General features: G+C 38.7%; 1 protein-coding gene across 1 annotated transcript; it reads left to right on the top strand.

Moving 5' to 3' along the window:
* The first annotated feature begins 45135 nt into the window (after window positions 1–45135).
* Window positions 45136–46257, top strand: LOC149224094 (uncharacterized). The gene has a single exon (XM_089388079.1). It carries the CDS (start codon window positions 45136–45138, stop codon window positions 46255–46257), a length of 1122 nt encoding a protein of 373 aa, XP_089244205.1.
* The last annotated feature ends 25832 nt before the right edge of the window (window positions 46258–72089 follow it).

Below are 72089 nucleotides of genomic sequence, written 5' to 3'. Positions count from 1 at the left end.
TCTTACTATCGATCATTCTGATAGCATGGGAGCTACAAGAGGAGAGCCAATTCCCCTTAGTCACTCCAGACCTTCCTGAAGCAGCGAAGTACGCTTCGGTGTGGGCAACCAAGGATGCAGAACGAGTTCGGGGCAATAAGATCTTCTAGATATTTATGGAAATGAATATCAAGATGGCCATCAATCACAAGCCATGATTTGCACCCATGGTATATGCTAACCTGTAGAGTTATGCCGAGTTTAAAGCTAATTTCCATCGGATATCAATTAGGGTGCAGAAGGACCCTCCGCATAAGTGGCATGATTTGCCGTACCTAGCCACAGATGTTATTATCGATGTGGTGCTTGATAAATGACTGGAGGAGTGGAAAACTACCACGCACTTGGCGGTGGGTGGAAGCAAGTATGCCGCACAGAATAAGAATGAAGAGGCCAAGCTAAAGATGGCACAGCTAGTCGAAAAGATGAAAAAGGAGACCACTGAGAAGGCCCAAGTGGAACATGCAAAAAAGGAGGTAGGAAAACAGATAAGAGGTACAGAGCGAGGCTCTGAAAAAGGCGTGCGGTCACCTTCACCTCAAACCAAAGAGGAGGACACAGAGCAGCATGGTGCAGACCCTTAGGAGATGTCTACCCGCATTAAGCACTCGAGAGAGCTGGAGAAGGAAGGGTCCAGAAAGAAATCCAACGCAACCAAGGCCTCACTAGACCCTATCACATTGACGGAGGGCAATTTATATGACATTGATGACACAGTCAAAGATGTCACCGCGGAGGCCCTTCAGCAATTTGAAAAGTAGTAGCAGATCATCGTAGGGGCCATCCAAACTGGGATGTATGAGTTGCATATTCGCGTGTCGCAAACTAGTACGATGTCCACCAGCTCAGCTATTGGCACATCAAAGGTTGTCTATATGTTGCACATGAAGGCTTTCAGTGTGATAGTGCTTCCAGATGGAGCACCCACCATGGAAAATGGGGCTAAGAGGCCCTCTATCGGCACCTTGAAGGGAGTTAGACTCAACCTGGCAGCTCTTCCACGCAAAGAACTCCACCTCTTGCAAGATGGAGTAATTATAGAGCTGAGGGCCTGCGAGCACCGCACCCTCTAGGTGATCAGCGAACAGAGGATAAACAACAAACAGATGGCCCTACAGAAAAATGTTTCCATCATCGTTGAGGCTGAGGCGACCAGCAAAAGAAAAAAGATCATACAGTTCATGGAGGAGGCATGTAGAATTGTCCCAGAGTTACCATTTCGGAGGAGGAGCCAGTCGAGGTCTGCATCCGCAAATTGGCCATAAGGGTGCGCGATACTCAGACAGAGATGGTGCAGGTTCAGTTGGAGTTGAACCTATAGATTACAGAGCTCCAATTGAGGGCCCAACCTTCAACACTGCCACAGGTAAAGGAACAGCAAGTGGTCGCTGCCACAGAAGTAGTCGCGGCGGTAAAGAGTGTAGCAGTAGACTACACACAGTTGTTCGAATAGTCATTTGAGGTCCACAAACATACAAAGGCTAGACACGGAAGCGCATGAATTCCAATAGCACTATGAAAAAGTTAGGGGCACAGCATGAACCATCACGATGACACAAAGGTTAGCCAAGCTACAAGAAGCCAAGCAGCTGAAGGAACAGGTGGACGCAGCGCTGCACAAGGAAGCAGTGCTAAAGGCACGACTAAAACCTTGACTGGAGGAAGCTTACGCAGTCACAAGAAACATTGAAGGTAAGCTTACAACTCTACAAGCGACGCAACAATAGCTTCAGGCTGACAGTGCAAGGGTAGTAACCGAGAAGACAGTTGAAGACACGAAGTAGGAAGCAGCGCAGTGCACGACCGCAGTTGGGTCATCCGGGTCAAGATAGACGGGCTTCATTCAAAGATCTCTGCACCTACTGAGTGACTCGAGGGCGAGTCATGATGTTTGCGTTGGGGTCCTATTGGGAGCAGGATCCCCTAAGGGTATTTTTGGGGCTAAAAGCCCATGTTAAGTCAATTTTTGTAATATAATTGTAAAGACTCTGCATTTTTTGGTCGCGGAGAACGAAGGTGTTAGGTGTCAAAAAGGGTAGTCCGCCCTTAGTTTTGTAAAGTAAAGTTGGTTGTAAGAGACCTACCCATGGTCCACGGACCATGGGATTGTATAAAAAGAGCTAATCTCTAAGTAGTTTAGGCATCAATAAATAGAATAGAAATCATGTAATAGAGTGATAGCTCTGAAGAACAAGTCTAAGTCTTGGGTCGTACAGTAGGTATAGGCTCTGTAGCTGAGTGTACGGGCCCCTGCAGTTGTGGGTGCAGGGTGGACAGAGTCTGTAACACTTGGGAGATATTAATAAAAGGAGTTATTCTGCAATTTTTGTGTCTTTGTTCTGTTGATGGGTTTGAATATTTTATGCATGAATTTCCTTTATTATGGTTATATGATGCGTGAATGAATGAAATTACATTGAATAATTGAATGCAATTACAAATATCTACTTTTGTAGTGATAATTTAAAGTATTTGAAAAGATAAGCAAATCACTTAGGATAATTGAGGAATCTGCATGGCACGCTGCCATAGCAACGTGAAAGTACCTGAGCCACAAGTTAGGTCTTTTCGAAGGTCGATCGTATACTTTCGCAAAGGTATTGAAGGCCAGAATAGAGGGTTTGTCTTGCAAGCCCTAGAGCGGGACCACCTGCGCGAAGGTAGGGATAGAAGCAATTAAACAACATCACAACCATCTCAGGGTGCGGAAACTTGGTTCCAGTATCCCCCCATACTACTTCGGGTGAGACTTTGGTCCGCAATCCGCAGGCAGATGCCAAAAGGGCCAATAGTGTAGGGATTTTTTGGCTAATTAACGATGAACCTGGGTCAAACCCCCTCAAGCCAACAAATACTCACCAGGAACCAACCCCAGAGAAAGAAGAAATGAATCTAACCATATCTTGTAATGCACTGGCAGGAATTACCACTCCTCAAACTCTTAAGATAGAAGGACATATCAAGAAGAAAAATGTTCAAGCAGTGAAAGATCACACTGAGCATCGACAACAAGTTCTCCAACTTTTAAAGGATAACCCCACTTTGGTGCAAAATCGAATGAAACAATAGGCAGATCAACATCACAATGAAATAAGTTTTGATGTAGGCAATTGGGTATTTTTATAGCTACATCCATACAAAAAAATGTCCCTCAAGCAAGCTATTTATGAGAAGGAAATGTTGGCAATACTACATGCACTTAAGAAATGGTGACCTTACCTAATGGTAAGACACTTCAAGGAAAAAACGGATCATGGTAGTCTTAAATGCTTTTTAGAACAAAGATTATATTTATAAGAAAAGCAAAAATGGGTCACAAAGATGCTGGGTTATGACTTTGAAATCATCTACAATAAAGGGAAGAAAAATTTTGTTGCATATGCACTCTCAAGAAAAGATGAGGATGTGGGAACATTGTTTTGTGCCATTTCTATTATCCAACTAAATTCAACAAATGAAGCAAGGGATGAGTGGAAGAATGACGAAGAAGGGTGGGAACTCATTCAAAGGTTGCAGAAGATCCTAGTTCAAACAATATTGTGAGAACTTGACAAGGAAGGAAAAATCATATTGGAACCTGAAGTAGCCACAAAACCGAAAAATCAATAGCTATGAAATAGATCAATTTCAGAGTATCTCATCAAGTGGAAGAACCTACCCGCTGAATATTCCACATAGGAGGATGATAACTTTCTACAGAAGCATCCAGAATTACTCAAGCGTTGAGGACAACACTTTTTGAAGGAGAGGGGCATGTTAGGTCCCTATACTACTAGTTTAACCCCTTATTGTTATTAGAACAACCCCCTTATTATATTGTTGTGCCCATGTAGTCCCCATATTTTTATTAGTGTTCCCCATAGAATCCCACTATTGTTATTATTGTGCCCTTACATTATTATTTTTATGTTGGTTATGATTATATTATGTCCCCTTAGACTCCCATATATAGAAAGGAGGTCTTGTCATTTGTATCATCCAGAGAATTGTTTATTTGTGTAATGTAAACGAGGTTTCCCCCTTGAAGAGGCTGATTTCTAAGGCGTTCATCTATCTTTTCTATCCTTTTGTGAGTTGGTTTCATAAAAAAAAATATCCCCTTAATAGTTTTGTGAATGGAAAGTGGAAAGGACTCAAAATCCCATGATAAATTACTCTTTTAGCCAAGAGGTGGTCATGGTTCTATGAAAGGGAGAAAAAAACATTTCAGGAAAAAAAGAGGTGGGTCCTACTAATAGTATTAGTACTATTTACACATTGGATAATAATTTTTTCCCAATTAGCAATAAAAATATCATCTCATATCAGGTAAGAAAAAGTGATTAATAATAGAGAATGGAGGAGTGAAGGGTGGAATTCAAGCAGGGTCTAGTAGGAAACCTTATCTTTCACATGCATTGAAGTAGCCATTGATTTTTTATATAGTAAACAAGTGAGAATTAAAGGGACCCTTAATGAAAATAATTCCTAGTCTAAAGGTTTAAAATGATTGTTATCTCCTAAGGTATAAGGGATCTAGGGAGTGCTAACAAAAGAAACTTGAATTATTATTTTTAACTATTTGTGAAGAGGTTATGTTGATTCAAGTGATCATTCTTGAGGCTACCAAGGCAAAAGTTATTTCATTGGATATTATTTCTAGGTAAATTTTTGAATCACTTAGTCACCAAGAGGATATCAAGAGGCTTAGTGGTATGCTGGTATAAGACTATATATGTAAGAAATTGTTGCTTTCTTAATTTTGTTATTTGTTTGGAGTTATTAGATTATAATATTGATTTAGTTTGTAATGTCATTAATCGTAATGACACTTTCCTTTCTAGAGAAGGTTTCTAGGAGGCTCTTTTGGGGGATATAGCATTGATGGGGAGTGTGATAATGGAATATGACATGAATTTGATCTTAACATATGGTGAATTTTGGGGTGAATTGGATAGGATGAACCATTTGGATTTCTTTTCTTAATTTGGAAGATTTATGAAGTAGTGTAATGTGACTTAAAGCATTTATAAATGAAGCCAAGATAGGGGAGAAATAACATAGGGGATGGACTCATACCCAAAATATCAGTTTTGTTCTTGTTGTAGATAATATTATTGATAATAAGGGTAGTACTAAAACTTGGACTAGGAAGGGGTGGGTCATCTATTAACATCCATAAAGTTTTACAAGCAGATGAGGTAGGCCCCAAAGCCTTCTCACCCTTTCAAATTAATATTTCATTGCTTGAAGGAACCAAAGTTCAAGGAATTGGTTTGAATTAAATAGAGACACATTAATAGTCAACAGAAGGATTGCAATTTTTCAATTTAGTGACAATATGAAGAGAATAAAATGGAGATTATTAAGTGTGCTCAAGATAAATATAATGTTACCTAAAACAAATATGGAATATTGGAAAGGACATTGCAAATATTTTAAAATAAAATTTCTTTAATGAAGATGAAATAAGAGATTTAAAATATAAGAAAGGTTTCAAGAAAGAGTTCTTACATTGGAGGAAGCAAAGTGGAGACAAATGGGTAGAGTGATATGGATAGCTCAATGCGATGAAAATACTTGATTTTTCATAATTATGATATAATTAGGAAAGAAATTAATATTATTTGGAGTATTAGGAATGGGAGAGGGGACCAAGTATAGTTTTAGGGGTATGAAAGAAGTTGGTAAAAATAACTTCTTATAACTATTCAAGGGACCTCCTATTCCTATGATTTCATCTCCATGGCTATACAAATCTTGTGCGTCCTCCAACTACATTGTCCTAATTTCTAAACTAAAATTTCCATTTTCACGTACCTCTAATTCTAAAAAATATGTATACAACAATTTCTATTAGAGTTATGCATATGCAGAAAAATTCACTAATTAGGCTATAAATCATTCCAATTCTTCATGAATATGGATGCATAAAATCAAATTTTGATCCTTTAAAACTAATATCTTTTCATTTGACTTCCAATGACTATACCCATGTCTCACTGTGATTTTTGAAATAAAATTCATAGCTTTCTAAAATCAGCAGTACACCCCTTTTTTGTACTTATTTAACTAGAACCATAATTCCAAGACAATAAACTCTATCACCTATAGCAAAACAATTATCAAGAACAAAAATACTTTTGTATTGAGCATAGATATTTCTCATGATTATGAGTTGTTATGATATTTAATCACTTAGGAGTTAGTTAATTTCAACTTGTTGTACTATGTATATTAGCTAAAAGTGTGTTTCTTAGTGTCTTTCTTTAGTATGCATTAGTTGCACTGTAATCCAACAGTCATGATATTTTTAATACATAGAGTGATGTGACAATCATGATATGTTTTAAATATAGAGTGGTTGAATGGGTCATATTCTCCTAGACACCAATGCCAATATTTTTATGTGGTTAAAACCCTCTGAGAGGGAAACGGTACACAACCCCAACTAATGCAACCACTTTAGGGAATTTTATTAATGCAAAAGAAAATATTTTACATAAAAGACTTATGGAAATCAATCATAATCCATGACCCTCCATGCCCTTTAAATAGAGATAATGGACCAATTGGGTGTTAATCCATGGATCAAAATCTATTTGTATCAAGGAGACAATGAGCCATCATATCAATATATCTAGAACATATCATGACTGTTGAATTACAATGCAACTAATCCATGCTAAAGAAACACACTTTTACATAATAGAAACATTAGACCAAGTTGAACTTAACTAACTCCTAAGATTATAAATATCTTAACATCCCTTCTTAAAAATGACTTGGAAAGGATTGAAGGATTTATGAAGGTGACACACCAGGAGAAGGAAGGAAGGATTAAATCTTATCCCCTCTTAATGACAACTTCATAAAGTACTCACATATATTTAAGTTTAGAAAACTTCACTTTTTTAAGATACACTGTGAAAATATATGCAACTTGATCATCTGTAGGGGAAAAGCACACTTAAATAACCAGATCATGAATGAATTTTCTGATGAAGTGCAATTGTAGTTCAATGTGTTTTTTGCGTTAATGTTAAACTAGATCTTTGAAAAACTTGATAGCACTTTGATTGTCACACTATAGGGTGGTCAAATGATGTTTCCAAGATCCAAACCATGAAAGGATCTATCAACTCCACAATACTTCTTATCTTGCATTAACCGTTGCTCGATACTCTTCTTTTGTTAAAGAAAGAGAAATATCCTGCTACATTTTACAAGCCTAAGTGACAAGTTCATAAACAAGAATGAAAAAATAACCTACAATAGACTATTGATCATCAGGGTCACAAGCCAAATCTAAATTAGTGAAACCAACCAAGAAAGAAGCCCACAACCCCCGCACCCCCCCCACCCCGCCCCCTCCCCGCCCAAAACTATAATGTATTCCAAACTCAATTGTACCTCGAATAAATCAAACTATCCTTTTTTTCCTTCTAATGACTTTCATGTGGTGTTTGCAAATATTGGGCAACAAGATCAACAACAAAAGAAATATCATGATGTGTATGAGTCAAATATAAGAGGCTACCAACTAGAAAGTAGAATTATATTTTATTCGAGATAATCATACTTCCTAAAGATTTTACACATAGTATTCCCCTATTTTACCTTTAGCCTTTTATAGAAACATATTAAAAAAAAAAAACACATACAATTTTAGTTTTTCCTTTCTATGAGATATATTGTTTTGAAAACTCCCAAAAATAACATTACCAAACTCAATTCTCGAGTTTAATAAAAATATTTAACCTATCTCAAAAAGAAAAATCATAAACCTATCATGCTAATGATGATAAGCAAAGTTTCAAAATAAATCATAATGTAATGTGCATGGTTTATGTGTGTTGTTGTTATGTATGATTTTCTTTTTATTTTTATCCGTAAATTTGTTATAATTTTTTTACTAAAAAAATTATTCAATTTTTCATTTTTAAAATATTATAATATACTATCATTTATTTTTCTTATTACTCGAAAGTAACTAGCAATTGATTTGTTTATTCACTACTATTATTTTAGCATTTATCAATGCAACTAATAATTTTTATCATTGAAAAATAAACTTTTTTTTGTCAATCTTATTAAAAAATATATATTTTTAAAACATTTGATTGGAACATAACTCTAATGTCTCATTGTAGCCTTTGTACAATATTATACAATGTGGATAAATATCTCACATATCTTATTCCATAATTTATGGATATAGTTGCAATATTCAAACATGCTTTTTAGATATTTTTGTACTGATTTCTATTCTTAATAAAATATTTACTATGTTTGGCCATAATTTAAGTGTTTTCATAAAAAATGGATAAGAATAAGATATGAATAAATATATTTACTAGGAGTTACTTCACACCATTATTTATGTTTTCCTTAGCATTTATTAAGAGTAAAACTATACTATGCATGCAAGTCCTCGTGTATGACCAGGCAATTAATTTATCCACTTCACATCTCAATTTATTAGTTCCTACTAAAGAAAGATTCTAGGATTTGATTTTTCCTATGGACCACTATTAATTTTAGCATTGACAGTGTAAATTATAATTTTTCATGCAAATTTTCCGAGAGTATAATTTCTAACTGAAGTGAGAGGAACTAAGTTGAATTGCACCGCTTATTTTTAAATAAAAATATTTAAAACACCTCAAAAATAAATTGCCTAGGCATGATAGTCCATCATGCCTCTCATAGTAAACAAAATAGTAAACAAAGCTTATACTTTATGAAGATTTTCGGGAAAAATCACATTTCCAATATTTGTTGGACGCGTTTCGAACCAACCAGTGTTGTTCATCCTCAAGACAAGATGAAGAGACAGATCTGCGAATAAGGTTAAATAGGAAGCTAGGTCACCCTAATGGCTAGAGGAAAATGGTTAGATTTGACCAAAGAGAGAAAATTATATTGCATCCTAATTCTCGTTGTTTATATATATTTTTCAAATCAGTTATCAAAGAAATATTATTTATATAAGATTAATAAGTAATTAAATAAGGAAATGAATGAATAAATTATTTAATTAATTAAATAAATAATTATTAATTATTTAAACCGATTAAATAATTCCCTCCCTTGATCACATATAGCCATTTGGTTAAATTATAATGATATATAAATAAATAAATATATAAATTAATCAATTAACAATATAATTTTCCCTCTCTGCTCAAATCCAAATGTTTTTCTCTGGCCATTAGGGTGACCTAGCTTCCTATTTAAACTTATTCGGAGATCTGTCTCTTAATCTTGTCGAACCACACTCGCTGGTTTGAAATGTTAGGATATTCCGACACATAGGAAATAGTTAAGTACAACTTGGTCTAGTATAGAGTTAGGTATAGAGTTAGGAAAAGTATGTTTCTTTACTATGTACATTTTGTAACTTACAATCTGACAGTCACGATATGTAGTGATCCGACAGTTCATTCTCTCCTTGGTATTACCAACACTTGATCCATGGCTTAACACCCGATTGGTCCATGATATCTATTTAAAGAGCATGGAGGGTCATTTGTAGGTTAACCATTCATGAGAGAAGCTTATGTAAATTTTCATTCTTTTATTAATAAATTGCCTGAAGTGGCCGCGTTGGCTTAGGCCGTGGACTGTTTCCCTCTTTGAGGGTTTTAACCACGTCAAAATACTAGTGTATTGAACTGTGATATGTTTGTGAGTGGTGTCCTTTGGTTTTCTGTTTGAGGAACTTACCCTGTAAATTCCTACATGGTACCAGAGCTATTTGAGGGCCGCGTCCGTTGGTGATCCAAAGTTGAAGCCGGTAGAACTGCATCCGACTACCATTTCTTAGATCTACTATTTCTGACTGCTTTCGGGCTGAGAGGACTGCTCTGTTGTGTTGGGAGCATCTGTTCCAGTGAGGAACCCCTTTCGTTTCACACGAAAAGGTTTCCGGTAGCCCTAGCTGCGTCATTTTTAAGATCTGGAGGTATATAGTGTTTATTTGCAGTTTACAGTTATTTTCTCTCTGTTTATTTCAGTTTTCGGTTTATTTAGTTTTTTTTATTACCGGATCTATACCTTTCATTTCTGCGTATGCTCTTTGCCCTGCGACTCTGTGCGATCTGGGCAAATCAGAAACAGAAATGAAGGATTTTTCTCATGCGTATGCTCTTTTCCGCTGCACCTTAGTGTGATCTCGGAAAATCAGAAACATTGAGGAAAATATTTAGTTTCCGGCTAAAGCTAACTTCGAGCCACAAGGTTCGTTTTTTTTGTATGTCCATGTTGGGTTTTTTGTTTTTTGTTTTGTAGGGAAAAAGAGCTTTCTCAAAGCAAGCACGCAACCCAAAGCATCAACCCCCCCCCTCTCTCTCTCTCTCTCTCTCAAACTTTTTATATAGCTCACTTGGTGCAAAGCTAATTTATGAGAGTAGAGGTCTTGGGTTCAAGTCTCCATTTTTTGGGGGCAGATTTTTCATTTCCGCACTTCGTCGGCGACTTCATCAAATTTTCTTCAAAAAGCCATAACTTCTTCATCCGGAAGCCATTTTCAGAACCGTTTTTTTTAAACAGCCTAATTTTTCGAGATCTTTCCATTGCAACACTTAGTTTCAGCATCTATAGCTTCAGTTTTTTTTAAATGGAAAGTCCATGCCAAGTTATTCTTGACAACACCAACTACTTCCAATGGTGGTCCTACATTGTGGATTTACTTAGAAGTAAAGGTCTTTACAGAATAGCCACAGGCCAAGAGACCAAATCAAAATATGAAGACAAGGCAGCTAAATGGGAAAATAGACAAGACCAAGAACGTGGGTTGATAGGGATGTCTATTTCTCCAGATCTTAGATTCCATATTGCAGAACTTGATACTCCTGATGAAGCAATGAAACAGATTACTAAAGTATTTGGAATTAAAAATGAACTTAAAGCCCATCAACTTGAAAATGAATTGCTTACATTGGACCCCAATAATTTTTCTTGCATTGAAGATTTTTTGTCCAAGTTCAAGACCCTTAGACTTCTCTTGGAAGGTGTTAAGGTTAAGAAAGAAGATAGTAGCCTTATCTACTCCATTCTTACTAAGTTGGGACCAACCTATTCTGTGTTTGTTTCCACCTTCCATTCTACAAGAGAAGCCTTCATTTCTCAAGGAAAAACCTACAAGTCCCCTTCCTTTGATTCCTTTTGTGATTCTTTCATAAGAGAACAAGAAAAACTCTTACACCTTGGTCTTCTTCATCTTGGAAACTCTTCTAAGAAAGCATTAGCCGCCCAGCAACAACCAAATCCAAATAATCCTAAGAAGTTGTATCCTAAAAAGAATGGTCCTAAACCAAACAAGGGTCCTAAGCAATTTCAGCCTCAAAATGAAAATCATTTCAACAAAATGATAAGACAAATAAAAACAAATGGAAGAAGACTGATAGACATTGCAACTTTTGTAATCGATATGGCCACTTAGAATCCAAATGCTTTAAGAAGATGGAAGCCTTGGAAGCAGCAATGAAGAAGCATAACATCCATTTGGAGCAATCTTCAACTTCAACTTCATCTTCAGGAATGGCACTTTCTGCATGTGGTTGTCAAGCATCTCGGTCTGGCTATGCGCTAAATGTATCTTCTTCTTCTCATTCTCATGAGTGGCTCATTGATTCTGGAGCTTCTTATCACATGGCCAAAAACAAAGCCATGTTTTCTTCTTTAAATGATTGTAACACCAAAAATATATATGTTGGTGATGATAGATCTCTTAGTGTTGTAGGGACTGGAACTGTTCATCTAGACAATGGTCAGTTTAATGATGTATTATGTGTTCCAACCTTATCCTGCAACCTTCTATCTGTATATTAGATAACCCATTCAGATGAAGGTAAAATCGTTGAATTTTCACCTCACGATGTTGTAATTGAGGACCTAAGAGATCCTAGACAGATTTTAGCTACTAGCATTGCTGATGATTCTACAAGGTTGTATAACTTTCACAACTTTGGGTCATCAAATCTTCCCTCAGTATTTGTTGCTCATAATGATGAAGTGAGCAAACTTTGGCATGAGCGATTTGGTCACTTAAACTATCTCTCTCTTCAGAATCTATGTAAAGAAAATATGGTGACAGGTCTTCCAATGGTATCTTGCAGAGGTGGTGTTTGTTTCGGATGTGTACTCGGAAAACATCATCAGGACAGTTTTGAAAAACGTGCCTCTTGGCACGCCTCAGCCCCTTTACAGCTCGTGCATAGTGATTTATGTGGTCCACTTCCAGTTGCTTCATTCTCTGGCTACAAGTATTTCTTAACTTTCATTGATGATTTCTCCAGACGCACTTGGGTATACTTCTTAAAACTCAAGAGTGAAGTATTTAACATGTTCTTGGCCTTTAAGGCCTTTGTTGAAAAACAATCTGGACATCAAATTCTTAAGCTAAGATCTGATAATGACGGAGAATATGTTAAAAACACATTCATCAACTTTTCACTGAGAATGGAATTCAAATGCAACATATTGTTCCATATACTCCACAACAAAATGGTGTAGCTGAAAGGAAGAATCGCACCTTAAAGGAAATGGCTAATTGTATGCTTCAATCTAAAGGACTTAGTCTTAATTATTGGGCAGAAGCAATTAATTGTGCAAATTACATAATAAATCGCACTCCTACTAAGGTTTTAAAGAATATCACTCCAGAAGAAGCATGGAGCTCAATTAAACCAGATGTAAGTCACTTTCGTGTTTTTGGAAGTGAAGCATGGGCCCATATTCCAGATGAGAAACATAAAGCTTTAGAACTTAAGAGTGAAAAACGTATTTTTGTTGGATATTCTGAAGATGTCAAAGGATATAGACTTATTCTACTTAAGTCCAAAAATGTTATCATTAGAAGAAATGTAAAGTTTGCTGAAAATATATCGGCCTGCGAGCCTAGTTCGGCGGATGTGCCACCTCTCCCTATCTCTTCTACTTTTGAAAATATTTCTTCTTCAGATGATGAAAGCGAGGATGAAACTCCTCCCCCACCTTCTCAAGATCCTCCTTCAGCTCCTCAGCTTCCAAAATGGGTCCGTGCTACTCGGGATGCAGCAGGTGATCTTGCCGGTGATCCTACAGATCAGCGACGTACACGTTCTCAGTTCGATAGAGCCTCTTCTTTACTGGCTCAAGCTTCAGTGAATTATGATCCTGACACCTTTGCAGAAGCTTCAGGCCATCCAGATTGGGAAGCAGCTATGAATGAAGAATATCATTCATTATTGGCAAATGATACATGGGATCTTGTTCCTCTACCAAAGGGACGAAAACTTGTTAGATGCAAATGGGTTTGCAGAACCAAGTATGGACCAGATGGGAAAGTTGATAAACATAAAGCTTGTCTTGTTGCTAAGGGTTTTTCACAAGTTGAAGGCATTGACTACACTGAAACCTTCTCCCCTGTTGCCAAAATGAACTCTATCCGCCTTGTTCTTTCCCTTGCTGCTTCTTTCAAATGGGAAGTCCATCAGATGGTTGTTAAATCCGCCTTCTTGCATGGGGACTTGCATGAAGAAATCTATATGGAACAACCTATTGGCTTTATACAAACAGACTCCAGCCTTGTATGTCAGCTTAAGAAATCCCTTTATGGTCTCAAGCAAGCTCCTCGAGCTTGGTATGACAAAATGGATAACTTTCTTTTAGAATCTGGCTTCTCTAGGTGTCATTCTGACAATACTGTCTACACCAAGAAAGTGGGCAAGTCTCTTATCATTCTTGTTCATTATGTTGATGATCTTATCCTGACTGGTAGTGATCCCAACCTTATAAACCATGTGAAGTCTAGCCTTAAAAGGAAGTTTGAAATGACAGACTTAGGACACTTACATTATTTTCTTGGTCTTCAAGTCTTACAATTCAAGGAAGGTATTTTCCTTTCCCAATCCAAGTATGCCTGTGATATTCTACGCCATTTTCACATGGAAGACTGTAAGCCAGCCCCTTCTCCCTTTCAGTCTGGAGTCAAACTTTCAATCACTTGTACTTCTCCTGAAGTTGATGCTACCTTATACCGTCAACTTGTAGGAAAACTTTTGTATCTAACCCATACTCGTCCTGACCTTTCCTTAGTTGTTGGCCTTGTTGCTCGGTTTATGCAAAACCCACGTGAAAGTCATTGGAAAGCAGCTAAAAGAATACTTCGTTATGTTCGAGGTACAGTTCAGTTTGGGATTCATTACAGTGCCGAAGCGTCTCCTCTATTGGTTGGTTTCACTGATTCCGATTGGGTTGGTGACCCTGATGATTGGAAGTCTACTGCAGGTTATGTGTTCACTCTTGGTTGAGGACCTATTACATGGGCTTGCAAGAAACAAGGTGCCATTTCTCTTTCTTCAGCAGAAGTAGAGTATCGTGGTGTCGTAGAAGCTAGTAAGGAAGCCTTATGGCTTCGTTAGATCCTGTCAGAGTTTGGCTTTCAGCAGCAGCATCCGACTACACTTTGGTGTGATAATCATAGTGCCATTCAACTATGCAAAGATCCAGTCCAACATCAGCGCAGCAAACACATTGAACTGCACATGCACTTCATCAGAAATCTCATTCATGACCATGTTCTTGAAGTGCAATATTGTTCAACAGATGATCAAGTTGCAGACATCTTTACAAAGGCTCTCATAGAGGCGAAGTTCACTAAACTTCGATTTATGGTTGGAGTTGAGGAAGTTGTCACTAAGGGGGGATAGGCTCTAGTGCCTCCTTCCTTCTCTTATTGTGTCATATTTGTAAATCCTTCAATCCTATCCCAAGTTGTTCTTAAGGGGGGATGTTAGGATATTCCGACACATAGGAAATAGTTAAGTACAACTTGGTCTAGTATAGAGTTAGGTATAGAGTTAGGAAAAGTATGTTTCTTTACTATGTACATTTTGTAACTTACAATCCGACGGTCACGATATGTAGTGATCCGACGGTTCATTCTCTCCTTGGTATGCCGACACTTGATCCGTGGCTTAACACCCGATTGGTCCATGATCTCTATTTAAAGAGCATGTAGGGTCATTTATAGTTTAAGCGTTCATGAGAGAAGCTTATGTAAATTTTCACTCTTTTATTAATAAATTGCCTGAAGTGGCCGCATTGGCTCAAGTCGTGGACTGTTTCCCTCTTTGAGGGTTTTAACCATGTCAAAATACTGGTGTATTGATCTGTGATATGTTTGTGAGCGGTGTCCTTTGGTGTTCTGTCTGAGGAACTTACCCTATAAATTCCTACACGAAACGCGTCGACCAAATATTGGAAATGTGATTTTTTTTTTCGGAAAATATTCATAAATTAACATGTTATAGATCACAGAAGCTTTACTTTTTAAATCTCATAAACCAATTATTAGACAAAATGACCTTTTCAAGGGCATTTTTCATGGTTAATTTTAAGTGAAATATTTTTAAATTATTTAATTTATATAATTCAAATGCCCACTATTTTTTCAAAGTGTTAAATCCATTTGTATATAATACACAAAAAAACACCATTATTCTTAAAATTATATAACCAAATTCCAATTTAAAAAACCATCTCATCTATAAACTGACATTTTCAAACCAATAACCTCAAAATAATTTGTATAAACCCATCCAGATGCGCACGTCCATGCCCATAGCCGGTCTTTGCGAGTGCACACAAAGCCGGGTTTAGCGGGCGTGCACAACGATATGGTGTCCACTTAAATATTGCCGACATACCTCTTATATTTAGTTATGACCTAGAAGATTGATCTACTTGTATTTATAACCTAGGGATCTTTCTCTCATTATCAATTTCACTAATCATCTCTGGCCGACCAGTTGGACTCACGCAAATTATACCTAAAATCTTCATCGAGCTTGGAAATATGGCCGGATCTTCATCATCTTGGAAAGTTGGTTTCTTTCAATTCGTCAGACGAAGGACCTGCAGAAGTTCTGCGAATAGGGGGGTGGGGGTGGACTTGACAATTGACAATTGCTATGTGCTTTGCCAAATTCTATTTCCATGATGGAGGTATTTCTAGTTTGATGTGCATGAACATCAATGCCATCATGATTGCCACACATATTCACGGGACTAAAGATACAATTTTTACAAAACAAATAATTTAGAGTTAATCGATAATGCATTCTAAATATTCTACTTTGATTTTTAATCCGTAACTTTTTCTAACTATGTATTATTAAATCAATAACTTGTGATAATTTTATCACAAAAAATGTTGAAAAGATACATTCAAAGTAGTGGACTAACTGATTTTCAAACTTACTCTAATTAAAGTTATAAATTATAGATGCATTGCATAATTCCATATTTAATGAAATGTGTTTGTAGTAGGTCCTTGTAATAAAATTTTAACAAACTAACTAATTTTAAAACTTATTCTAGTTAAAGTTATAAATTCTAGATCCATTGCATAATTCCAAATTTAATGAAATCCATTTGTAAATAGAAATTGTAATATAATTTTCCCAATTTTATTGAAATGTGTTAATACGATAATAAGGAAAATAGTATGTATGCATTTAGTAGCATGCAGTCTTACCTAGTATTCCTAGTTTCAAGGATTTACAGCAACATTCCTCGACTTAGTAGCTAGATATTAAGTATCAGTTCAGATAATTTTCAGATTCAACTGGGAGTATTCCTTGGATTATTACAACCTTATTAATTGATTTAATAGATTTACTACATTATCTTCATAATCCAAAATGAAATATGAATTACTTAGCTATTCATGTCATTATGTTTGAAGAACCCATCGAATGTGCTAGAGTTGCAATTATTCTTTTCCACTTTGTCTGCACCTAACTGGAGTGGCCTCAATGACCTAAGGTTGTCTGAAATTTAATAAATCAAGCCAACCTGACACATGTCTAATATCACCATGGAGTCCATATATATAAGCTATTTTGTTTCCTCTCCTTGTCTTCAATATTGCTATTGTAGAAGTTATGAACCATGTATTTCAAGAATAGGTGGTGTTGTAGACACCAATACCATTACAACACTAAAGGACAAGTGAGCATAACTCAACATATGGAATTAATAATTAACACATCATGATAAATTGATCTATAGGATCATTTGTATAACTCAAATCATAACTAATTCCCATGCGATATATAAGACATAGTCAACTTTGATCACCTTAGAAACACTTAGATCTCCATATTTTTCTTCTTTGACTTATTCACCAATCTACCTATTCTAGACCAATCGATTTGAAACAAGAAATAGTTGAAGTGAGTGGCAGTTGCACTTTTATGTCAATGACCAATCTCAGTAGCAGGGGAATGAAGTTTTCTAATTTATGAAAAGAATGAGCTAAAATCATATAAGAAAAACATTCATTAACAAAGAAATCAAAAAATAAAAAAAAAAAATGTTTAACAAAATGTTTCAAGCAAGAAAATCCAATTATTTTGTGTTTTGAGGAAAAGATGGAACACAAACTTGAAAAAAGTAAAAATTTAATTGAAAACCAAATTAAAAATTACTTGTTATAATCTTCAAGAAGATTAAATAAGTTCATGCTAGCTATACATAGGGCATATAAGTCCTTCTAGAGAGAGGTACAAGCCTCACACTACAATAAATATACCAAAATAAGTGATCAGTGATGCAAGTGTCCAAAACAAATAGGGAATATATCACATGCTCCAACAAAGAAAAAGAATAATCTTAAATCACATTAATGAAGGTACTAACTGGCAAAAACTTTCTGAGACTTTTTTTCAATTTGGAGTATTATTGCCTTGCTGCTAACTAAATTGTCTCATTGCAAATCAATTAAAATTGGTGCATGAGTTGCCACATTTTCTCCTATAAGATGCACAACAGAGTCAAATCAGTATGTTAGATGAGACAAGGCCAAAAAACTCAATTGAGGGGGGGGGTTACAATAATTCTAAATCAACATCATAATTATTTCAAATTGAGATAAATGGAAAAATAAATAAATAAATAAATAAAATTATATGTATATCAACACAGGATGACCAATCAAACCTATTCAATACAACTAACTTTCCAACACCTTGCATGTAAACATATATCAAATAAATTAAAAAGATTATATATTATGTGAACTAAATAAATATGGAAAAGAAAGGAACTAAATGGTATAAATTCCTCGGATAACCAGTTCACATAGGACCTAGCGCAGGGCCTGCATTATGGTGTGTTATCTGTTAGGTAGTCGGAAAACATGCCACGGATAACTGTCACTTGCTAAAAAAGTTTGTACATACACCACAACATTGGTTCTGCAACTTTTGTAGGTCGGTAGGGCATGATGAGTGTACTTGCAGGAGCTATGAACTGATGATGGATATAACTCCCACCTATAGGGTTCATGCCGAGATGCAACCCCTTGACTAGAGCACAGGAATGGCACAAACAAGATTTCAAGGGCGTGGAAGAGGCTGAGGCGGAGGAGAACCTGGTAGGGGTCGAGGACAATTGATTTGCTATAATTGCGGAGGACCAGGACACTATGCCCATGATTGCACTAAGCCAACGCGTCCGTCATGCAAGTATTGCACACTATTTGATCATGAAACGGAAGACTATCATACACTAATAGCTAGGATACATGCAAAGGGGCGCTACCACCTCCGTCGACTCAGAACCTGCAAATGATGAGATCTAAACTACGCGAAGAGGATCCAAATGTGAATATAGTGCTCAGAAGTGGAATTGCGACATGAGATGACAAGGGGAAATAGCCAGAAGACAGTACATGGGTTCGCAAAGCCCTAGCAAAGGAAGCTGAGTTCAATTTGGAGCATGCACGTGAAACCTTCACGGAAGCTAAGAAGAGCTTTGCTGAGGCCTCCACCTCAGGAAGCAAGGTTAAGCCTGAGCAAGATATGGACCCCTCTATGCTCACAACTTTCCTAGAAGCCTGTATGAATTTACTACGCGACAGTAAGGTTGTGAAAGGCTTACTAGAACTCATCAATAGATGTGTTGGAACAGCGCTAGGTGATTTGCGCGTAGTATGAAAGATTGGCAAGCATAAAACAAGAACGGGATGGGAGATGAGACTGATCGCATAGATAGGAGAGTGTCAAATGGATCATGTCATTTTCGACCTAGGGTCAGATGTGAATGTCCTACCATAGCAGACTTGGGAGTGAATGGGAAGACCTACACTGCAATGGTCCCCGATTCGGCTAAGGATGGCGTATCAGTAGAAGATCATCCCCATGGGGCACCTACAGGGGGTGACCGTGGATATTGAGGGAGCGAGCTTGCTAGCTGATTTTGAAGTAATAGAGATAGTGGATGATGGCAATCCCTATCCTACGCTCTAAGGAATTGACTGGGCTACTTATATGAATGGGGTAATCAATCTGAAGAAGCGAAAGATGATCTTTGAGAAGAAATCACTGCATGTAATAGTACCCCTCGGTCCTGCTAAAAGATCGCGCTATACTCAACCTGTCCACGATTATGAGAGTGATGACGACCTGGACTATATCTATAAGATAACTACACAAGACCAAGATTGGGTGTGTTGGGTGTGGAATCCCCCCCAAGCCATGTTTTGGGGCTTAAAGTCCAAGTTTTGACTAAGTCCATTGTAAAGACTCTGCAATTTATGGGTGCGGAATGCGAAATCATAATAGAGTCACAGGGTTGTCTGCCCTTATGTTTGTAATCTAATGTCGGCTTGAAAGATCTACCCATGGTCCGCGAACCATGGGATTGTATAAATAGAGCAAGGCTCTAAGTATAGAAAGTAGTTAAGTTAATAAATAGAAGCATGATGAGTCTAAGGAAGTGATTGAGTCGAAGTGTAAAGTGTGTCTTTGGGTCGTAGAGTAGGAGAAGGCTCTGCAGCTAAGTGCTCAGAGGCCTAGTAGTCCGCACATGAGTGCGCGGACCCCTGCAACTGACTGCGCAGGGAAGATTAAGTTTGTAACCATGGGAAGAATTAATAAAAGAGAAGTTATACCTTATTTCTATGTATCTTTTCTTGTTTTATGTATTATTGGGTACGAATTACAAGTTCACTGTTTATTTGCTACGTGAACTCATATGAATATGTTCTATAAATTAATATCACATAAGGCATCCATTTACGCGAAGATAACTAACTAGTAGAAGAAGATAAGTAAGATCTCAAGTGTGACTTAGGGAAATAGTGCAAAGCACTGCTCTAGTAGCACAGAAGCCCCACAGCCCCTAGTCAGGGTTATGCAAAGGCGAATATATCAGGGCACGCAGGTCATGGAAGTGCGCGAAGTAACCTGCGCGTAGGGACTAACAGTTAGACCGAATCAACCTCTCAGACATCTCAAGGGTGCAGAAACCTGGTTCTAGCACTCCACCATACTACTTTGGGTGAGACCTCAGTCCGCGCTCCGCGGACTGTTGCCAAAAGGGCCTGTAGTACAGGGATTTGTTTGGCTAATTAACTTTGAACCTGGGTCAGGCCCCAATAAGCCAACAAATGGTTCCGTTTCCGGGAGGAAGAGGAGGGCGGTGCAGACCCACAAATCGCGTCAACACAACTGAAGTGTCAGTGCCCAAGTGAGCAGGCGGGGCCGCGCAAGAATGTCAAGGCATCAAAGTTGTCTATCGACCCAATCACCCTTACTGAGGGTGATTTGCACGACATTGGCGAGACCATGCATGATGTCACCTCCAAGGCCCTCCAGAACTTCACGCAAGAGAATCATATTGTGGTGGGGGCCCTCAGAGCGTAACTTCAAGAGTTTCAGGTGCGAACTCCCCAGGTTGGTACCCTTTCAACCAGCCTCATAGTAGGGACAACTGCAGCAGCGCAAATGATGCGCGTTCGGACAACAAACACAATAGTGTTGCCAGAAGGGGCACTGGTTACAACAAATGAGGCCGACAGGCCTACGATTAGCGCACTGAAAGGTATCAGGATCAACATGGCCGCACTCCCGCGAGAAACGTTGCATGTTCTGCAAGACGAGATTACTTCATAACTGTGGGCTAGGGAAAGTTACACGCTGCAAGAGCTGAGCGAGCAAAAGATCAACATGGAATAGTTGAGCTTGCAGCGTGATGAAGTGGTGTCACAGAATAGGCAGATAGTATAGGTACTGGAAGAAGCCTGTCAGATGGTCCCTGAGTTGGTCATCCCAACAGACGCACCAGCAGAGGTGTGCATCCACAGACTAGCAACAAGAGTGCGAGGCGCAAGAAGAAATGACCAAGGTTCAGCTAAAGCTGAATCTTCAGATAGCAGAGCTGCAGTTGAAGGCATAGCTATCCACCACTCCAGAGGTAAGAGAACAGCATGCCAGCACTATTATATCAGGTATGGAAGAGATCAGCAGTGCAATAAGGGACTGCACTAGAATGTTGAAGGAGTCATTTGAGGTCCTCACTAATCTGTAGCAGGACCCTAACATCCTAAGCTTAGAGACAGAGGCGCATGAGCTCCAGAAACAATACGATAGCATCAAAGGGACTGCGCAGATGGTGGCCCTCACTCAGAGGCTCGCGCAAATGCAATAGGCCAAAGTGCTGAAAGAGAAAGTGGACACCGCACAACACTGAGAAGCAATTCTGAAGGCACGTGTTTTGCCTTGGATTAACGAGGCCTTCACCATTATAGCAACAATTGAAGGCAAGCTTGCACAAATGCAGGGGACGCAGGAATAGATTTAGGGAAGAAATTCTGACACCGCGGTCTCAGAACAACAGGTACAGGAGATTCAACAAGCAGCCGCTCAGTGCATTTCCGACCTTGCAGCGGTTCGTGCATAGTTGGAGGGACTCCGCGCGAATATCTTCACACTAACACAGTGACTCGAGGGTGGGCCACGATGTTTGTGTTGGGGGCCTGGTGGGCATGGAATCCCCCCAAGGCATGTTTTGGGGCTTAAAGCCCAAGTTTTGACCAAGTCCATTGTAAAGACTCTGCTATTTATGGGTGCGGAGAGTGAAGTCATAATAGAGTCACAGGGTTGTCCACCCTTGTTTTTGTAATGTAATGTTAGATTGAAAGATCTACCCATGGTCTGCGGACCATGGGATTGTATAAATAAAGCAAGGCTCTAAGTGTAGAAAATAGTTAAGTTAATAAAAAGAAGCATGATGAGTCTAAGGATGTGATTGAGTCAAAGTGTAAAGTGTGCCTTTGGGTAGTAAAGTAGGAGAAGGCTCTGCAACTGACTGCACAGATGCCTAGTAGTCCGCATCTGAGTGCGCAAGGAAGATTGAGTCTGTAACCGTGGGAAGAATTAATAAAAGAGAAGTTATACCTTATTTCTGTGTATATTTCCTATTTTATGTATTATTGGGTATGAATTGCAAGTTTACTATTTATTTGCTGCGTGAACTCATATGAATGTGTTGTATAAATAAATATAACATAAGGCATCCATTTACGCGAAGATAACTAACTGGTGTAAGAATATAAGTAAGATCTCGGGTGTGACTTAGGGAAATAGTGTAGAGCGCTGCTCTAGCAGCGCGGTAGCCCCACAGCCCCTGGTTAAGGATATGCGAAGGCGAATATATGAGGGATCGAAGGCTAGGGAAGTGTGCACATGGACTAATAGTTGGATCGAATCAACCTCTCAGACATCTCAAGGGTGTAGAAACTTGGTTCTAGCACCCACCCCATACTACTTCAGGTGAGACCTCAGTCTGCGCTCCGCGCACTGTTGCCGAAAGGGCTAGTAGTACAGGGATTTATTTGGCTAATTAACTTCGAACCTGGGTCAGGACCAACAAGGAAATAGGGTGAATCCCACCGTAGATGGATGGATTACATGGGATCGCGATAGTTCCTGCACTTCAAACTCCGATGAAGAAATAGAATGATGGCAGAATCGGTTAACTACGCTAAATTGCAACATGATGACCTGGTCGTTGCGCTGTGTGTCATCAGAGGTAATAAATCTACCTACTTATAATGGTCTGAATGAGGTAGATATCTTTTTGGATGCATTTGAAAGGGAGATACCAGAAAAGCATTGCTTCCAGGCATTGGACTGGGCACTTTGCGCTACGCCCATAAGATGGTGGGGTATGCACAAGGGAAGCTTTGATGATTGGCGCGAACGTAAGAGGACGATGAGAACACGATTTCGGAAGCCTAAGATACGACTGATAGACAAGTATGATGGGCAGAATGATCTGCATGCACATATGGCCAAATGGACCTAGGCTTATGGAGAAAAGCCCCAACCTGAGTGGGTGCACTTGTTTTGTCATACCCTCGATGTTGTCCCAATGAATTGGTATATAGAAATAGAGCTTTTCCATGGGATAGGCGAATGGGATATCCTGCATGAAGGATTCATGACGACATTCAATTTTGAGTACGGGTTTGATAGTATTGATGAAGCACTACAAGAGGTGAAAGCAACCATCTTTAGGATACCACAGGATCCTTTAAACTTGATTTGGCCTGAATGGGCTACTCAGCTGATTGATGCGTTGGAATGTTATAATGTAACTGCTAAAAAAGAGGACAAGGATCCATGGAAGATTAACATTCCATAAAAAGAAGGTCATCGCGAGGTTTAAGGACCACAGATTGAGAACCTTGATATAATTGTGACGTTGAAAATGAAACAAGTGAACATTGGTATGGAGGCAGAACCCAAATTCGCAAAGATTGGAGACTACTTGGACGACGCGACGGTGGATAAGGTCACTGAATTTCTCTACGAATACTAGGATTTATTCCCTACCAAGTTTATGGATCTGAAAGGGATAATCGAGGACCTAGGAATAATGAAGATCATGTTAAAGCCTGACGTGAAGCCAGTTAAGCAAAGGCCTTACTGTCTCAATCTGAAATATAAGGAGAATGTTTGCTTAGAGCTAGATAAGATGCTCGCGGCAGGCATCATTGAGCTTGTGGAAGAATCTAATTTAGTAAACCCAATGGTGGTGAAAGAGAAGAAGCAGAAGGATGAGATAAGGATATGCGTGGATCTAAAATGAATGACGCTTGTGTGCATGATCCCTTCCCAACTCCATTCACTGATGAAGGATTGGACAATGTAGGCGATCAGGAAGCATATTCCTTCACTAATGGGTTCTCTGGGTACCACCAAATCAAAATCGCGCCCGAGGATAGGAGCAAGACAACCTTCGAAACTGAGTGGGGTTGTTTTCAGTACACTGTAATGTCGTTTGGATTGAAGAATGCGCCTATGATCTTCTCGCGCGTGGTTGTTGCGGCATTCAAGGAATTTATTCATGAGTTCCTGGAGATATATTCTGATGACTGGACTATATTTGGGTTGGTTAAGTGCCATGTAGCAAGCTTGCGCTTGATGTTGGATACCTATCGAAGGTACCAGATCACGCTCAATCTCAAGAAGTGTCTATTTTGCATTCCTTTTGGAAACCTATTAGGCCATGTAGTTTGTAGACAGCGACTGATGGTAGACCCCGCGACGATCGCGGTGATACTAAACTTGGAAGAGTCGAGGAGTGTGAAACAGTTGCATGCTACTCTGGGACATACGGGATATTACATAAAGTTTATCAAAGGCTACGCCCAGATCATTGCACCTATGCAGAAATTGTTGAAGAAGGACGTCACGTTCTGCTAAAACGATGAATGTAAGAAAAGTTTGGATATATTGAAAGAAAAGATGGTTACCGTGTTGATTCTAGTCTTCCTAGACTAGAAGAAATAATTTCATGTACATGTCGACGCATCATGTATAGCACTTGGAGCAGTACTGACACAAGCTGGTGGAGAAGGATTGGACCATCCTATCGCATTCACAAGCTGCAGATTATCCAAAGTAGAGAAGAACTATTCCACCACTGAGTGCGAGGGGCTAGATATGGTGTATGTGCTCCAGAAGTATAGGCACTACTTGCTGGGAGGCCATTTTAAGATGTATACAGATCACTACGCGCTAACGTACCTGGTCAATAAGCCTGTGTTGGGGGGCAGAATTTGTAGATGGCTCTTATTGTTCCAGGAGTATGATTTTGAAGTTGTTGTGAAGCATGGACGATTGAACGCGAGACCAAAGCATCTGTCGCACATCGAAACAAGGGAGGAACCTACTAACTTGGAAGAAGGATTGCCTGACGCGCAGCTATTTGTAGTGCATGTCGCAGATGGTCATTTTGAGGATATAATGCACTTCCTAACAACAAGAACTACATTGGAAAGATACACTATCCAACAAAAGAAGGAAATAGTGGTGCACGCGACAAATTTCTCTGTCATTGCTGGGCATCTGTAAAAAATGTGGGCCGATGAGATATTGCGATGGTATGTACCTGAGTTATAAAGAAGCAACATCCTCATGGACACTCATGGGGGTGCCACGGGAGGACATTATGTAGGAAGAGCAACCGCATAGAAGATTCTACGTGCAGGGTTGTGGTGGTGAAACCTTCATCGGGATTCAAAAGCATATTGCAAGGCGTTGGATGTATGTCAAAGAACGGACAGGCCGTCACAGAGGGATGAAATACCTTTGAATCCACAAATGATGTTGCAACTCTTCGAGAAGTGGGCAATAGATTTTGTAGGAACCATTCAACCACAAGGAAAGACATGAGCAAGGTACATTATCACTATGATAGAGTATTTGACTCATTGGGCAGAAGCGCAGCCGATGAAGGATTGCAAATTTATGTCTTAGATCCTTGAAAATCTGCCACGAATCCGACATTAATGGACCGATTTTGGGGGGAATGGTCGTATTCGAATTCAAAATTCCCTATAAATTACAAGTGGTTGTCCAGCGAAAAACACTTGGAAATTTGAGTATTCAGTTGTTGAGCTCTCAAGCACCTATGAATCATGAGCAATACGATATTCTAATAGTTTTTGGTGTAGGTTTTAACCTTGTACAGAAATTACCTGCATATGAATTCTAAAACACAGAAAATAAACAATGCGAGAGCATAACACATAAAAAAAATATACAAAGAGATTTTCCCCTGGATCCCAAAACTGGGACTACCAGCTTGATTTTTCATTATGTTCCTTTCAATGTTACAATACATATTTATATATGCCGAAGAATCCAATACCATGGACCGAAAACCATCGCGTCCAAAACCATGTGCGAAAATCATGCACAAAACCATAGGTAGGTCCACCCAACCTAATATAGGGTCCAAAAAAAAATTCCCCGGGGCGCTACCCGCCCTCCTCAAACCCCCCTATGACCTCCCCACTGCGCAATCGGCGCAATGAAAGGGAGGCTCCACCCCCCCTCTAACCCCCGGTTCACTACATGGGCTAGTCGTGGAAAGAATAACACAACCCAAAATTCTCCCACTTGTTGTTTTCTCTCCACAGGAGGCCACAAGAGAGCTTAGTCATTTATCCAGCCTTGCAACGCCCATTGTTTCTCTACACCAAGTGAACTTCTCAGAGCTCATAGATTTTTTCAATGCATCTGCAATATTCTTCAAAGTGTCCACCTTTACCAGAAACACCTTTTTGTCTTCTATCATATCCCTCACAAAGTGATACTGAACATAAATTTGCTTTGTCTTTGAATGGTAAGCACGATTCTTTGCTAATAAAATTGCACTTTGGCTGTCACAGTCTATCCTTATAGCTCCCTGTACTAACCCCATACTCGAACACAATATTTGCAACCAAACTGCTTCCTTGCTTGCATGAGTAGCTGCGATGTATTCTGCCTCTATAGTTGATAGTGCCACTACAGATTGTTTCTTACTCATCCAATTGACTACACCTCCAAATAGGTTAAACACATACCCACTTGTAGATCTTCTCTGATCCAGATATCTAGCCAGTCTGCATCAACAAAGCCACGGATATCCAAAACTCTCTCCAATCTTGGTCTTCCTTGGTAGCACAAACCATAATCACTAGTGCCACGCAAATACTTGAAAACCCGCTTCATTTCTGTCCAATGCTCCTTCCCTGGTTTTGACATAAACCTGCTCAATACTCCCTCTGCATGTGCAATGTTTGGTCTAGTATAGACCATCGCATACATCAGGCTACCGACTGCACTTGCATATGGAACACGGGACATATCCTCTTCCTCTTCTTGTGTCTTGGGACACTATTCAGCAGATAAATTTACACCTATAGGAATAGGAACCTTCACCGGTTTACTATCCTGCATATTAAACCTCTGCAATATTATCTTGACATACTTCCTCTAGTTTAACCAGATCTTCCTCTTTGCCCGATCTCTTTTAATTTTCGTGCCAAAAATATAGTTTGCAGCACCAAAATCTTTCATGTCGAATTTGGAGGACAATTGGATCTTCAAATCGTGGATAATTTCTTTGTCATTTCCAACTAGAAACATATCATCCACATACAAGACCAGATAAATAACACGGTTACCAATTAATTTAAAATACACACAATGATCTACTTTGCTTCTGGTGAATCCAAGTCCCTATATAAATGTATCAAATTTCTGATACCACATCCTTGGTGACTGTTTTAACCCATACAGAGACTTCTTTAACTTGCATACCAGTTCTTTCTTACCCTTCACTGCAAAGCCTTCAGGTTGCTTCATGTAGATCTCCTCTTCTAGATCCCCATGAAGAAATTTTGTCTTCACATCCATCTATTCTACCTAAAAATCAAAAGCAGTAGCAACAGATAAAAGTAATCTAATAGAAGCTACCTTGGCAACAAGAAAAAAATATCACCAAAATCAATTCCCGGCACCTGGGAATAACCTTTTGCTACCAACCAAGCTTTGTATTTCTCCAACTTTCCTTCTAAATTTGTCTTCTTCTTGAACACCCACTTTTTGCTAATGGGTTTCCTTCCAACCAGCAACTCCACCAGATCCCAAGCCTCATTTTTGTGCAAAGATGCCATTTCATCAACCTTGGCCTCTTTCCAGAGTTTTCCATCCTCTGAATCTACTGTTTCCTTCATAGTTTTGGGATCATCATCAGTAATAGATAAAGCAAAATTTGAACAGAAAGTAGATGGACTATACCTTTCTGGCTGCCTTCTTTCTCGAACTGATCTTCTCACACCTGAAGTTTATGGCTCTTCATCTTCTGATTCCTCCTCTACTATAGAGTTTGATTCTTCCTCCTTTAGCTCAAACTCTATCTTCTCAAGTTCCTTTGGTTGGACTTCATGTTTAATAACATCTTTCACCTCTCTGAACACCACATCTCTGTTGTAAACAACCTTCCTTGTTACTGGGTTCCAAATCTTATAACCATTTAAACCATCCTTATACCCAATAAAGATGCACTTTTCAGATTTACTATCCAACTTGGTTCGTTTCTCCTTTGGAACATGTACATATGCATCACATCCAAATATCCTCAGATGTGAAAGAGAGGGCTTCTTACCAGTCCATACCTCTTGTGGAGTCTTATCCTCCAACGCTGATGAAGGTGATCTATTGACCAGGTAACATGTTGTCTCCATTGCCTCTGCCCAGAATTCTTGTCCTAACCGAGCTCCACTAAGAATGCTTCTTGCCCTTTCCATCAACATCTTTTTCATTCTTTCTGCAACTCCATTTTGTTGAGGTGTATATAGAGTAGTCTTCTACTGTGCTATACCACACTTCTTACAGAATTCTTCAAATTCCTTACTGCAAAACTCTCCATTGTTATCTATCCTCAAAACCTTTATCTTCTTCTCTATCTGGTTTTCCATCAGAGCCTTAAACTCTTTAAACCTATCGAAGACTTCAGATTTCTTCTTAAGGAAATATATCCATGTATTCCTTGAGAAGTCATCTATAAATGATACATAGTACACAGACTTACCCAGTGACGGAACCGTCACAGGTCCAAACACATCACTGTGCACAAGCTCTAATATATGTTTCGCCCTCTTACCACCAGAGGGGAAACTCACCCAATTCTGCTTCCAATATACACAATTTTCACAGAAATCAAAATCTAGAGAGCTATTACTCATACCTTCTACCATACCTTTACCATGAAGTATTCGAAGGCCCTTCTCTCCAATATGTCCAAGCCTTTGATGCCACAGCTTTTCTGATCCACTTTCAGGAACCACAGAACTGTTGCACCCATCAACAATAGTGCTACCTTGCAGCTTGTAAAGAGTTCCAATCCAAACTCCCCGCATCAATACCAGTGCTCCCCAAACCATCTTGGAGGTATCCTTCTCAAACATTGTTTTTACACCGGAATCATCTAGCTTTCTTACAGAAATCATATTTCTGGCCAATGTAGGAATATGTAGAACACCTGAAAGTGTTCTAACCCTTCCACCTTGCAACTTCAACTTTACTTTTCCACGACCAACGATTCTAGCCTTCCTATCATCCCCTAAGAAGACATCACCACCATCGTATTTCTCATACTCGCAGAACCACTCTCTGTGGGGAGTGAAGTGAAAGGATGCAACTGAGTCAATCAACCATGCCTCATGATCTACATGTGTACTTGAAGAAGCCAAGTATACATCCCCACCTTCATCTGAGGTGGTTTCGCCTCTGTAGAAGAAGCATCATCAGATCCCTTTCCTTTGTCAGGAGCTTTAGATTTACAGTCCATTTTGTTGTGCCCTTCCTTTCTGCATTTCCACCATACCACCTTTACAGGTTTTCCTAGAGATTTAGATCTCCCTCTAGATTTAGATCTCCCACTCAATGACTTATTTTTGTTTTTATTCTAGGATTGTCCTCATACACACAAGGCATCACCATTCTGTCTCTCCATATTTTTTTGTCTCATCTCCTCCGTTAGCAAGGATGAAACTATTTCATCAAACTGCAAGGTAGTTGCATTGCTACCTATTGCAATCACCAGACTATCCCACGAATCTGGTAGAGAATACAACAAACTAATGCACTTATCTTCATCTAAAATTTTGATATCAACAGAAGATAACTGACTTACCACAGTATTAAACACATTCATATGCTCTGTCATGGATTCTCCATCTTTCATCCTCAGGTTATACAACTTTTTCTATAGGAACAGTTTATTCACCAGAGACTTAGATTGGTACGAAGTCCCTAACTTGTCCCACAAAGCCTTCACCATAGCTTCCCCTAATACATTTAGCAATACTAAATCTGAGACACATAATCATATTGTGCTCTTTGCCTTCTGATTCAACTTCTTCGATTCTTCATCAGACACTCCCCTTGGTTTAGTACCTGGATCTACCATGATCCATTGATCTTTATCCACCAACAGATCCTCCATCTTGAGTTTCCACAACTCAAAACTCTGACCATTAAATTTCTCGATCTCTATCTTTCCACTGCTCACCATCTTCTTTCACCACCAGAATTGATCCCGCAGATCTCCCACTGAACGGGGTCTACCATAGGCTCGAGTGAAACCCCTCATTAACAAAGGCATCTCCTTGAAGCCAAAATAGCTCTAATACCAAATGTAGGTTTTAACCCCGTACAGAAATTACCTGCATACGAATTCTAAAACACAAAAAATAAACAATGCAAGAGCATAACATATAAAACACATATACACAGAGATTTTCCCTTGGATCCCAAAACTGGGACTACCAGCTTGATTTTTTATTATGTTCCTTTCAATGTTACAATACATATTTATACATGCCGAAGCATCCAATACCATGGACTGAAAACCATCACGTCCAAAACCATGTGCGAAAATCATGCACAAAATCATAGGTAGGTCCGCCCAACCTAATATAGGATAGTCATGGAAAGAATAACACAACCCAACATCTAGGGTATTTGCGAATTTTCCAGTGAACACACAAGAATTCTTGCAGAATATCATGTCAATGCCCCCAGAAGTTATCAATACACAACAAGTAATAGAGGAGCCGGCACAGGAAATAGAGAGAGAGGCCGAAGTAGTTGCCTCGAAAGTGGTCGAAGTATTGGCGGAGGTCCCTAAATCCCCGAGAACATTGAGATCGAAACCAACCCCAACCAAGGAGACCATGAAAGACAAGAAGGGAAAGCAGCCTGCTATATCGTGCACGCGTCACCAAGATGAAACCCACCGAAGCCCACTGCCCAAGAGAAAGACAAGGCTATAAACCTAGAAGAAGAGGGGGAGGATATCGAAGACATCCCGATGGACGATGAGGATGTGGGAGTGGAAATAGAGGAGGTTGAAGCCCAGGGTGTGGACCCTGTTACATGGTTTCCAGTGTATGTCCCTCCGCGGAAGCCTAAGTCCAAGGTCCCCAAGGACATTGATGAAAGTAAGACTCCCCTGCAAACCCCTCTACTACCAAATGAAATTGCTTTTGACTGTCCGCATTTGGCACAGATGCCAATATTGCAGCTCGAAGACTAGGACTTGGCAGACCACGAGAAGCTCTTGCAGCTGGAGACCAAGTAGTTTAGGCGCCACATCATAGACATGAATATGGGGATGACTACATTGGAGTCGTGGAAGTGGCTCAGAGGAGTAGAGAAGGCGAGATTACTCAACCTGCTCTGGGTGCCGCACTATAACCGCACCCCCGTGACAGTTTTGGTCATCAAGCAGATGTTGTACTTGGTGCGTGATGGGTGTCTGTGGCTGGAGGAGCCGATACCCATCACCAATATGTTGATTCACAGAATAACACACCTACCGTATACAGGCGAAAATCCATCTATGATCTTTGGCGATAAGGGTGGCAAGCAGGTGCTCGCAGAATCAATGAAAGAGAAGTTCAAACTAGTGAAGAAGTCACGCAGGTACACTATCTCCAACATCTACGACCCTGCTATGAAGGTGGCAACGCAGATCCTTGCAAGGAAGGTGATGCAGAAGTGTCATGCTGATGAGGTGTTGGCGCTTATCGTCACACTCGCACAACAGTGCGTGGAAGGGGTCCAGTTTAATTTTTTGGACTACCTTTGTGGAGAGTTCCTGGCGAACTGTCGCGAAGCACAAGAGAAAAGCAAGACCTCCCACTACGCGTGACTCTTACTGTCGATTGTGCTGATAGCGTGGGAGCTACTAGACGAGAGCCAATTCCCCACAGTTGCGCCAGACCTTCTGAAGTAATAAAATACACTTTGTTGTGGGCAACCAAGGACGCGAAGCGATTTCGGGACAACAAGATCTTCTAGATCTTTATGGAAATGAATATTAAGATGGCCATCAATCGCAAGCCGCAATTTTCGCCCACAATATACGCTAACCCGCATAGTTATGTCGAGTTTAAAGCTGATTTCCATCAGATATCAATCGAGGCACTGAAGGACCCTCCGTAAAAGTGGTACGATTTGCCGTTCCTAGCCACAGATGACATTATCGATGCGGTGCTTGATAAATGGCTGGCCTAGTGGTGCACTACCACAGAATTGGTGGTGGGTGGAAGCAAGTCCACTGCACAGAAGAAGAAGGAAGAGGCCAAGCTGAAGATGGCACAACTGGTCGAAAAGAAAAAAAAGGAGACCACTGAGAAGGCCCAGGCGGAACAGGTAAGAAAGGAGATAGGAAACCAAACAGGTGGCACAGAGTGGGGCTCTGACAAAGGTGCGCGGTCGCCTTCACCTGAGACCAAAGAGGAGCACACAGAGCAGCATGGTGTGGACCCTCAGGAGATGTCTTCCCGTATTAAGCGCCCGAGAGAGCTAGAGAAGGGAGGGTCCAGAAAGAAATCCAAGGCAACCAAGGCCTCACTGGACCCTAACACATTGACAGAGGGCAACTTATATGAAATCAGTGACACAGTCAGAGATGTCACCGCGGAGGCCCTTCAACAATTTGAAAAGCAGTAGCAGATCATCCTAGGGGCCATCTAGACCGGGATGTAGGAGTTGCAGATCCACGCGTCACAAACTAGTACGATGTCCACCAGCTCAGCTATTGGCACGTCAGAGGCTGTCGATATGTTGCGCACGAAAGCTTCCAGTGCGATAGTGCTTCCAGATGGATCACCCACCATGGAAAATGGGGCTAACAGGCCCTCTGTCAGCACCTTGAAGGGAGTTGGACTAAACCTGGTAGCTCTTCCACGCAAAGCACTCCACCTCTTGCAAGATGGAGTAATTGCAGAGCTGAGGGCCCACAAGCACCGTGCCCTCTAGGTGATCAGCGAACAGAAGATAAACAACGAACAGATGGCCCTACAGAAAAATGTTGCCATTGCCATTGAGGCTGAGGTGACCAGCTATAGCAAAAAGATCATATAGGTCGTGGAGGAGGCATGCAGGATTGTCCCAGAGTCACCATTCCGGAGGAGGAGCCAGTCGAGGTCTGCATCTGCAAATTGGCCACAGGGGTGCACAACACTCGGACAAAGATGGTGCAGGTTCAATTGGAGCTAAACCTATAGATTATAGAGCTCCAATTGAGGGCCCAGCCTTCAACACCACCAGAGGTAAAGGAACAACGGGCGACCGCTGTCAGAGATGTAGTCGCGGCAGTAGAGAGTGCAGTAGCAGACTACACACAATTGTTCAAACAATCATTTGAGATCCTAACCAACTTGCAAGAGGACCCAAACATCCAGAGGCTAGATACCAAAGTGCGTGAAATCCAATAGCGTTATGACAAAGTTAAGGGCACAGTGTGAACCGTCACACTGACACAGAGGTTAGCCAAGCTGCAGGAAGCCAAGCAGCTGAAGGAACAGGTGGACGCAGCACTGCACAAGGAAATAGTGTTGAAGGCACAACTAAAACCCTGGCTAGAGGAAGCTTACATAGTCACATGAAACATTAAACACAAGCTTACAACTCTGCAAGTGACGCAACAACAGCTTCAGGCTGATAGCACAAGGGTCGTAACTGAGAAGACAGTTGAAGATGCGAAGCAGGCAGAAACTCAGTGCACAACCGAAGTTTCGGTCATCTAGGTCGAGCTAGACAGGCTTCGCACTAAGATCTATACATCTACTGAGTGACTCGAGGGTGAGTCGCGATGTTTGTGTTGGGGTCCTGTTGGGAACGGGATCCCCCAAGGGTAGTTTTGGGGCTAAAAGCCCATGTTAAGTCAATTTTTGTAATATAATTGTAAAGACTCTACATTTTGTGGTTGCAGAGCGCGAAGGTGTTATATGTCAAAAAGAGTAGTCTGCCCTTAGTTTTGTAAAGTAAAGTCAGTTGTAAGAGACCTACCCATGGTCCACAGACCATGGGATTGTATAAAAAGAGCTAAGCTCTAAGTATTTTAGGCATCAATCAATAGAATGGAGATCATGTAATAGAGTGATAGTTCTGAAGAAGTCTAAGTCTTGGGTCATAAAATAGGTAGAGGCTCTGCAGTTGAGTGCGCAGAGGCCTAGGGTAGAAGTCCACGGCCGAGTGCGTGAACCCCTGCAGTTGTAGGCGCAAGGTGGACAAAGTCTGTAACACTTGGCAGATATTAATAGAAGGAGTTATTCTACAATTTTTGTGTCTTTGTTATGTTGACGGGTTTCAATATTTTATGTATGAATTTCCTTTATTATGCTTATATGATGTGTGAATGAATGCAATTACATTTAATAATTGAACACAATTACGAATATCTGATTATGTGGTGATAGCTTTAAGTATTTGACAAGATAAGCAAATCACTTAGGATAATTGAGGAATCTGCACGACACATTGCCATAGCAGTGCGAAATTACCTGAGCCATAGGTTAGGGCTGTGCGAAGGTCAATCATATACTTTCATGAAGGTATCAAAGGCTGGAATAGAGGGTTTGTCTTGCAAGCCCTAGATCAAGACCACTTGCGTGAAGGTAGGGATAGAAGCAATTAAACAACATCACAACCATCTCAGGGTGCGGAAGCCTGTTAGATTTCGCATCTCAAGCAGAAGTGATGGCAAACCAAGCGCTTTCTAAGCAGTTGAGGAAAGGATACTCACAGAAGCCCCTTCATCTATGATGGTACCAACCATGACCATTCTGTAAGTTTACACTATGATTCAAAATGGTACATTACATGGTAGGCGAGGTCTGCCTAGTAGATTCCAGTCGAAGGAAACGACTAGGTTGCTTGGAGGTGGGACCGGATAAACGGTCGTATACATCTATGATGAACTTCCTTCCTGCGGTAAAGGAACGGGTAGATTTCCCCCATGTTCATCGGGGTCTGTGTTTACAAAGAGGATTTGAACGGTTTCATTCTCATCCTCTTTGGTGACTGTGTCATCTGAAGGTAGACCTTCTGAAGACAAGACTGGGCCGACTGCCATCTCGACCTGTTGACTTTGGTCTGATGTGGACTCAGAGGGTTTATCTTTAATGATAGGTGCTTCGACCGACAACAAAGGTGTGTCGGTGGGATTTTCAACTAGCGATGGACTCGGCAAGAGTTTCTTGTATCTAGGAGGAAGTCACTGCGGTGACGTAGGATGGTTATCCAAGACTCTTTTAGCTTCGTCCAAGAAGGGACAATGGTGGAGGGCATGATCACCTTCACACAGTCTAGAAGGAAATTTATATCTTCTTTTCTGTCCATTGACTTCCTTTTCACTAGTTGACGGTGTACTCAACATGATCGTCAGAGGTTGACGACACCGGATTGTGCAAATGAGGAGACCAGTCCCTTAAGATCCGTGGGATGCAAGGACAATCTCGATGATAGTGGTCCCCTTTGCAGATGACACATGGAGATTTAGGTTTGGATGGTGCAGTGTGTGGATTTTTGCTAGACGATGTATGGTTGCCCCTTTTTGTCGTTGGCTCCTTCTTCTTCTTCTCCTTCCCTTTCTTCTTCTTCTCAGTTACTTGGTTTTTAGTTTTACTAGCTTCACCAAGTGAAGAGGAAGAAGGAGAGGGAGAAACAAATGAAGTAGAAGGTTGGGGGGTAACTTTAGTATCATCTGGTTGTTGATTTGATTGCTCAAGAATCACGTGCTTTGAATGACAGAGGTCGAGAAGAGCCATACTAGCAGGCCAATTGTCAATCCTAGAAGGGACAATGTGGCCATATGAGGTGCACCAACATCTCCCCAAGAGGAGAAGGGACTAGGATTTCCCCCAAGGGGAAATCCTTGATTGGTGGACTCCATTTTCTCAACCTAAGACCAACGAGGGAATAGTGATGTTATTCTAATTAAAATAAATTTTATGACGCTTTGACACAACTTGCTTTTTCAATTTTTAAGAGTCGAGAAAAAGCTAAAGATGACTCTAGTCACCTTTGATTTTTAATAAGCCTAAAGTGACAAGTGCTTAGATGGACCTTTTCCTTTAAGGAGTCTGAAAAGGAATGAAAGAGACTACTCTGGAAATCTAGACAGAGGGATTGCCAAACCAATCGCAAAACTGCAAAATACTTTTTACGGTACGGCAGTCAATCTTCCCGAATGTTGTGTTCAGTGCATTGCGATCGATAGGGTGGCAGACATGGCTTCCTAAGGATAAAGGATATAGCCTATCGTGATCTCCCAATATATACTCGACGGTACGTGGGAGCACAAGTCCGTATTGGCACTTGTCGTCTCAAAGAGGAGGAATCACCCAACCTACGATGAAAGCAACAGTTACCAGGCTTTACGACACCAGAATACATCTCTAGCCTAGACTTCTAGATGTTGCGCATTAGGTTCCAAAGTGTTTTTATGTTCATTGAATTTATTTTATAGTTGATCTTTCTTAAGAATTTTTCCTTTAAGGTTCACCACGTGATGTAGATATACAACTCCTAAATATGCAATCTAAGATGATAAACAGTCGTTTACTCTTCTTTTTGCAATGAAAATCCTAGCTACTAAGGAAAGAGAAGCAAAATTCTTTCAACATAGAGCAGAGAGCACACATTAGATGCACTGTCCTAAATCAAAATCAACAAGCAGTCTAAATGAAAATGCACATGCATGTATTTGTTTTCCGCTTTCTTAATGTGTGAATGACAAAAAGAATGTTAAGTACAACTCTGAACTATCTTTTCTTTCAAAGCAATAGTACTAACAATTTTCTCTTCAAAATACGAAAGGAAGACAAGACGACACTTTGCAATTTCAAATTCAAAAAACGAAAGGAAGACTAAGACAACACTTTGCGATTTCGAATTCAAAAAACGAAAGGAAGGCTAAGAGCGACACTTTCAACTTCAATTTGAAAACTACTTTCGACACTTGAAATACTATTAATTCAAATCAAATACAAGAGTAACAGTGTAATTGACCATCAAAAAGAGTAGGATTCTTTTCTTTGACTAAAAATAACACTTGTGACACTTTCAAATCAAAAGACGACAGTTCGATTAAGCTACTTTTTTGTAAAGGAGAACTGTGAATGGCGAAAAATATGTAAAAACATTCACAATTCTTTGTACTATGGAGGCTGAATAATGCAAAGGAAGGGAGTTTCAACAGTGGTATACTGATCACAGACAGCAAAACTCCTTAATAAAGCTTAAGATAATGAAAAAAAAACCAAAATCTGGAGGCAGAAACAGTCTTTATCTGATCATCGCACCTGTAACACAAGGAAACAGGGATGCATCCCACCTACTGCACATGGGAGGTGCGATGCATCCAGAATGTCAAAAGGAGACAATGCATTGATCTAGGGACAAGACTTTCACTTAGTCTTTGGTCACAGTTTGCAGCTTAGTTCAGGGATTTAGGCTGAGCTAATGATAGGTAGTAAATACAAAGTATAGGGGCTGATCTAATGAGGTTACTTGAGCTACCACTAGGGCCCTTAGGATGTTTGCAAGTCAGTTGTTCAGTTCATAAACAAACCCAGAGATTGACTGAAGCAACGTTGATCTACTTTGCACTTTCATAGAAAATGCAGTTCGAAGGCTAGCTAGCTTAAATTCAAGATCCATCTGTAGTTTATGAAGTAAACAAATAGAGATAAGCAATCAAACTATTCGCTCCCCAGTGGAGTCGCCATTTTGTTATCGGGAAAACTAGTGTCCATTCAGAGCTGCTAGTCCCACTAAGACGGGTAGCTATCTTAGAAACAAACAAACTAAAGTCACTTGTGTTTTCCTTTATGAGAGATAGATGAGAAAGAAGTAGAGAGTACCAACCTCAATCTTTCGCTTGGCTCCTTGCTTGTTTCCTTTCCCCTTTGACAGAAATTCGCCACTCCTTCCTTACTTGTCCCGCTTCAAAGAGCACCTGTAGAGTCAAAGCAACATAATACCATCAAAGCATAGAGATCTATAACCATAAACAATATAGGATCAGATGTATATTAACCATACAAATGCATATATCAATACAATATTCAGAGATATACAAGAATATGGAGGAAAACTCAAATAGCTTTATTGATAGAAGTAGTAGAAGAGAGGATTACAACCCATTGGTCTGACCCAACGCCATCCTCCCAGCATGAAAGCCCTCTTCACCTCATGAAAAGCTTATATCACCCAACAATACAATGTTGCACAGAGAAACCAACAGCACTTCCTTATAAAATACAAGATTCCAGCCTTTGGATCTCTAGGATGAGGGATCCATATATAGATGTTTGCAGGGGGGTGAGTTAGCTTCTGGGATTTTGATTAGTGTCATCTCTCTGATAACTCTTGGTTCCACTTGGAGATTTCATGATCTCGAAGTGTCAAATGAGCAGCTTCTAGAAGATTCTCAGGGTCTCCACCTAGCAAACCTCTTCTGCCATTTGTCTGCTCTCGCTCATCGCACACTACAAAAGGGCTTTCCAATATGCATCACACTTTTTGCATGTGGTAGGTGAGATGCATCGCACCTTTAGCACTGAGCAGTCTGTATGGTCCAGTTTTGACCAGTTCTGAGTAGTTTTTCAGGGAGAACTTCTGGGAGATGATGTAATCAGCTGACCTTGCTCCTTTAGTGTATGAAACAACACTTTTAGGGACTTAGAAGCCCTTTGTTTATGGACGTATGTGTTTGGGGTTGCAGTGCCCAAATATGTCTATAACACTAGTTCAAACAATATTGTGAGAACTTGACAAGGAAGGAAAAATCATATTGGAACCTGAAGCAGTCATAAAACCAAAAAATCAACAACTACAAAATAGATCAATTTCAAAGTATCTCATCAAGTGGAAGAACTTACCCGCTAAATATTCCACATGGGAGGACGATAATTTTATACAGAAGCATCCAAAACTACTCAAGCGTTGAGGACAACACTTTTTGAAGGAGAGGGGCATGTTAGGTCCCTATACTACTAGTTTAACCCCTTATTGTTATTAGTAAAACCCCCTTATTATATATTTGTGCCCATGTAGTCCCCATATTTTTATTATTGTGCCCCATAGAAGCCCACTATTGTTATTATTGTGCCCTTACATTATTATTTTTATGTTGGCTCTGATTATATTATGTCCCCTTAGACTATTATATATAGGAAGGAGTTCTTATCATTTGTATCATCCAATAATTGTTTATTTTTTTAATTTAAAGGAGGTTTCCCCCTCGAAGAGGCTAATTTCTAAGGCATTCATCTATTTTTTCTATCTTTTTGTGAGTTGGTTTCATAACAAAAAATATCCCCATAATAGTTTTGTGAATGGAAAGTGGAAAGGACTCAAAATCCCATGAGAAATTACTCTCTTAGCCAAGAGGTGGTCATGGTTCTATGAAAGGGAGAATTTCAAGAAAAAAAGACGTGGGTTCTACTAATAGTATTAGTACTATTTACACATTGGATAATAATTTTTTCCCAATTAGCAATTAAAATATCATCTCATATCAGGTAAGAAAAAGTGATTAACAATAGAGAATGGAGGAGTGAAGGGTGGAATTCAAGCAGGGTCTAGTAGGAAACCTTATCTTTCACATGCATTGAAGCAACCATTGATTTTTTATATAGTAAACAAGTGAGAATTAAAGGGACCCTTAATGAAAATCATTCCTATTCTAAAGGTTTAAAATGATTGTTATCTCCTAAGGTATAAGGGATATAGGGAGTGCTAACAAAAGAAACTTGAATTATTATTTTTAACTATTTGTGAAGAGGTTATGTCGATTCAAGTGATCATTCTTGAGGCTACCAAGGCAAAAGATATTTCATTGGATATTATTTCTAGGTTGATTTTTTAAGCACTTAGTCACCAAGAGGATATCAAGAGGCTTAGTGGTATGTTGGTATAAGACTATATACGTTAGAAATTGTTGCTTTCTTAATTTTGTTATTTGTTTGGAGGTATTACTTTATAATATTGATTTAGTTTGTAATGTCATTAATGGTAATGACACTTTCCTTGCTAGAGAAGGTTTCTAGGAGGCTCTTTTGGGGGATATAGCATTGATGGCGAGTGTGATAATGGAATATGACATGAATTTGATCTTAACATATGGTGAATTTTGGGGTGAATTTGAGAGGATGGACCATTTGGATTTCTTTTCTTACTTTGGAATATTGATGAAGTAGGGTAATGTGACTTAAAGCTTGTATAAATGAAACCAAGATAGGGGAGAAATAACATAGGGGATGGACTCATATCCAAAATATTAGTTTTGTTCTTGTTGTAGATAATATTATTGATAGTAAGGGTAGTACTAAAACTTGGACTAGGAAGGAGCGGTCATCTATTAACATCCATAAAGTTTTACAAGGAGATGAGGTAGGCCACAAAGCCTTCTCACCCTTTCAAATTAATATTTCATTGGTTGAAGGACCCAAAGTTCAAGGAATTGGTTTGAATTAAATAGAGACACATTAATAGTCAACTAAAGGATTGCAATATTTCAATTTAATGACAATATGAAGAGAATAAAATGGAGATTATTAAGTGTGCTCAAGATAAATATAATGTTACCTAAAAAAAATATGGAATATTGGAAAGGAAATTGCAATATTTTAAAATAAAATTTCTTTAATGAAGATGAAATAAGAGATTTAAAATATAAGAAAGGTTTCAAGAAAGAGCTCTTAGATTGGAGGAAGCAAAGTGGAGACAAATGGGTAGAGTGATATGGATAGCTCAATGCGAAGAACGTACTTGATTTTTCATAATTATGATATAATTAGGAAAGAAATTAATATTATTTGGAGTATTAGGAATGGGAGAGGGAACCAAGTATAGTTTTAGGGGTATGAAAGAAGTTGGTAAAAATAACTTCTTATAACTATTCAAGGGACCTCCTATGCCTATGATTTCATCTCCATGGCTATACAAATCTTGTGCATCCTCCAACTATATTGTCCTAATTTCTAAACTAAAATTTCCATTTTCACGTACCTCTAATTCTAAAAAATATGTATACAACAATTTCTATTAGAGTTATGCATATGCAGAAAAATTCACTAATTAGGCTATAAATCATGCCAATTATTCATGAATATGGATGCATAAAATCAAATTTTGATCCTTTAAAACTAATATCCTTTCATTTGACTTCCAATGACTATACCCATGTCTCACTGTGATTTTTGAAATAAAATTCATAGCTTTCTAAAATCAGCAGTACACCCTTTTTTTGTACTTATTTAACTAGAACCATAATTCCAAGACAATAAATTCTATCACCTATAGCAAAAAAATTATCAAGAACAAAAATACTTTTGTATCGAGCATAGATATTTCTCATGATTATGAGTTGTTATGATATTTAAGCACTTAGGAGTTAGTTAAATTCAACTTGTTGTACTATCTATATTAGCTAAAAGTGTCTTTCTTAGTGTCTTTCTTTAGTATGCATTAGTTGCATTGTATTCCAACAGTCACGATATGTTTAATACATAGTGATGTGACAATCATGATATGTTCTAAATATAGAGTGGTTGATTGGGTCATATTCTCCTAGACACCAATGCCAATATTTTTATGTGGTTAAAACCCTCTGAGAGGGAAACGGTACACGACCCCAACTAATGCAACCAATTCAGGGAATTTTATTAATGCAAAAGAAAGTATTTTACATAAAATACTTATGGAAATCAATCATCATCCATGATGCTCCATGCCCTTTAAATAGAGATAATGGACCAATTGGGTGTTAATCCATGGATCAAAATCTATTTGTATCAAGGAGACAATGAGCCATCATATCAATATATCTAGAACATATCATGACTGTTGAATTACAATGCAACTAATCCATGCTAAAGAAACACACTTTTACATAATAGAAACATTAGACCAAGTTGAACTTAACTAACTCCTAAGATTATAAATATCTTAACATCCCTTCTTAAAAATGACTTGGAAAGGATTGAAGGATTTATGAAGGTGACACACAAGGAGAAGGAAGGAAGGATTAAATCTTATCCCCTCTTAATGACAACTTCATGAAGTCCTAACATATATTTAAGTTCAGAAAACTTCACTTTTTAAGATACACTGTGAAAATATATGAAACTTGATCATCTGTAGGGAAAAAACGCACTTAAATAACCAAATCATGAATGAGTTTTCTGATGAAGTGCATTTGTAGTTCAATGTGTTTTTTGCGTTAATGTTAAACTGGATCTTTGAAAAACTTGATAGCACTTTGATTGTCACACTAGAGGGTGGTCAAATGATGTTTCCAGGATCCAAACCATGAAAGGATCTATCAAATCCACAATACTTCTTATCTTGCATTAACCGTTGCTCGATACTCTTCTTTTGTTGAAGAAAGAGAAATATCCTGCTACATTTTACAAGCCTAAGTGACAAGTTCATAAACAAGACTGAAAACATAACCTACAATAGACTATTGACCATCAGAGTCACAAGCCAAATCTAAATCAATGAAACCAACCAAGAAAGAAGGTTTCCCCCCGTCCCCCCCCCCCCCCCCCCCCCCTCCACCCAAACTATAATGTACTCCAAACTCAATTGTACCTCGAATAAATCAAACCATCCTCTCTTTTTTCCTTCTAATGAATTTCATGTGGTTTTTGCATATATTGGGAAAGAAGATCAACAACAAAGGAAATATTAGGATGTATATGAGTCAAATATAAGAGGCTACCAACTAGAAAGTATAATTATATTTTATTCAAGATAATCATACTTCCTAATGATTTTACACATAGTATTCTCCTATTTTACCTTTATCTTTTTATAGAAACATATTAAAAAAAACACATACAATTTTAATTTTTCCTTTCTATGAGATATATTGTTTTGAAAACTCCCAAAAATCACATTGCCAAAGTCGATTCTCGAGTTTAATAAAAATATTTAACCTATCTCAAAAAAAAAATCATAAACCTATCATGCTAATGATGATAAGCAAAGTTTCAAAATAAATCATAATGTAATGTGCATGGTTTATGTGTGTTGTTGTTATGTATGATTTTCCTTTTATTTAATTTCCTTTTATTTTTATCGATAAATTTGTTATAATTTTTTTACTAAAAGGATTATTCAATTTTCCATTTTTAAAATATTATAGTATACTATCATTTATTTTTCTTGTTACTCTAAAGTAACTAGCAATTGATTTGTTTATTCGCTAGTATTATTTTAGCATTTACCAATGCAACTAATAATGTTTATCATTGAAAAATAAACATTTTTTTGTCAATCTTATATATATATATATATATATATATATATATATATATATATATATAACATTTGATTGGAACATAATCTAATGTCTCATTGTAGCCTTTGTACAGTATTATACAATGTGGATAAATATCCCACATATCTTATTCCATAATTTATGGATATAGTTGCAATATTCAAACATGCTTTTTAGATATTTTTGTAGTGGTTTCTATTCTTAATAACATATTTATTATGTCTGGTCATAATTTAAGTGTTTGCATAAAAAATGGATAAGAATAAGATATGAATAAATATATTTACTAGGAGTTACTTCACACCATTATTTATGTTTTCCTTAGAATTTATTAAGAGTAAAACTATACTATGCATGCAAGTCCTCGTGTATGATCAAGCAATTAATTTATCCACTTTACATCTCAATTTATTAGTTCCTACTAAAGAAAGATTCTAGGATTTGATTTTTTCCTATGGACCACTATTAATTTTAGCATTGACATGGTAAATTATGATTTTTCATGCAAATTTTCAGAGGGTATAATTTCTAACAAAAGTGAGAGGAACTAAGTTGAATTCACCACTTATTTTTAAATAAAAATATTTAAAACAGCTCAAAAATAAATTGCCTAGGCATGATAGCCCATCATGCCTCTCATAGTAAACAAAATACTAAACAAAGCTTATACTTTATGAAGATTTTCGAAAAAAAACACATTTCCAATATTTGGTGGACGAACCATCAAGTATGGTTCATCCTCAGGTCAAGATGAAGAGACAGATTTGGGAATAAGGTTAAATAGGAAACTAGGTCACCCTAATGGCTAGAGGAAAATGGTTAGATTTGACCAAAGAGGGAAAATTACATTGCACCCTAATTCTTGCTATTTATATATATTTTTCAAATCAGTGATCAAAGAAATATTATTTATATAAGATTAATAAGTAATTAAATAAGGAAATGAATGAATAAATTATTTAATTAAATAAATAAATAATTATTAATTATTTAAATGGATTAAATAATTCCCTCCCCTGATCAAATATAGTCGTTTGGTTAAATTATAATAATATATAAATATATAAATTAATCAATTAACAATATAATTTTCCCTGGTCAAATCTAACCGTTTTCCTCTAGCCATTAGGGTGACCTAGCTTCCTATTTAACCTTATTCGGAGATGTGTCTCTTCATCTTGTCTTGGGGATGAACCACATCCCCACTGGCTAGTTCCAAACGCGTCGACCAAATATTGGAAATGTATTTTTTTTTGAAAATCTTCATAAATTAACATGTTATGGATCACAGAAACTTGAATTTGATTAAAGCTTATACTTTTTAAATCTCATAAACTAATTATTAGACAAAATGACGTTTTTAAAAGCATTTTTCATGATTAATTTTAAGTTAAATCTTTTTAAATTATTTAATTTATAAAATTCAAATCCCCACCATTTTTAAAGTGTTAAATCCATTTATATAACACCCCCAAAAAAATTAAAAAAAAAAAAAAAAAATAAAATATTCTTATAACCAAATTCCAATTTAAAAAACCATCATCTATAAACTGACATTTTAAAACTAATAACCTCAAAATAATTTGTATAGACCCATGCAGATGCCCACGTCCATGCCCATAGCCGGTCTTTGCGGGTGCACACAAAGCCGGGTTTAGCGGACGCGCACAACCATATGGTGTCCACTTAAAAATTGCCGACATACCTCTTATATTTAGTTATGACCTAGAGGATTGATCTACTTGTATTTATATGCTAGGGATCTTTCTCTCATTATCGATTTCACTAATCATCTCTGCCTGTCCGGTTGGACTCACGCAAATTATACCTGAAATCTTCATCGAGTTTGGAAATATGGCCGGATCTTCATCATCTTCGAACCATGCCTCTAATTTTATAGATGAAAAGTTGGTTTCTTTCAATTCGTCAGACGACGGACCTGCAGAAGTTCTGCAAATAGGAGTTCCACTGAGGACTACAAAAGCAGAAACATCTTCTTTGATGGGACAAGTTAATATTACCACCTATAAGGGGAAGCGAAATGGAGCAGAGGCGCCGTCTAATTTTATAGATGAAAAGTTGGTTTCTTTCAATTCGTCAGAGGACGGACCTGCAGAAGTTTTGCCAATAGGAGTTCCACTGACGACTAGAAAAGCAGAAAGCCCTTCGTTGTCGGAACAAGTTAGTATTACCTATAAGCGGAAGCGAAAGGGAGCAGAGGCAGCGTTTATGGAATGTGGTTGTTGTTATTGGCCATATCGATTTGATAAAATGATACAGTGTCGAAGTGGGCATTGGTTTTGTTTTAAATGTATAAGGATGCAAGTCAATCAAATCATTTATGGAGGTCTCAAGGCGCATGACTATTTACCCTGTATGGCTATTGGTGATTGCAAGGAGTCAATTCCTTTGTCAGAAATCAACAAAACTCTTCCAAATGATGTTATTGAAAGATATGAATATCGTCTGGCTGAACAGGCTGTAGTTGAAGCCAAAATTGAAGGTCTTGTTTATTGCCCATTCTGTAACATTCCATATGAAATAGACAACTGTCTACAGGTTTTCGATTGTCCAAACCCTAAATGTTTAATCGCTTCATGTATTCAATGCAAGAAGCTGAGTCACTCACCATTACGCTGTGAAGAGGTTGACAAAAATTCTGAGACTGCTCTTCGTAGGGAAGTAGAAGAGAGTATGACAAAAGCTGTGATAAGAGAATGTAACGTTTGCCACACGGAGTTAATCAAGACGGCTGGATGCAATAAAGTGAGATGCAAGTGTGGAAACATAATGTGTTACATGTGCAGACAGACACTTTCGTATTCGGATCACTTGCCTCATTTTTGCACTTGTGCTCGATACACTGGACCACCGTGGAAACCCTGTCAAGTATGCAACAGGTGCAGTTATATAGAGATTGATATGGAAGATGATGAGGCTCTGGCTGGTAGGGAGGAAGCGTTGAAGAATTGGTAGACAGCAAAACTGAGTTGCTTGATGTGGAAATTGGGCCTCCCCTCAAAATGCTGAGACAACATCCCGCAGAGCAGGAGAGGCAACATATGCCATTTTAACATTAGAATTAAATTACTATTATTATAGCTGCATTCTTGGATCTCATTTAGTTTTGACAAAATAATGTAGGATCCATTTACGTGAAACTATATGTTATTGGTTAAGGAAGCGTTGAAGGAACTGGTAGACAGCAAAACTGAGTTGCTTGATGTGGAAATTGGGCCTCCCCTCAAAATGCTGAGACAACATCCCGCAGAGCAGGAGAGGCAACATATGCCATTTTAACATTAGAATTAAATTATTATTATAGCTGCATTCTTGGATCTCATTTAGTTTTGACAAAATAATGTAGGATCCATTTACGTGAAACTATATGTTATTGGTTATTGTCATGGTGGAATTGATGTATCTCATTTAGTTTATGAAAATTAATGCAGGATCCACTTATCTCGCTTTATATTTTGTATATAAGAGCACTATCATTTTTAGTAATCTTTTGAAGTGAATGTATGCACTATTTTGATTATTAATTCGAAAAAGATGATAAATAATTTTAATTTGATAAATAAAGAAACTCTGATCAAAGGATATGAGAAGTACAAGAATGAAAAGATTATTAAACCTAAATAGAAATGGGATGAATTAAATGTTGTCATTATACACAGCTTGACGGGCATTCAACAAAATATGCGTAAGCAATATCTAAAAATATCAAAGATGGCAATAACAAAGCAATAATAGATTAGAATTAATTAGAGTGTAGAAGGAAGGATAATTTTTAGTAGTGGGAACAAGGATTTAAGCCTTTGTAGCAGAAGCATTAATCAATAATCTTTAAATTAAATTACCTACCTTGAAGTAGCTTGCAAAACAATTTTCCATTTTGAAATGTACTCAAACCAACATACTTGATGGTCACTATGAATTAATGGTGGTACCATTTGAACTCATCAATGCACTAGTCACTTTTATTTGTCTCTGAAATAACATTTAAGGAATACCTTAATAAGTTTGTATTGGTATTTATAGATGATACTATCATCTCTTATAATTTTGAGGAAGAATGATGGGCCTCAGTATTATAACAAGAATGTTGAGGGGATCAATTTTAATTATCAACCTAAGGTTTGTACAATATGTACTATATGTACAATAGGAAATATTCTACTTACACTACTACACGAAGGGGGTGTTTAGGACATTTATTTAAAACGAAATGATCATTTCATCTTAAAATTATCATTTATCTTAACTCTTTATTTTATATTAAATTTAAATTATTATTTTAATATTTTTATTGGCTTGTGTTTTGCTTCATCGAATTGGGTCGCGTTCAGATGGGGGAAGGGGTCATTGGGAGGACACTCCTGTGCATTCAGATGGGGGAAGGGTTCATAGGAAATGGTTACAACAGATCATGGAAGCTTCTGGAGGCTTCAAGGTTCTCTCTCTTTTTCCAGAATTTCTAGAACCAACGCAGGTGCAAAGGAGAGTAATGTGTAGTGATCAACGTGGGCCACAATGGAGAAACATGTAGGTGAATGTTTTCCAACAAGAGGCCAGGGTGTGTTGGTCCTAAAACTTACTCAGACGATGCAGGTTAGGGCAGAAACTCTAAGGAATGAGAGAGTGTTAAGATTAGGTATGTTCTATGCTAGAGCAATTTATTTAAATTTTCACAGTTAGCAATCACATCAGCATTAAACTGCAGATAGAACATAAATATAAATCACAGAAGACAAGCCAAGAAAAGAGGACACAAGATGTGGCATGAGCCAGGGACAAACCCCACAATGTGTGGGGAAACCCTTTGATCAAATCTTATTTTATCTTCAAATTTCAATAGAGAAAGAGAGAGGGAGAGAGATAATACATTTACAACAGAAGTCAACACTTTGACTTATCTAGATCTAGCATAGATCATTTCTTATAACGACGAGATCTGTTGAAGACATTTTTCTTCAACTAAGTCTGCAAGGTGACTCCTTCACCTATCATCGTTCTGCATCTCGTCCATTTGCTGCACCTGATTGTGTAGCACCATCATGATGTATCATGCTACATCACGCTACCCATATATCATGTATCATTGTGCTGCCCATCATGCTACTGCCCATGCTCCATGTATCATTGCACTGCCCATCCACAATATCTCATACATCATGTTGCTGCACAAGACTGCGTTATATATGTGTCAAAATCACACAACGTTCTTATCTCTATGCCGCAGAAGTTTATATACCTAGGCAACATCACTTTATGAACACTATATATAATCCCTGATGATCCATTATCTGTCTATATACAACTACTGTCCAATAGCATATATATTTGCATTCCAATATCTGTCTGCATACAGCTGCGTTCATATATGACTGTGTTCCAATAGCATCATGACTGCGTTTCTGAACAGCGTATATATATATATATATATATAGCGTGTATAACATGAACAGCGTTGAATGCGTGTTAATGACGTTCCAGTCATCACGTTGACTGTCCATGAACTGCGAGTAATCCATGTGACAACGGATCCAGGGTTATGGCATGATCAGCGTTCCATATATAATACAAACTGAGGGCTTCATACCTTGGCTGTAGCGTTCCATATATAACTGCGGGTTATCTATGAACGCATTTCAAACAATAGGTTCTACATATATTTGTGTTCCTTCCACGAGCAGCATACCTTTACATGAACTGCGTATATAACTCAAGAATGAACAACGTGTGACATAAACAGCGTATTGATGCGTATGGGACAGCGTGTGAGTGCTAGTTCATAATTGTTCCATTGACTGCGTGTGGGCTTCAAGACAGCGTATGAGTGTTCTCCATGAATTATATGACCAGCATATAACATCCACACAGAACAACGTATAAAGACAGCGGATAACATCCACAAAGAACAACGTATACTTGAACAACGTGTATATATATGAACTGTGTAAGGTCTCCCTCTTGTGCTTGTATTTCTAGTCATTTCAGGGTATATATATATATATATATATCTTCATTACCAATGTATATTATATATATTTCCACTGCTTGCGTATAAGGCCTTTTATGTTTGTGTGTAGTTTAGGGCATTATCTTGCAGCTAGGGCTCCTTTTAGTCCAGCGTATTCTTTCAGTCCTCTCCTTCTCCAAAAACCCAAGACGTGGATAGGAGATCACCTCAAGAATACATGTGTGCAAATGATATCAAATCCTCATCTATTTATACCAAAATGAGGATGATGAATAGACACTTCAGTTGGGCTTCTAGAGCCTACATAAGAGCTGGTTGGCTTGATAATAATTACATAAACAAAATAAATTCATATCTCCATAAATACTTATCGGAATCGGATGATCTTTGGATTAATCCTACACCTCTCGATGAGAGGGATCCAATAAAAATATCATCTGCCATAAATAAGTCAACCCACATGGATTTTGGTCCTAGTTTCCAATTTAACACTCCCTCTCAACTAGGGATAACTCCATCCATTGATCCATAAGTCCGACTGTACTATCTCTGCCATCAGCGCCCTACACTATTCTGTCCAACTCTGCTCAGGTCTATTGGCTCTGCTCTACTCTGCTTAGCTCTGCTAGCTTTGCTCTGCTCTGCTGGCTCTGCTCTGCTTTGCTCAACTCTGCTCGCTCTGCTCTGCTATGCTCAGCTCTGCTGGCTCTACTAGCTCTCCTCTGCTTTGGTCAACTCTGTTGGCTCTACTCAGCTCTGCTGGCTCTGCTAGCTCTACTCTGCTCAGCTCTGTTGGCTCTGCTAGCTCTGCTCAACTCTGCTAGCTCTGCTCTGCTCAGCTCTGCTGGCTCTGCTCTGTTGGCTCTACTGGCTTTGCTCTACTCAACTCTGCTGAACTATGAAGAATAAGAATTGATCGATAATGTCTCATACCATTCTCTACTGACCCGAAGTCAGACTCAGAGTGCGTACCACTGGTCCCAGACCAGTCTCAACCGACCCAAAATCAGCGTCATAGTAGGTACCACTTCTACTATTGGTCCCAGACCAGTATCGCAGTCTCAGAGAGTGTACCACTAGTCTCAGACCAGTCTCAGCAGACCCGAAGTCAGCGTCATAGTATGTACCACTCTCACTGGTCCTAGATTAGTACTGAACTGACATGAAGTCAGTCTCGGAGTATGTACCACTGGTCCCAGACCAGTCTCAACCGACCCAAAGTCAGCGTCATAGTATGTACAACTCCTACCATTGGTCCCAGACCAGTATCGCAGGCTCAGAGAGTACTACTGGTCCTAGACCAGTCTCAACCAACCCGAAGTCAGCGTCATAGTACGCACGACTCTCACTGGTCCCAGACCAGTCCTGCACTAACACGAAGTCAGTCTCGGAGTATGTACCACTGGTCCCAGACCAGTCTCAACCAACCCAAAGTCAGCGTCATAGTATGTACAACTCCTACCACTGGTCCCAGACCAATATCGCAGGCTCAGAGAGTGTACTACTGGTCCCAGACCAGTCCTGCACTGATACGAAGTCAGTCTCGGAGTATGTACCACTGGTCCTAGACCAGTCTCAGCCGACCCGAAGTCAGCGTCATAGTATGTACAACTCGTACCACTGGTCCCAGACCAGTATCATTGATCCCAGATCAATGGAGGACATCCTAGCGTAGGGAGTATGGTAGATATAACGATGCATCCATCGGTACTACTATGGTCCCTAACTTCATTTCCATGCTCATTGATCATATGAGAGGTACTTCCCATGAGTCCCAGACTGCATGGGTAGGATGCCTCGACAGGAGAACTTAATCAATCCTGCCCTCATAGGAAAACACATCAAACTTGCTACAATCGCCATGGAGAACACATCAATCCAGGCCTCACAGGGGAACACATCAATTCTGCTACACAGGAGAGAAAATCATCCTATTCCACAAGAGAGCGAATCATCTTGTCCCACAAGAGAGCGAATCATCTTGTTCCAGTGCACACCACCAGGGGAGGGTGAGTCACCATGTGGTCATATGTTGCTCCAGTAGAACCACAAGCCCCCCAAAGCTCCTAGAGCTCAATGTATGCAACATGTAGGATCCTTTTACAAAGGTCTCTTGATGACTCCAAGTCATTTGGGAAAATAAAAAATTTGATCTTTCCTCGGGGCTCTGTCCTATACATCATCTCAGTGTGATGGAGCCTCCTTGATCATCGACTTACCATATCCCAGATAAGGCAGTATTTGATGTATATCTTCTGGAGCAATTGTCAAATACGGGATTCCTCAATAATCAAATCCCACCTCTGGTTGTCATAGATAATCACAGTGGTATTCATCATGTGTACAAACAGCTCACTGAAGAGCTTCAGCAACTAGACTGCCTCACAGAAGGCCATACTATCAGAAATTTATTCTGCCTTGGTGGTGCCCAGAGTCACTGACTTCTGCTTCCTGCTCATCCAGGATATCGAGGTAGATTCCAAAGAGAAACAACACTGAGAAGTGCTCTAGTGATCCTCCATATTACCTGCCCACTCATCATTCGAATAATCATGAGGTTTCATATTTCTGGTAGTGTATCTCAATTCATGAGAGATTGTGCCCTGAAGATATCTTAGAAGATTCTTGGCACCAATCCAGTGAGGCTCAACCAAATATGAGCTCACCATGCTAACTGCAACACAGATGTCCGGATGGAGGTTCCCCAAGAACATCAACGCGAATGAGTTTATGAAACTCAGAGGCATTTCCCAAATCAGGTCCGACATCACTACCATATAACTTCTGAAAGTTAAGATCCTTGAGGTAGTCATAGGCTTGCAGCTTATCTTTCCACATTTAGAATCCAACTCCCTCTGTCTCCTATAAATGAGAGGGTCTACACCTGTCAGACATAGGTGCCGGTACGAGAGGTTTATCATCCAAAACCTTCGAGTAATGGTTTGAATCGGTTTCACTCCTAGAGAATCTCAGCTGCATTAGACAGCTATCAATCCTCTTATACTACGCCTGGGTGTTTTTCTTCAAGCCATAGAGGGCTTTCTTCCACCTGTATACATGAGATTCCCGATCATGAGTCTCAAACTCCTCAGGTTGTTCCAAGCCTGTGGACCTGCTGCATGAGGGGAATGATCCCCTTATAATATTTTCCTTCGGTACATTTCAGACATGTACCTTCATGCTTCTTTTTGAATTCAGGCATCCTAGTCACCATCTGACTCACAGACCTCCGGTGCTGAGTCAATGGACATGGTCCCCAGTGGACTTCCTGCAACTTGATACAACCCTGAACTCAAAAACACTTTGAAAGATCTATTTTCAAACACATACCTTTCCATCGATAAGTGCGACCCTGTAACCTTTGACTTCCATTTCTGAGATGGACATCAAGTTCGATCAGGTACATAAAAGAGATTTTGGGGTTTCTTGCTTTCATGGAGGAGTCGACCACTTCCTTGATGACTTGCATTACCAGTCATTCCTTTGATTATTGAATATGTCCCAGGAATGATTGTTATCTTCATCAAGAGATGTGTCTCTGCCATACACAATGGCCAAACTTATTTCAACAAGGCATCCGCCTTTCCTTCCACCCTTAGATCCGAACTTCCCAATGAAGTGATCATTAGATGGGCCATCATAAACTTCCATTGCGCCATTCTGATAACATTCTCTGGTTCGAATTCACCCTAGGTGAATTATGAGAAACCCATTGATCCTTTTGTCTTGTCCCAACTGTATTTGGTGATTGCTCTTTCACTCTTGCTTGGGCAATGTCTTCACCTCAGCTCTGATTCCATGTTAAGATTAGGTATGTTTTATGCTAGAGAAATTCATTTAAATTTTCACAGTTAGCAATCACATCAGCATTAAGATAAACTGCAAACAGAACATAAATATAAATCGCAGAAGACAAGCCAAAACAAGAGGACACAAGATGTGGCGCGAGCCAGGGACAAACCCCACAATGTGTGCGGAAACCCTTTGATCAAATCTTCTTTTATCTTCAAATTTCAGCAGAGAAAGAGAGAGGGAGAGAGATAATACATTTACAACAGAAGTCAACACTTTGACTTATCTAGATCTATCATATATCATTTCTTATAATGATGAGATCAGTTGAAGACATTTTGCTTCAACTAAGTCTGCAAGGTGACTCCTTCACCTATCATCGTTCTGCATCTCGTCCATTTGTTGCACCTGATTTTGTAGCACCATCATGATGTATCATGCTACATCACGCTACCCATATATCATGTATCATTGTGCTGCCCATCATGCTACTGCCCATGCTCCATGTATCATTGCGCTGCCATCCACAATATCTCATACATCATGTTGCTGCACAAGACTGCGTTATATATATGTGTCCAAATCACACAACGTTCTTATCTCTATGCCACAGAAGTTTATATACCTAGGCAATATCACTTTATGAACATTGTATATAATCCCTCATGATCCATTATCTATCTATATACAACTGCTGTCCAATAGCATATATATTTGCATTCCAATATCTGTTTGCATACAGCTGCGTTCATATATGACTGCGCTCCAATAGCATGATGACTGCATTTCTGAACAACATATATATATCTATATATATATATATATCTATATATATATATATATATATGTATATATATATATATATATATATATATAGCGTGTATAATATGGACAGCGTTGAATGCGTGTTAATGACGTTCCATTCATCACGTTGACTGTCCATGAACTACAAGTAATCCATGTAACAACGGATCCAGGGTTATGGCATGATCACCGTTCCATATATAATACAAATTGAGGGCTTCATACCTTGGTTGTAGCGTTCCATATATAACTGCGGGTTATCTATGACCGCATTTCAAACAATAGGTTCTATATATATCTGCGTTCCTTCCACGAGTAGCATATCTTTACATGAACTGCGTATATAACTCAGGAATGAACAACGTGTGACATAAATAGCGTATTGATGCGTATGGGATAGTGTGTGAGTGCTAGTTCATAATTGTTCCATTGACTGTGTGTGGGCTTCAAGACAACATATGAGTGTTCTCCATGAATTATATGACCAGCGTATAACATCCACGCAGAACAACATATAAAGACAGTGGATAACATCCACTAAGAACAGCGTATACTTGAATAGCATGTATATATATGAATTGTGTAAGGTCTCCCTCCTGTGCTTGTATTGTTGGTCATTTCAGCATATATATATATATATCTTCATTACCAGCGTATATTATATATATTTCCACTGCTTGCGTATAAGGCCTTTTATGTCTGTGTGTAGTTTAGGGCATTATCTTGCAGCTAGGGCTCCTTCTAGTCCAACGTATTCTTTCGGTCCTCTCCTTCTCCAAAAACCCAAGACGTGGATAGTAGATCACCTCAAGATTACATGTGTGAAAATGATATCAAATCCTCATCTATTTATACCAAAACGAGGATGATGAATAGACACATCGGTTGGGCTTCTAGAGCCTACATAAGAGCTGGTTGGCTTGATAATAATTACATAAACAAAATAAATTCATATCTCCATAAATACTTATCGAAATCGGATGATCTTTGGATCAATCCTACACCTCTCGACGATAGGGATCCAATAAAAATATCAGCTGCCATAACTAAGCCGACCCACATGGAGTTTGGCCCTACTTGCCAATTTAACAAAGAGTCATGCATAGGGCTTTATGCAATGATGATGTAAAAGGGGAATAGGATGTGAATGATCCCATTCGGAGGCTGATTGATCAGATGAGACAAAATAACCTATAACATCAGGAATTATGGGTACCTAGCATATAGGCATATTGGCTTGCAATGGTTTGCTCTAACTGATTTGCAATGAGATTGTTCAGATAGGCAACAGGGCAATAATTCTCCTAATTGAAAACAAGTCTCAAAAAAAAAAATCGGTAAGTACATTACCTTCATTAATATAATTTACGATTATTCTTTTTCTTTGTTGGAGAATATGATATATTCCGTATTTGTTTTGGACACCTGTATACTAATCACTTATTTTTATATATTTACAGTAGTGAGTCATGTAACTCTCTCTAGAAGGAATTTTATGCCCTCTATATAGCTAGTGTGAACTTATTTAATCCTATCAGAGATTATAAAAAGTAATGTTTTAATTTGGTTTTCAATTAAATTTCTACTTTTGTCAAGCTTTTGTTTCATCTTTTCCTTAAAAACAAAAAATAATTGGATTTTCTTGCTAGAAACATTTTGTTAAATATTTTTAAATTTTTTATTTATTTGTTAATGAATGTTTGTCTAATATGCTCTTAACTCATGTTTTTCATAAAACAGAAAACTCCATCGCCCTGCTACTGAGATTATTCATCGAAAAAAAAGTGCAATTTCCACTCACTTCAACTATTTCTTGTTTTGAGTTGATTGGTCTAGAATAGGTCGATTGGTGCATAAGTCAGAGCAGAAAAATATGGAGGTCTAAGTGTGCCTAAGGTTATTAGAATTGATTATGTCTTCTATATCTCATGGGAATTAGTTACGCTTTATGTTATACATATGATCCTACAGATCAATTTATCATGGTGTGTTGATTATTCATTCCATATATTCAGCTATGCTCACTTTTCCATATATTCAGCTATGCTCACTTTTCCTTTAGTGTTATAATGGTATTGGTGTATATTAGCACCACTTATTGTTGAAATCCATGGTTCATCACTTTTATAATAGGAACATTGAAGAAAAGGAGAGGAAACAAAATATCTTAGAAATATGGACTCCATGGTCACAAGTTGGCTTGATTTATTAAAGTTCAGACAACCTTAGGTCATTGAGATCAATCTGGATAGGTTTAGACAAGGTGGAATAGAATAATTTCAGCTCTAGCACATTCTATGGGTTCTTCAAACATAATGACATGAATAACTAAGTAATTCATATTTCATTTTGGATTATGAAGATAATGTAGTAACTCTATTAAATCAAGTAATATGTATGTAATGATCCAAGAAATACTCCCAGTTGAATCTGAAAATTATCTGAGTTGGTACTTAATATCTAGTTACTAAGTCAAGGAGGAATGTTTTTGCATATCCTTGAAATTAGGCATACTAGGTAAGACTGTGTTCTACTAAATACACAAATTCTATTTTCATTATTGTCTTATTAACACATATGTTAATAAAATTGGGAAATTTATATTTCAATTTCCATTTACAAATTCCTTTCATTATGCAATGGATTTAGAATTTAGATCTTTAACTAGAATAAATTTAAAAATCAGTTAGTTTGTTAAACTTTAATTACAAGGACCTATTAAAAACACATTTCATTAAATATGGAATTATGAAATCGATCATGAATTTAGAACTTTAACTAGATTAAGTTTGAAAATCAGCTAGTCCACTACTTTGAATGTATATTTTCACCATTTTTTGCGATAAAATTATCACGAGTTATTGATTTAACAATACATAGTTAGAAGAAGCTGTGGATTAAAAATCGAAGTAGATCATTTATAACGCATTGTCAATTAACTCTAAATTATTTGTTTTGTAAAAACTTTATCTTTAGTAATTTGAATCTTGGTGGCAACCATGATGATGTTGATGTCCATGCACATCAAGTTAGCAGTACCTCCAACCTGGAAGTATAATTTGGTTGTGCACGTAGCTAGTCTAGCATTGTGCCTCAAGAAGGGAGAAAGGGAGTAGTGTCAATTTTCAATTCTACACCCTTCGAGCATTTAAGGAACATTAAGTGTTGTCCTTCGCCACTTGCCCCCCGCGGCTACCATATACCATTGAAACAATGGTTTCTCTCACATTGTAATTCAATTATGGATTTTGAGAGAATTCGGTATATCAGTTATCTCAAACCCCTATATTATGCGGCCTTACAACCATGGTTTGAGAGTGAGGAATACCCAGCAGAGGAGGTCACGTGTAAGGTCGACTTCCTCACCCTTCTTCACATGGGTGTGGAGATGAGCACTTTGATAGTGGAATTCCCCACTACTTTTGATGCATGATAGCTAATTTTGAAATATGTGAGTTTTGATCCTCAGGTCCCTCTCATCCTCATCCACTGCCTCAATGCAAATTGATGTCAAACACAGTGAGCGTGGGTCCTTCACATGACTCAAGAAGAGGCCCCAGTTTTCATACCACTGAACCTGGTACCCACGTAAGTGACTCTAAGCAATGACTAGTTGAATTCCATGCTCCTCTAGTCACCTAGTCTCTTCATAGCTTCCTTTACGCGATGACCTAAAATTCTACAAAGCATGCCCAGTGGTTGAGGAGAATCCCCTAGAGCTTCATGAAGGATAAATCAACCTCTAAACGTATTGTGTTTGTTCATCGATCATTGCTTATTTCTGGTCCTCGTTGCCATCTTCTCTCAGTGGTAGGGCCACCTTTCTTGTACTCATGGTTTCATTTTTTTGTGGCTAGCCTCTCATGGTAGCATTATCAATCTATCATGTTTTGGTGCATTTTAGAGAATTGTAAAATTTGGGAAGTTTTCTCATTTCTCCACTAGGGGGCTAATGTTCTCTCAAAGAAAGGTATCCAACTACAAAATGGATTAATGTACCTTGAAGAATGGATCAAAGGAAAATGCATCTTCTTTTTACTTTATCAGTAACTGAAGATAGAACAATATATGCAATGATAATGGAGACAATAGCACAACCATTAGAGACACCAGATTGGTCAAAGACCAGGGTAAAAAACCCACTAGGGGGAAAACCCTTTCAAATCTTCTTATTATTAGATTGTCATAAAAAAATTTAGCAGAGAGTACAATGAGCCTAATACGTAATATTTCAATAGATATTTACCCAATATAAATCAGAGAAATATTTCCAAAATTACTATACATAAGAGAGAAACTTTTCAGCCTTCATACATATATGGTCAACTATAGTCAACTGTCAAACCCTAGCTCAGATTCTTGCTCACACTCATCAAGAAATTTTGTGAGTGATTGTGACCTCCCATTCACTCTCTGAGGCACTGTGAGCGAGTGAATTTGACTGTGATCATGGGGCTATGGATAAAAATATATTAAAACCCTTAATTTCTCCCTACAAGATGTTATATAGACAATTATGATACCTTAGTTTCTCCCTAAGCCACTACGTGCATGCAACTATGGTCAGATCAACCCAGATCTGTCTCAAGGCCTCGGTCACTCCCTTCAAGTTTTCCTACGAGTGCTATGATGCCCTAGTCACCCCCTTAGCTACTCTTTGCATGCAAATATGGTCGGATATGTCCATATCTAATCTCAGACCCCAATCACACCCTTCAGGCAGACGTTCGAATGATTGTGCCTTCTCAAACGTACTTTGAAACATGGCGAGTGATCGATTATAGTCAAATTTTTCCAGAGTCATGTGTGCGATTGGAAAATAGAAACCCTAGACACATGTGAGCCTCAGACCAGAAACTTGGGACCGTGAGTGAACTTCTTTCGATGAAACTATGCGAGCCAAACAAACAAACAAGTAGAGAAGAAGATTCTTGATTATGATGTTCAAATGAGCTTTAGGTCTCTTCTATTTATAGGCTTCCATGAGGGTCCATTTGATGGTGAGGCAAACATGACCAATGCGGATAGGGCTGACCTAATCCAATATACATGAGTGGGTTCATAAATTCAAAACCCAACTTTTTCTTGTTTAAATGAGGTGATCTTTAGGTTGATTTTGGTCCACTCAAAAAGAGAAATTCAATGTAATCATCATCTCTATCATCTAAGTTGTCTAAGGTGGGATTTGACCCTAGTTACATAAATTAATACTCCCTCTCAACTAGGAAGAATTTCAACTGCCAATATTTGTTTGTTGATCATCACATCATCCTACCATGATGTCTTCATGTCATGACTATCTCTACTCAACTTTATCAGCTAGAACATTCTCGAATCTAAAAGAAGAATAATTAGGGATAATTATCTTCCACCCTCTATCTCATGGGGGATTCATATATCTCAACCCCCTATCAAGAAATAGGATATCAAATACACACATAGGGAAGCACATCTCAACCCTGGAATCACCTCGAGGAGCTTATTCTCAACCTCAAACCATAAAGGGGAGAAAATCTCAACCCAGACCTATTTCATAGAGACCTTGCCATTGATGAATCTAAGTATTCATGTGGTAGAACACCTGAATCATAATTGAATTGGGTTGTACACCCCAAGTACACTCTCAACCTTTTGGCTAAACGGGGAGTGATATTCCCAACAAGCTAGACTTGTGGGTATGATGCCAGCCTAGGTATACTCTGCATAGACTAAGTGGGGGAGAAACATATCCAACTCTATGTAGATATGGGAGTAGCATCTCAACCATGTGGGTAACAGATAGGGGTGATCCCCTATTATTCAGAGATCCTTCAACCCCAGGAGCCCTCTATTTTAATTCCTTATCCTTGGAGCTCAACAGGAGGGAAAGAGTTTGCTAAGTGTCCTCAGTCGGCACTACCCCTTATCAGGAGGGGTCACATCCATCAGTCCAAGCTACTCTATGAAGACTAAGAACTTCCCTTTTGATAAATATTTACTGATAATATCTACAATCTGATCATCTATCGATATTTGATGGAGTCTAACAAATCCTCTTTGCACCATGTCTCGAATGAAGTGATATTGAATCTCTATGTGCTTGGACTTGTCATGAAACATGGGATTATCTGCCACACGAATCCCACTCTTGTTGTCACAATATAGTGTCTAGGACCTACTCAAATAGATCTCTAAAGATCTTCCTCAGCCAAACTACTTTCAAGTTATCCATGCTAGTGGCAATATATTTTTCCTCGATGGTACTCAATGCTACAGACTTTTGTTTCCTACTCATCCAAGATATCGTGGCATATACAAGACTAAAAAAACATCTATATGTAAAAATTTTATCGATAACATTTCCTACCCACTCAACATTGGTGTATCCATGAAGTCTAACATCTCTGGCCTAATATCTCAGACCAAGTGGGATCGTCCCATGCAAATATCTCAATATATATCTCGCAGCAATCTAATGTGCATGGAGATGCATTGTAATGAATTAACTCAACGTGTTCACTGCATAGAATATGTTTGGAAGGGTGTTCATAAGGGAAATCAGAGCCCCAATCAATTATCTATACTTGAATGGATTCACCAAATTGAGTCCTATAGCTTCTCCACATAGCATCTTGAAGTTCATTTCCATTGGTGTAGCCATGGATTTTCATTTTGTCATTCCAAATCTTTCCAGCAGCTTCACAACATATTTTCCTTGTGAAAGGAAAATCTTACCAGGTCTTTGCCACAACCCATGGACTAGGAAGTAGTGCATGAGTCCAAGGTCCTTCATCTCGAATTTACAGGCTAGCTCCCTCTTACACTCGATCATCAGAGGCTCACTACTTGTCAAGAATAGATCATCAACATATAAAACTAAAAGAAATAGCATAGCTTGGACTATCTTGAAATAGAGATTGGGATCGGCATTGCTTCTTGTGCATCCTAGTTTCATCAAATAATTGTGTATGTAGGTGTACCAAGCTCTAGGGGCTTGCCTCAAACCATACAATGCCTTCTTCAACCTACAAACATGCGTTCTTCGATCCTCCACTTCAAATCCCTGTGGTTGCTCAACATACACTTCTTCCTATAATCTACCATGAAGGAATGTGGACTTTACATCCATTTGGTAAAGAGTCCATCCTTGACTTGTGGCAAGGGCTACTATCGAATGGATGGTTTTGTATTGAGCCACAGGTGAAAATATATCATCGTAGTATTCTCCCTCTTTCTGTGAGAATCCTCGAGCCACAAACCTTTCCTTATATTTCTCAATGCTACCATCAACTCCATGCTTGATCTTGAATAGCCACTTTGAAGTCACTACAGATTTTCCCTTCGGTTTCGGCACAACATCCCATACATCAACTTTCATGATATATTCTTATTCCTTGGCCACAGAATCCTTCCAGACTTGTTCTTTTATGGCTTCTTCGAATGTGGAAGGTTCATCTTGAATCATGGTGCTCATGGATGCCATATATCCCTGGTACCTGCATGATTGCTTTCTTTCTCTAAAAGATCTTGGAATAGGAATATGTCTCTCAGAATCCTGTAGAGTGTCACGGAGCCAAAGTGGTATATTCCTAGAAGGGGAATAACTTGGAGGAGGGTCTAAGGGATCCATAGGCTCCATGGGATCATCAACAATATCATCCTCGAGCTCGAGCATGTAAGGAACATTTAGAATATCCATGCCATCATTCTCCTTCTTGGGAGGAGGAGGTGGAGGAAGGTCTCTTGATTTTCCAAGAGCAACATCATCATCGAATGTTACATCCTTGCTAATTTCAACCTTCCTTTGTCCAGGAATATATATTTTATATGCTTTATAATTTTCACAATAACCAACAAACGTACATTTTCTTCTTGTCACTTCCAACTTTTTCCTTTTGTCCTTCAACACATGAAGGTATATGGGCCATCCAAAGATACGAATATGGCTAATGTCGGGCTTAACACCTATGAACACTTCTTTGGAGGTCTTGTTTTCCAAAGCTTGATGAGGTACCTTGTTTTGAACATATACAACTACATTTCTGGCTTCTCCGCAAAGGAACTTTGGCATATTTTGATCATGGCACCGGACCCTCATGAATCATGGGCTCTTTGCCCCTCTGTAGTACCTGTGCTGGTGAAGAAAGCGAGGCCCCTTCCACCTGATGTGGAGATAACACTCGCTGAGCTGGTGATGAAGGCGAGACCCCTTCCACCTGCTGTGGAGATAGTACTCGCCTAGCTGCTGCAAATAAGGCCCTTGGGCCTCTCTGATAAGTGACCAATGGAGGAGAGCTGACATGTCTGGTCTCAAGAATATCATGCTACTGTGATGGCCTTCCCTCCTCATGAAAAACCTCAGGGGGTGAAAGGGATAACCTTGAGAGCAGCAAAACAAAACCCTATCTCTACTTGCATTTTGACATTTTTAAAGCAAATATACAAGAACTTCTCATTTCAACTTGATGGCATTAAAACACATTTCCCATGCTCATTTTTCTCTATCAAGCAAAATACTTTGATGATCAAAGGCCTACCTAAAACCTTGAAGAGATTTGGGGTCATTTGGAAACTTACTGGCAAATTTCTATGGAGAAATCCCCAACGGGTCGCGCCCCTCCCAACGGGTCGCGCACGTTGATTTTTTGAACTGAAGAAGAGCTCTCAACGGGTCGCACTTTTTCAGGAGGCTTTTGGAGGCCTTCCTGGTGTTCGAATTGGGCGAAAGATAGCTCGTTGGAAAGGTATTTGAGTCTACTTTCTAACCCAACTGGAATTTTTCAATTTGGAGTTGATTTGACCTGTCAAAAATCAAATCTCCCAAGACTGGTCAAAAAGTGCCAAATGAGGCTGCCTCAAGGAAGAGTGCTGTTGCAGTCAACTTTTGAATGCCTTTCTCAACCCCAAATTGAGCTCATGATAGCTCATTGGAAATATATTTGTGTCTAGTTATCATTTTACCCATCAAGAAAATCATTTGGCCAACCAAGCTAGGAGAGAACTTGATTTTCCCAAGGTCACTTCAGAGGCGTCTTTGATTCTCCTAAGGCAACGGTATTCTTGAAATTTCTCTCAAACCATGACACCTGTGAAAAACATGAAGGAGGTTTTTCTTCCTTGGAATGTTTTGGAAAAAAACCTCTCTCAGTTTCCCAAAATTAATCTTTGTTTGCTCTGAAACATCATTTGAGTGAAACTTGTCCCGATGTGTGAAACAAGGAATTTTGTCGAAATGAAGCGAAATGAAGGGGATAAGGGGCTTCTAAATTCTTGGGGAAATTTTTGAAAGTAGGTAGGGATGTTAGGAAGTAGGGGAAAGTGGAATCGTGGAGATCGAGTGAGGGGAAAGGGTCCAAAAGGGCAAAACACAGGCCCAACCTAGAAAATTGCCAGGTTGTAGCTAGAAACTAGGGTTTGTGCAAAAATGAGGATTTGGGGGATCTCAGTGATGGGAAGAATTTGATAAGGTGTATGAAGGATAGGGGAATATGTATGAACATCTGGATACAATTTTTGCCGATGATTTGACCGTCCAAGAGATATTAGCTTTCAAAACCCTAAGAGAGGGAAATAACCTTGCCTAGGCACAACTGAAGCATGAATAAAGTGTAAAATGACTCATTCAACACCGACATGATAATGACAACCCTTTGAATGATGATAGGCTCAGCTGAATGATGACATTGACTGACATTTGGACAACTTTGAAAAGTGTGAAAGCAAACCCTAGACCTAATGCCTAATGACCAAATTTTGCTTGAAGACTCACTGAAATGACAAAATTTGACCTTGACACTTCAAAATCACTTTGTAAGAGCATATTTGATCACTGGAGGAAGGCTGGAAAGACTGAAACTAACATTGGCTCCAATGGGGATGGTAGCTCCTTGGAGGTGCCAAGAACCTTAGACCTCTAGGAGAGCAGACCAGTGCCTTACAACCATTGGGCAATGGAGTCATTATTTCGGCAAACGACACAAGACTTTGACTCATTTATTGACTGAAACCTGACTGAAAAATGACTGAAACTTAACTGGAACTTGACTCAAACTGACTCGATGACAAACTGAAATAACTTAAAAAACTCACTCAATAGACCAAATACAAATGACTCATGACTGACTTAACTAAAACAAGAACTTACAAAGCTTATGGAAGGGCAGCAGTCCATCAAGATTTGAAATCATGATGACAACCACCTGTGTTTCTTACAAGACAATATACATCAAACTATATCAAAATGCCAATGCAACCAATCAAGCAGATGCCTTCTTGATTGATTCTTCTTATCAGATCTTCTGGTCAACAATAGATACTGATAACTGGGCATCCAAAAACATAGTTGACCATATTCTCCTTCATCACTGAATACTGCAATAAACACTATCACTGCTGGCTGCAACAAATCTGCCATTGGATCCTGGAAAACATGAAGACTTGACATTGCCACCTCCTGCTGAAAGAACAAGGTATCCTTTGCTTCAAATTTTGATATGCCTTCATCATGTGCTTCGGAAAGAGTATGTTCCTGGGCTTCAAAAAACTTTGAACAAATGGATGAGCAGATCTCCTCTTGAAATAACATTTCAAAACATGAGACATATGAGGAAGAATCTGAAATGGAATCCTGAATGATCTGATCTTTTGTAGTTTGAATACATGGTAAGTCATCCCCATATGATATGATAGCCAGATTCTCATTACATTCATCAATCATAAGAGAAGAAACTTCAGATGGTCCTTGAAGCACAAGATGATCATTTATATCGTCTACCACAAATTCATGCAGAAAAACTTTTTCACTTGCTTGAGCAAAGATCTCACCTTGTTGTTCATGAGCTGACTAAATGACCTCCTCATGAAGATCTAGTTCCAGTGAGGTGGGAGCACTTAGATTTGTAACTTCGTTTTCTTCATGCCAGCTAATCTCAACAGTCGAGTTCTTCTTTATAGGATTCAACACAAGGTATTCTTGGTCACCATAATCTGCATGTAGTTCTGAAGTAGTTGTCCTAACATTATCACATTCTGCAATTTGGTCTTCTTCTGTGGGCAGATCTGAAACAAGCTCTTCTCTTTCATCATCTTCCACTATATGACCATCTTCAGCCTGCTGATCTTGACAAGTGTCCTCTAAGATTTTTGTGTGCTGCTGAAATGGATTCTCATACAAAGCCTCCATGATCTCAACATCCATGAAATTATCATCTTCATAAAACTTCTCAAGGCTTTCAATAAAACTATAGGCATGCTTGCAACAGTCTTGAACTAAATTCAATGATGGATAAGAGTCCTTATACCTTTCAATGAACATAGCATGAAAATACTTTAAACAATAAATACAAGCAGGCGGCAAACTTTCATACCATGATTGGGCTTCACCTTCCAGAGTGGCCAGGAATATCTTCATCAAGCAATCTTCAGGAAAATCGACCTTGAATTTGCGAATATGCATGTGAAATCTAACCAGATGTAGAGCAGCGTCCTTCCTACCATCATCGTTAAATGTAGGCAAATTCCTTGACCAATCTACCTTCGGAATTTTATTCGGAAAACCTGGAATGTGATCTCGGCTCAAGGGAGCGTATCTTCTTGCAATCTGATCCATCTTGAAAATCTCAAAGCTACTGATCTCTCTGCAGTGAAGTCACCATGAAGCATTGATCTCTAGAGTTTTCAGTGAAGGAGTCGCCAGTGAATGATTTCAGCCTTTCAAGTGTCTGATTGTTGTCCACTATCAACAATTAGATCTGAACTTGATACATGTACTGGGGTAAAATGCAAATGAAGTGTTGTATTCACAAGATCACGGAGATGGACTGAAGCAGCGTTTATCTACTTCCGCTTATGCAAAGAAAAAGCGTTTCGAAGGCTACCTGGCATAACTTTAGGCTCCGTCTAAGACTTATGAAACAAACACATCAATCCACAAACAAGTTTGTTCTCCCCAGTATGGTCGCCAGTATGTTAGCACTTGAAATTTCACCTCAGGCTGAGAAAGGTAAACCTCAAAGCTACATCAAACCATTCAGCCTCGTAGCTAGCCCTACGGGGCAGGAGAAGGCTCTCTCCGGTCAATCTCAGCAGATCTTCAATGGGATGAGATGACCAACAAGGTAACACTGATATTAGGCTAGTAAACTGATTTAAAAAAGGTTGATTTGGGGTTTTTTTGGGTTTTTGGTGGCAATTTGAGGAATTGCAATTTTGGGTGCGGGGATTGGACACAGTTTCTGCAGGGGGGTCTTTGGGGTGAGGTAGGAGCTTGTATTGATGTCTTTAGCTGAAGTGGATGATTTGGAGGAAAGATAAGAAGGCTAAAGAGAGCAAACAATGGATTTGAATTCTCTTTAGACAGCAGAAAACATAGAAATTAAACAAATTTAAAAGTAGAGCATGGCAAGCATGAATTCTAACTTTATCACTTCATTTGTTTAATATGCAGCAGTATAGAAAGGAAATGAATCACATAAAAAAGCTTACAATGACATGAAGAAACACACCATCAACACATGAGTCCACAAGAATCCCAAAGATGACTGCAAAACCCTGGTCTTCCTTAGCCAAAAATTGCAGAGATACAAGTGATAATACAATGATAGCTTCTCCCTCAAGAGTCCAACCATAAAAATGAGCAAGAAAGTACATAATATAGATGATCTAACCTCTTTCCCTGCCTCCATGGGTCGAGCTCACTATCCTAGGAGTTGTTTGAACCACTTCTAAACTAAGCACTAGAAAATAGGCAGTCAAAACAACTTGCCTCTATAAACTTGGAAACCAGTTCATACATTCAATTTTTACCCTTTACATGAAAGAAACTTCTAGAAGAGATAAACTAGAGTAAAAGTATCCAAAAAGTGTCATAATTACACCCAAGAGGACCACCATCCACCTCAGCAAGTCAAAATGGAGCCAAACTGCGTTTTCTGGGCTGAACTGGTCAAATCTGGCAAAGTTCCCTCAACGGGTCGTGCACATTTCCTCAACGGGTCGCGCACTTTGGAGCCCTGTTTGGAGGCCTTCCCGGTGTCAGAATGAGGTGCAGGATAGCTCGTTGGAAAGGTATCTGAGTCTACTTTCCAACCCAACTATAATTTTTGGATTTGGAGGTCATTTGCCCAGTCAAAAGTCAATTCTCCCAAGACTTCTTCTGCAACTCAAAAAAGGGGCAGAAAGTCAAATTTTGACTGTAGTTTGACCTTTTGAAGGCCCAAAACTCCATAAAAACTCAAGTCCATCCATAAGCATGTGTAACTTTGCATGAAAAATCCAAAAATGTTGATTTTTTGCAAAACGGAGCTACGATGACAAAGGGTCTCACCGGGGGTGAGACCCGTTGAGAAGCCAAAACCTGTAAATTTCCCAAAAATACCAAAATTACCCAAAATTCTCCAAAAATTTTTGGGATTTGTGCTGTAGCTGATGCTAGTGAGTGTCATGATCTCTGAGGGATGCCTCAGCTAAGATACAGAGTGGATTGGTCTTCTTCCTCCGCTTAAGAGCCTCGGACAACCTCCTTTGGAACATTTTCATTTTGGCCTTGCATACATGCATCCTTGCCCAATAGTGATTCTTCATGTTTCTCAGCAGCCTTTTCTCTTGGTTGGCCTTAGCCAACAGCCTCTCCAAGTGAGCATTCTCCTGAATGAGCATTGACTCTCTGTCAGCAGGCAATGGATCACCGGGCCTCCTACGGTTCAAGACTCGGTCGCTACGAATCCTCCATAGCTCATCAAGTGCCTTCTCCTCCTCTAGCTGTGTGTTCCGCTGCTCCAGGTAGGTGATGGTCCATTGAGCACCCTCAAGTCTCCTCTGTAAAACATCATTTTCAGCCCTGAGATGCTGAATGATCTCCTTCGCCTCTTGGCTAGGAGAACTGACCTCAAGATCAATCACCGGACCCTCATGAATCATGGGCTCTTTGCCCCTCTGTAGTACCTGTGCTGGTGAAGAAAGCGAGGCCCCTTCCACCTGATGTGGAGATAACACTCGCTGAGCTGGTGATGAAGGCGAGACCCCTTCCACCTACTGTGGAGATAGTACTCGCCTAGCTGCTGCAAATAAGGCCCTTGGGCCTCTCTGATAAGTGACCAATGGAGGAGAGCTGACATGTCTGGTCTCAAGAATATCATGCTACTGTGATGGCCTTCCCTCCTCATGAACAACCTCAGGGGGTGAAAGGGATAACCTTGAGAGTAGAAAAACAAAACCCTATATCTACTTGCATTTTGACATTTTTAAAGCAAATATACATGAACTTCTCATTTCAACTTGATGGCATTAAAACACATTTCCCATGCTCATTTTTCTCTATCAAGCAAAATACTTTGATGATCAAAGGCCTACCTAAAACCTTGAAGAGATTTGGGTTCATTTGGCAGCTTACTGGCAAATTTCAGTGGAGAAATCCCCAATGGGTCGCACCCCTCCCAACGGGTCGCGCACGTTGATTTTTTGAACTGCAGAAGAGCTCTCAACGGGTCGCGCACCACCAAATGGGTCGCGCTTTTGCAGGAGGATTTTTTAGGCCTTCCCGGTGTCGGAATTGGGCGCAAGATAGCTCGTTGGAAAGGTATTTAAGTCTACTTTCCAACAAAACTGGAATTTTTCAATTTGGAGTTGATTTGACCTATCAAAAATCAAATCTCCCAAGACTGGTCAAAAAGTGCCAAATGAGGCTGCCTCAAGGAAGAGTGTTGTTGCAGTCAACTTTTGAATGCCTTCCTCAACTCCAAATTGAGCTCATGATAGCTCATTGGAAAGCTCATTGTGTCTAGTTATCATTTTACCCATCAAAAAAATCATTTGGCCAACCAAGATAGGAGAAAACTTGATTTTCCCAAGGTCACTTTAGAGGTGTCTTTGATTCTCCTGAGGCAACGGTATTCTTGACATTTCTCTCAAACCATGACACCTGTGCAAAACGTGAAGGAGGTTTTTCTTCCTTAGCATGTTTTGGAAAAAAAATCTCTCAGTTTCCCAAAATTAATCTTTGTTTTCTCTGAAACATCATTTGAGTGAAACTTGTCCCGATGTGTGAAACAAGGAATTTTGTCGAAATGAAGCGAAATGAAGGGGATAAGGGGCTTCTAAATTCTTGGGGAAATTTTTGGAAGTAGGGAGGGATGTTAGGAAGTAGGGGAAAGTGGAAACATGGAGATCGAGTGAGGGGAAAGGGTCCAAAAGGGCAAAACACAGGCCCAACCTAGAAAATTGCCAGGTTGTAGCTAGAAACTAGGGTTTGTGCAAAAATGAGGATTTTGGGGGATCTCAGTGATGGGAAGAATTTGATAAGGTGTATTAAGGATAGGGGAATATGTATGAACATCTGGATACAAGTTTTGCTGATGATTTGACCATCCAAGAGATATTAGCTTTCAAAACCCTAGGAGAGGGAAATATCCTTGCCTAGGCACAACTGAAGCATGAATAAAGTGTAAAATGACTCATTCAACACCGACATGATAATGAAAACCCTCTGAATGATGATAGGCTAGGCTGAATGATGACATGGACTGACATTTGGACAACTTTGAAAAGTGTGAAAGCAAACCCTAGACCTAATGCCTAATGACCAAATTTTGCTTGAAGACTCACTGAAATGACAAAATTTGACCTTGACACTTCAAAATCACTTTGTAAGAGCATATTTGATCACTGGAGGAAGGCTGGAAAGACTGACACTAACAACATGCATTGAAGTAGCCATTGATTTTTTATATAGTAAACAAATGAGAATTAAAGGGACCCTTAATGAAAATAATTCCTAGTCTAAAGGTTTAAAATGATTGTTATCTCCTAAGGTATAAGGGATCTAGGGAGTGCTAACAAAAGAAACTTGAATTATTATTTTTAACTATTTGTGAAGAGATTATGTTGATTCAAGTGATCATTCTTGAGGCTACCAAGGCAAAAGTTATTTCATTGGATATTATTTCTATGTGAATTTTTGAATCACTTAGTCACCAAGAGGATATCAAGAGGCTTAGTGGTATGCTGGTATAAGACTATATATGTAAGAAATTGTTGCTTTCTTAATTTTGTTATTTGTTTGGAGTTATTAGATTATAATATTGATTTAGTTTGTAATGTCATTAATCGTAATGACACTTTCCTTTCTAGAGAAGGTTTCTAGGAGGCTCTTTTGGGGGATATAGCATTGATGGGGAGTGTGATAATGGAATATGATATGAATTTGATCTTAACATATGGTGAATTTTGGGGTGAATTGGATAGGATGAACCATTTGGATTTCTTTTCTTACTTTGGAAGATTTATGAAGTAGTGTAATGTGACTTAAAGCATTTATAAATGAAGCCAAGATAGGGGAGAAATAACATAGGGGATGGACTCATACCCAAAATATCAGTTTTGTTCTTGTTGTAGATAATATTATTGATAGTAAGGGTAGTACTAAAACTTGGACTAGGAAGGGGCGGGTCATCTATTAACATCCATAAAGTTTTACAAGCAGATGAGGTAGGCCCCAAAGCCTTCTCACCCTTTCAAATTAATATTTCATTGCTTGAAGGAACCAAAGTTCAAGGAATTGGTTTGAATTAAATAGAGACACATTAATAGTCAACATAAGGATTGCAATTTTTCAATTTAGTGACAATATGAAGAGAATAAAATGGAGATTATTAAGTGTGCTCAAGATAAATATAATGTTACCTAAAACAAATATGGAATATTGGAAAGGACATTGCAAATATTTTAAAATAAAATTTCTTTAATGAAGATGAAATAAGAGATTTAAAATATAAGAAAGGTTTCAAGAAAGAGTTCTTACATTGGAGGAAGCAAAGTGGAGACAAATGGGTAGAGTGATATGGATAGCTCAATGCGATGAAAATACTTGATTTTTCATAATTATGATATAATTAGGAAAGAAATTAATATTATTTGGAGTATTAGGAATGGGAGAGGGGACCAAGTATAGTTTTAGGGGTATGAAAGAAGTTGGTAAAAATAACTTCTTATAACTATTCAAGGGACCTCCTATTCCTATGATTTCATCTCCATGGCTATACAAATCTTGTGCGTCCTCCAACTACATTGTCCTAATTTCTAAACTAAAATTTCCATTTTCACGTACCTCTAATTCTAAAAAATATGTATACAACAATTTCTATTAGAGTTATGCATATGCAGAAAAATTCACTAATTAGGCTATAAATGATTCCAATTCTTCATGAATATGGATGCATAAAATCAAATTTTGATCCTTTAAAACTAATATCTTTTCATTTGACTTCCAATGACTATACCCATGTCTCACTGTGATTTTTGAAATAAAATTCATAGCTTTCTAAAATCAGCAGTACACCCCTTTTTTGTACTTATTTAACTAGAACCATAATTCCAAGACAATAAACTCTATCACCTATAGCAAAACAATTATCAAGAACAAAAATACTTTTGTATTGAGCATAGATATTTCTCATGATTATGAGTTGTTATGATATTTAATCACTTAGGAGTTAGTTAATTTCAACTTGTTGTACTATGTATATTAGCTAAAAGTGTGTTTCTTAGTGTCTTTCTTTAGTATGCATTAGTTGCACTGTAATCCAACAGTCATGATATTTTTAATACATAGAGTGATGTGACAATCATGATATGTTCTAAATATAGAGTGGTTGAATGGGTCATATTCTCCTAGACACCAATGCCAATATTTTTATGTGGTTAAAACCCTCTGAGAGGGAAACGGTACACAACCCCAACTAATGCAACCACTTTAGGGAATTTTATTAATGCAAAAGAAAATATTTTACATAAAATACTTATGGAAATCAATCATAATCCATGACCCTCCATGCCCTTTAAATAGAGATAATGGACCAATTGGGTGTTAATCCATGGATCAAAATCTATTTGTATCAAGGAGACAATGAGCCATCATATCAATATATCTAGAACATATCATGACTGTTGAATTACAATGCAACTAATCCATGCTAAAGAAACACACTTTTACATAATAGAAACATTAGACCAAGTTGAACTTAACTAACTCCTAAGATTATAAATATCTTAACATCCCTTCTTAAAAATGACTTGGAAAGGATTGAAGGATTTATGAAGGTGACACACCAGGAGAAGGAAGGAAGGATTAAATCTTATCCCCTCTTAATGACAACTTCATAAAGTACTCACATATATTTAAGTTTAGAAAACTTCACTTTTTTAAGATACACTGTGAAAATATATGCAACTTGATCATCTGTAGGGGAAAAGC

The sequence above is a fragment of the Pinus tabuliformis genome, chromosome Q (assembly GCF_031772625.1).
Source record: "Pinus tabuliformis cultivar Carrire ecotype Pingquan chromosome Q, CPIR1, whole genome shotgun sequence".
Lineage (NCBI taxonomy): Eukaryota > Viridiplantae > Streptophyta > Pinopsida > Pinales > Pinaceae > Pinus > Pinus tabuliformis.
Note: the sequence above shows the minus strand (reverse complement) of the source record. Positions and strands in the feature narration are given on the sequence as shown.

What these genes read in the sequence shown, in the direction of transcription:
- LOC149224094 (XM_089388079.1), top strand. Translation starts at nt 45,136, where the DNA reads ATGGCCGGATCTTCATCATCTTCGAACCATGCCTCTAATTTTATAGAT.